Source organism: Prinia subflava, chromosome 1 (assembly GCF_021018805.1).
Source record: "Prinia subflava isolate CZ2003 ecotype Zambia chromosome 1, Cam_Psub_1.2, whole genome shotgun sequence".
In the NCBI taxonomy this organism is placed as follows: Eukaryota; Metazoa; Chordata; class Aves; order Passeriformes; family Cisticolidae; genus Prinia; species Prinia subflava.
Window position 1 is genome coordinate 88,511,903 of NC_086247.1, and position 72,089 is coordinate 88,583,991.

Below are 72,089 nucleotides of genomic sequence, written 5' to 3' on the forward strand. Positions count from 1 at the left end.
CTTCCAGATGTATTCAGGCACAGATCCCAGTTCCCCTGCGGGAGAGATGTTGCTCAAGGTTCAGTTTGTAGCTAAGTCCTGGGAGGACATCAGAAGGAAATTGGAGAAGATTGAGGACTGGCAAGGGAAAGGTTTGCAGGAGTTGTTAAGGGAGGCTCAAAAGGTGTATGTGCGACGGGAAGAGACGTTGCAAAAGACTCAAGCGCGCGTTTTGGTGACGGCTGTGAAAGAATTCCAGGGGAAAAGGCCAACACAAAGGTCCGAATTTGTAGAAAAAAACGGCGTTAAGGAAAAACCGGGAAGGTTTCCCCTGAGTCGACGAGAGGTCCGTAAGGAGGCTCCTCGGTGTTTTTACTGTGGGGAAAAAGGACACCTTAAAAGGGAATGTGTTAAGAGGAAGAAGGATGAAAAAATATTTGAAAGTGAATAGGACACCCTTGGGCTCTTTTTTCTGGGGTCTGGTCCATCTAGTGAGCCTAAGGTAATATTGAAAATAGGCCCCTACGGAGAGGAGGTGTTGTTTTTAGTTGATACGGGAGCTGAACGTTCTACGGTAAGGAAATTACCAAAAGGTTGTTGTAAGAGCGATGGTATGGTATTAGTGATCGGAGCTAAGGGAGAACCCTTCAGGGTTCCCATAATTAATGAGGTAAAGGTGGAATTAGGTGATAAAGCATGTGTGATTGATTTATTGTTGGTGGAGGAGGCAGATTATAACCTGCTCGGAAGAGATTTAATAGTAAGGATGGGAATAAATCTCATGGTAAAAGGTATGGATATTGTGGTAAAATTGTGTCTGCTGACTGAAAGGGACGAGAGACAAATTGATCCTTCAGTATGGTATACTCCAGGCAAAGGTGGAATTATAGACATGGATCCGATTGAAATAGAAATACAAAGATCAGAGGATCCTATCAGGGTGAAGCAATATTATACCTCCCTGGAAGGGAGGAAGGGATTGAAACCTATTATAGAAGATCTACTCAAAAGAGGTGTCCTGGAACCCTGTATTTCTAAACATAACACTCCTATCTTGGCTATAAAGAAGCCTGATGGGAATTATCGATTGGTCCAGGATCTGAGGGCAGTAAACCAGCGGGCAAAAACTAATTTTCCCGTCGTGGCAAACCCCTATACCTTGTTAAATCAGATATCTCCTGAGGATGTTTGGTATAGTGTGATAGATCTGAAGGATGCATTCTGGACATGTCCTCTGGCCGAAAACAGTAGGGATTTCTTTGCTTTTCAGTGGGAAGATCCGGACACAAATAGAAAGAAACAATTTGGCAGATCGTGAAGCCAGGAGGGCAGCTCTCCTTTCAGTAAAGACCCTGGAGATAAAGGAAAGTAACCCTCAGGAATACCCCTGTCGGCTATCTGAGGAGGAGATTAAGGAATATAGCCGACTGGGAGCCAAGCAGGAGGAGGGGAAATGGAAGTTGCCTGACGGGAGGGAATTGATATCTAAGGAATATACTAGGAAAATATTGAATAGATTACATGCCCAAACTCATTGGGGTTCACAGGCACTAGCGGAACACTTCTTAAAATTCTTTGGCTGTAAAGGAATATACGAATTAGCAAAACAGGAGGTGCTGGGCTGCATGGTATGTCAAAGAATAAACAAAACAAGGTCCAAACACCATTCTTGGGGGGGGCGACCTTTAGCTTACCGCCCTTTTGGCAGGGTGCAAATAGATTATACCGAACTTCCAAAGGTGGGAAGGTATAAATATTTATTAGTAATAACGGATCAATTCACTCGCTGGGTAGAGGCTTTCCCGAGTTCAAAGGCCACTGCCCAGGTAGTGGCTAAGGTAATCTTGGAAGAAATTATTCCCCGCTATGGTATTATAGATTATATAGATTCAGACCAAGGCACGCACTTTACTTCAAAGGTTATAAGGCATTTGGCTGACGCTTTGGGAATACGGTGGGATTATCACACCCCTTGGCATCCTCAGAGCTCAGGGAGAGTGGAGCGAATGAATCAGACTATAAAGGCTCAGTTAGCTAAGTTAATGTTTGAAACCAAAATGTCCTGGATTAAATGTTTACCACTAGCTTTACTAAATATAAGGACAATGCCAAATTCCCATGGGGGGCTGTCCCCATTTGAGCTGCTATATGGGATGCCCTATGAACATGGTATGCCAGTGGGACATCCTCAAGTAGAGGACTCACAGCTGCAGCCATATTTGACTGCTGTCAATAAGAAATTACAAGAACTGAGAAAAAAGGGAATAATTCTACAGAGTACTCCTTTGGGATTTGCTATTCACGATATACAACCAGGAGATAAAGTACTGATAAAAGCTTGGAGGACGGTGTCACTAACCCCTCATTGGGAGGGACCCTTTCTTGTCCTTTTAACTACAGATACAGCCATCCGAACAGCTGAAAGAGGCTGGACACACGCCTCCAGGGTTAAGAAACTAACAGCCCCGAGGGAAAACCCCGAATGGAAGGTCATCTCTTCCCCCGGAGATCTGAGGGTCCGGCTGCACCGAGGATGCCAACCCCCTGAAAACATTAAGCTGCAGCCTAGAGGAGCCTCAAAGGAAACTTAATAACCACCCGACAAGGAGGACTGAGAGAGGGAAGGGTAACCAGAAGGAAGGTGTTAGAACATCAGGAAGGGTGAATCCGGAGCTCCAGAAATTTAAAGAGAAAGAACTCCAACCCCAGGATATCAGAAACAAATGGCAGAAGAAATATCCATGCGCTGCTCTGAACCTGGATGCCCCTGCAATCCATATATCCATTTCAAATACAATTATTGTCTTGAAATTTGGGTGGTGCACTGCAAGTGGGGGGGGAGGGGCCGCTGGGGTTATGCCCCAGGTGTTCTGAGGAAAAACAGACTCTGACTATGCGATTCTTAAACTGTGCCACACGTTTGGGATTGATAGAACCAAATTATCCCGGGTGGTATTCAATATATGAAAAGGGGTTAAAGGGAAAATTGGATCTAAAGGCCCAAGTGTTAGCCACGAAGTGCCGTCGAACTAATGTAGTGCCAGAACAAGTAAAGTAATCTCGGTGGGGAATTTTTGAAAAGGAGGTGTGCCGTCCGAACCACCCCGAGGGTCCGAGCAGAGAGCCCCTGCTGTCGCGAAGAAACTTCCCCGTTGTTCGGTTGCAACCCGACAGACGCTGGGCCAGACAGAGGGAAGCCTCTGCGGATCACTCTAGGGAGTGTGAACCAGGCTGTGCGCTCGGTGAAGGGCTAGCCCTGTGACATAAGGCTCCTCCAAAAAAGTCACCCCTGTTAAGACACAAGTAACTAGCTGGCACTCAAAGGCAGTCAGGGACATGGGAATTGGAAAGATAGAAGAAAAGCAGAAAAGGCAAACATGGTTCAGGAATCGCTGGTCAGGTGTTTCTCCAAGGAACGGGAAACTCGAGAGAGGAAAACAATTAAGTTAAATACAAAACATGAATTAAAATTATTGACAAAAGAAAAGAAATGGGGGAGTTGTGGGAAATATGGTTATTTAATTCATGTTTTATAAATAATTATAGATTGGGAACTGTGATATATATTATATAAAGGTATGTGTGTGTATGCTCAACCCGCACGTTTCACGAACTTCTGGAAAGCACCTCCCTGATCTTCCGGGTTCTAAAAATGGAAGGTGAGAACGACTTGCCCCTGCCTACGTGCAGCTCAATTCATCGGGACTCGCAACAGGTCAAACGCTACGTGCCAGCAAAGACGTGCCAGCGAGGACTCACACCGGTCATCACACACCTCTACGACAGTTACTCAAAGCAAGGACTAACTCTGGACATTAGCATTTGAATATGCCTGGGGACCCTTTCGGGATTTAATGTAAATAAAGTTAATGGCCGACGATTAGAGAAACAATGGGAGGAAGATTGCCGAAGGGAAAGTTAAGGGTATTTAAGTTGGGCCTTTAGGTGGGCAAATTTGTGAACCCAGCTAGAGACAAGGCTGCCAGGTCCTGTGTCTCTGGGGTCACCCTTGGCTCTACTTTTCCCGGGAGAACTTCGGTCAAGTAAGTTTGCTGTTCTTGGGGTTCGTATTGTTTTGTTTTTATTGTTTGAAATTGTTATAATTTGATTCTAAATTTTGTGATTTGGATGTTAATAAACCAAACTATTGAATTTGGCAATAAATTTGTCCTGGCGTTTATAACATTTTGTGTTTCACTTGAATGGCTTAATGTATATAAAAGCCTTTTTTTGCCCATTTTTGTCCAAGACTGCTGAGGTCTTCTGTTGAAAGCCAAGTAATGATTGCCTGTAGTGGATAGCTTTTCTATTATGAGATAGTTAAAGCATGTCAGCAGTCTTTGACTTATAACAAACAAACCAAGCTCTACTCATGTTCTCTGACACAGAGCCTTTAAGACTTATTGACATGCCTGGAGCTGAAAAAAGCCGAAAGTGAACCCTGTTAATGGTTTGTAAACACGGAGTGTGGCCACACCTTGTACTGTCTGCAGCCTAAGGGAACAGATCTGCCAAACTAGATCTGCTCTTAAGTCCCAGGAAACAAATCATTGGTACTAAAACACAATGGCTGTTCTCCATCTGCAATCAATTTCTGTTTAACTAATGATGTTAAGTGGAAAATAGCCACAGTCATCTCTTATTAGGTTCTTGAATAAACAATGGCTGTAGCTCAAATGCTTCATTAGCAGGGATGGAAGCAGCCAGCAGCTCCTTTTCCAGGTGTCTGTAGCTGACGGGGTTTGCATAGCTGTGGGCAGGCAGGCAGGCATGGCCTTTGTGTGATGGAGGGAAGTGTCTCTGCTGCTTGGCCTGGGCAAGCGTGATTTTAACAGCAAGGTGAGCTCTGCAATCCAGTGAAATGACTAAATCCTTCTGCTACTTGCAAATGGCTTTGAGCTCAGCTGTGAAAGAAGTCATCCGAGGTCTAGGAGAAGCTTTGTGTCACTGGGAGGAAATTACAGGGCTGTGTCTATCTCTAAGCTCTCATGCACAGAGCCTGAGGCAAGCCACGTTTTTGTTTCCCCTGTCCACTTGAGCGGGCTTGGGGCACCACTGCTGGTGGTATTGCAGTCCCCTAGAGCAGGCCAGCTGCATTGAGTCAAGATGTTTTTTCTGGTTCAATAGCAGAGAAAGGTTTGAAGTGTAATATTGGGTTCAGGGCCAAAAGCAAAAGTTGTCTGAAGCTGATGGTATGGCTTTGATTTTTCTTGCCAAAAGCCATGCACAGATAACACCTCTCAACTTTCACTCCTTAAGTTAGTTTTCTGTGCCATCTATAAATTACAGAATCCAAGTCTCTTAAAGTGGAAATTCTGTGCTATGCATGCACACAAGGCTTGGCTGTTCTCTTATATCAAAATGTCATGCCAAATAAATAACCATGAGCATACAGAAATGTCATGAATGAGAGAAGGGAGAAAAAGACTAAAGTTAAATAAGACTTCTTAAAAATATTCTGGGAAATGAACAGGCATTGTGAGCAAAGGCAGAATAATTTGTAGGCAGATGAGTGAATCTGTTCTTTAATGGCATTATAATGCTGCTAATAAGAAATGTATGTATTCATGGAACTTAGGTTAGATGGTAGATCCTCTCACTTTATATTAAAGTATATTATATTAAGTATAATATTAATATATTATAATTATAATGTTAACTATATATTAATATATAATATTAAGTATAATAAGTCTTTCAAGTGTTTCCAGAGAACCCCTTCCCTTCTACTCTGCTCTTTGTTAGTTTAAAGGGGAAAAAAAAGGGCACACAAAAAACAAAACAGAAGAGAAAAAATATTTATGTTAATTTGGGGGAACCCAAAGCCTTTCATTTGTTGTTGCTGTGAAAGGCAAATGTTTGCCCTGGGTCTGAGCCCAGCCTGCAGGTGTGGTGGCTGGTCCTGTGTCCCTGCCTGTGCCAGCTCCTGTGTGGGCAGCTCTCGGGGTGTCCTGCCTTGCCACACTCCACTGAGCTGTTTGCATTGCTGGGTGTGTTGTAGAGCCATCTTGCTTGTAAAATATGAGTATTTCTGGCTTAGGTGACGTTAGAGAAACTGTGAAAGGTAGGGGCTTTTTTTTTGTTTTCTCTTTATGCTCTTCAGACCTAATGGCTTTGCCAGATCAAAAGGGAGTTCTGTCTCATTTCTCCCTGGTGTCTGACTGCTTCTGACCAACAAAGCATTGGTTCCAAGCGTTTAATGTTTGTGCTGACCTATTCCAGCCCTTTTGTATGTATCTGTATTTACTGGATCCCCCCTCTCCAGTAGAATAGCAGTGGTGACCATGTGATGGGGGTTTATAGAAAACAGCCATTCAAAAATGGCTTTATATTGGTCCAAAGAGTGTTTTCTTTGACTGTGTTTTAGGTGAGTCCTGGTCATCCAGATACATGCTGTGGTAACCTCACACAACAGTGAAACATAACAAATAGAGGCTGTCTTTAACTGGCTGAGGTAATATTAATAGACTGTACACTGGAAGAACCCAACCCTTAAGTACCAGGTTGCTCAACAGCTGATAAACTTTTCATCTAGACCCCTGTGCTCTCCCTTCTGCACTCATCCTTGTTAACTCAGGGATGCTTTCTCCAGTTGGTCCAGGATGCATTAATCCATTATTTAAGTTTCAGCTCAGTCTCTGTATCTCTGCTTCTTGTTACTCCCCAGTTGGCTGCAGCCTGAGGTAAGCCTCGCTTGCACTTTGGCATACTTGGAAAGGAAGAACTAAGCTGGCTTTCAGCTTGTACCTGGCTGCAATCTAGGACTTACTGGGTTGGACACAGGCATAAAACAGAGCAGGCTTAGGGTTTTTCCATACTCTGCTTTGTCTGCCAGCATGTCCCGAGGACTGCTCTGTTTTGTATGAGGATTATCAGGGGCTGGACTTTCTGCTTATGAGTTGTCCCTGGGGCCTTACTGTTGCATTAAAGAACAGTAAATGCAGGAGCTGCTCCCAAGGCCAGGCTTTCTTTAGATAAACTGTGGCCAATGTATGTTGATGAATTAACTACTTGCACAGCAGATGGGAAACAAATGGAAAGCATATAAAACTCTCTATGTTAGATACATATATATGCTTGTATATTTTCTGTCTCCACTGCTAATTTAGTCTGAAGGTCCTTTTTTCCCCCCATATATATAATCAAAGCAATTGATACTTTTCTTCAAAATCCATTCTAAGATAGTCAGTTTTTCTTGCGGCTTCACTTAACACTATGCCCAAATTTCTCCATGGTGATTTTTAATGACCTAAATCTCTACATACAACATCTCTGTAATTGCTTATATTTTTGGTAGTTGCTACTTCAGGCCTTTCTGTATTTTAATGGAGATGAAATGAAACCATCTCTGTCAAGCAGAACTAGAGGTTGTATATGGAGAAAATAAATGAAAGTATTATTCATGGAGTGAAATCCTCAAAATCCAGTCTGGGAGAATTGCTGCTCAGCTGAGGCCAGTTTTAAAACCTTTAAGGCAACCTGCTTTCCTTGTAAACTGAGGAATTGGGAATAAATACATTTTACTGCACCCTAAAGTACAAAACAAAACAGAGGGTTGAAAGGTACTGTGCTCTCTTGTTAACCCTCTCTCTCTTTACATGGAGTTCTTCTATCCCTCCCACTATTTCTCTGTGGGTCTTAGTGCAAGTATTAATCCCATTTTCCCTTCCCTACTGGCAAAGGACCTCTCCCCTTGCTAGCCTCTGGTAAGACAAAACTACTGAAGGCTGATTCAGAACTTGCTGCTGATGCCAAACTTGTGTTTAGCTATTGTTTGGAAACCCCAACAATTAGCCAGGATGTATATGTTGAGCTGGAAGCCAAGGATGAAGTGCAGAAGGTCAAGGGCTGGGGATGAGCTCCTGAACGAGTGTCACAGAGCAGCTCAGTTTACTGGAGAGCAAGGCACCAGAGAATGTGCAGAGAAAATCCACGATGGCATGTTGGGAGAGGACATCCTCAGGAAGGGCCTGTTGTTACTGCCTGAATAGACCAGGTGGATCAGTTTTGTGGTCTGAACTGCAGAAGCAGATAAAGTGCTGAAGATTGAATAAAAAACCACACATTTTTGCTAAAGAAATAATTGAATGTTTGGATTCTTGCAAAATCTGGGAGCTGGTGGGGCACCTAGTTTTGTTCTCTGGAGAATATATCATGAGCTGGCAGTGCTGGACAGTGGAAGGCTCATAAGGATAAAAAAATGAATGCTGTGTGCTTTCAGGTGCTGCAAGTCAAGAGGGAAGTACATGATTCAAATATAACTTTCTTGTGGGTCATTTGAGTCTGTGGACTTGTTTCAGCTTGTAGCTCTCTGCTGTGTCTTGCTTCTGCCATTTGCTTCCAAATAAGCAGCTGAGAGGACAATTTAATTTACTCATGCAGCTACCCTGAATCCAGGTGTGAGCTGGGTTGTGCACAGAGAGGAAAATGCTGCCCTTGCCCCATTGTTGTGCAGGCATTAAGACATGGGGGCATAGCTTAGTTGGCTGATTTTTGGAAAGTGCTGGTGTTAGGTACAAGTTATATTTCTCTAGGCAGGAAGGCTGAAATGTATCCTGCCTAGCTGAGATGCCAAGAGTGAGGTGGCTGCAGGACTTAACACTAGATCCTGTTGACTGTGGAGAGAACAACCAAGGCTAGTTGTGTTAGGTGAGGTGGATGCTAATGCCCAGATCCTTGGGTGCAGGCCTGGCTGGAGAAATGAAACACTGTGGTGCTTCCTTCTATGTGTCCTGAGGCTGGACTTGGGGAATGTGGTGGGAGGGGATGTCTGAATGGGCAAGCACTGAGACAGATGTGGCTGTGCACACCTCATAGCCCAGGTAAGAGAGGAACAGGATCACTCCAGCCTCCATCAGTGGCAATGGGGCAATTGCCTCTGCTGGGCAGCACCGCAAGGCAGAGACTTCCCTTCCATCGTGGAGACTTTGCCTTTTGGCCAAAGTACAGGGAGGTGATTTTGGCCAGTTTCTGAGAGTAAGGAAAAGCTGTATCTGGATCCTGCTGTCTGTTTCCAGGCACGTTCCAAGTGCAAGCAAGCCAAAGTTCTTTATTTGACCTCAATTTACACCTTCCAAGAGGGAAATAGAGAGGCTCTGCAACTAAGACTGTAAGAAAGGAAAATGTGGCACAAGCATTTCTCTTCCAGGAAAGAAGGGAAAGCTTCTGCTTAGTGGAAGAAAGTGAGTGCAGCTAAAGCCTTGTTAAACACAGGGAGACACTTGCTACCTTTCAGCTCCTGCTTTCTGCCTGTGATTTGGCACCAATTCATTCTGCCCACACAATTTCTTCAGTGTGACTTGGCTTTGCAGAAAGCTCCTTAATCCACCGCAGAAAGGTTTTAATGCAGTTGCATCCAGCACAGTCCTGTTTCGCTTGATTTAAATGAGAGAGTTAAATCTCAGTCTACGCAGAATGCTCTCTAGCTCCTGTGGATCTTGTACCCAGCAAGCTGTATCATCTATGAGTATGTTCCTCATTTTCCAGACGAGCCCTGGGGATCTGCACACTCCTCCATAAAATTCCTGTCTGAGCTAAATTGCCTTGTAGTCCTGATTTATACCTCCATAAAACATATCACGAGAAGGAGAAAATGTTTAATTGTATAATTGACATACTTGTGCAGGACACATCTTTGGTGGTTATTTATGCACTTATCTTCTTTAAAAGGGGTATAAAGAACCATGACTTTCGTTTACAGTGGGAACAGCAAAAGCTGAGGAGAATAAATGTAAGGGGTGAGGAGTAAACCCTAAACAAGTATGGCTTCTGGAAAAGGACCTCGGTTAAAAGAGTCACTGAAAACTATGAGGAGATGCATTTGAGATCCTAGGGGATTTCAAGAAAAAATTGGAGGTTCCTTCTGTCCTTTATCAAACCCAGCCATTTGGGCTATTTGATATTGAAAGTTGGAAAGTGTGTAATTTTTTAAAACAGTAACAAGTGGAAAAAAATCTTTTATGTTGCTTATGAAATCATCAATTCCATGTTCTTATTTGATTTTTTTTCACTCAGACCCTTTCAAAGCTGAACTGTGGTTTTCTTTTAAAATAGTTTTCTCAAGAATGAATACAGTGCTAGGGACTAGGACAGGTATGCAAGCCTGGCTTCAGATTTGGGCTGTGAAGTTTCTATTGGCAACCATGTCCTACTGACAAGGCACTCTGGCAGCACCTTAAATGAGTGTGCAAGCAGCACATGCAAGATAAGATGACTCCAGGGTAATTAGAAATGAGTTCATTACTGGGAGACCAGCATGATTTATTTAATTACATCAGAAATGGAAAATCCTTATCTTCCCTATCACCCATGTAAGGATGTAGCTTCTATGACTGTTCTTTGGGTGTGAAAGCTAAGGAGCAAAGTTAAGACTGTACTTCAGCTCCAATTTGGTCTCATTACTGATAAAATGTTTATTATGGCATGGAGTTTGTGCTTGGTTCTGCATGACGTGATTCTTGCCTCAGGGGTCATCTAGACTTCAAATGCTGAAGACTAGGTGAGTGGTAATGCACAGACATGCCTATATGCTTGTGTGTTAGGCTGATAGAAAGAAGAGATACTTCATTAAATGTGTAGGTCAGCAGCATTCTTAATCTCCTTTTCTTTCACTGTTTGTGCCCTGTGGTGTTGCCCTCTGCGGGGAAATTTGGCTGCTGTGGATCAGCAAATGGAGAGCATGAATTTGGGAACTTGTGAAGGTTTTGGAGTGGTGGGGTACAAGGCCTCCTGAAGTGTCTTAGACTGTCTAGAGGAGATACTCAATTTTTCCTGTTGACCTCTAGAACTTTCCCTTAAATATGAGAAATGACAGGTGAGATCTTCAAAAGTTCACCTCTAATGGGAAGATGGACAAAGTTGCTCACGTCTTTGTGCTTAGGTGCTGCACCCCCATAGCCTGTACCAATCCCCTGGGGCATCATTTACTAGACAAGCCATCACCTTCTTTGCCAGAGAAAATCCTCTTGGCAGTATGTTTAGTGAGAATGCATTTACTACCAAGACTTGCAGCATTATCCCTACCCAGGGTACCAGCTCTTGCTTGCTTTGACTCCACAAGGAATTGCAAGTAAGCTTAACAGGGAGCACTCTGCCTGGCTTCTGAACAACGTGGGTGTTCAGTCAGCCTCTGAGAAAATACACTCTTTCTTGCTGAACTGAAAAGAAAGGCTCTTAATCTTCTATTAAAACAGCTTTTGACTTTGTAGAAAGTGAAACTTACCATTATCCACTGTTTTTGGCTTCCACCTACAGTATGTTAATTGAAGGAACACAGGAGCTTTGTGCATTGATGATGGTTATCTCCATAGGAAATCCAGTATTGTGGTTACACTGGCTCATTTTTTGCCTTTCCCAGTTTAGGACTTCTTTTCACTTGCAGGATTTCCTTGTTCCAAACATCTCTTCACAGACGCAAGTGCTTTTTATTCCACCCTCTGAAAGAAAAGGTCAATGAAACAGATGAGCAACGGAGGAAAATGTCTTTCCATTTACTTACCGTCCTGCCAATTCAAACACTTTTGTTCCTCACAGGGTTTCCCTGCACGCCTCTCCTGATGGTGCACAAGGCTTTCCTCAGGAAAAAGCTCTGATTCTCTCCAAAATGTCATTAAGTAACTTTGCCACTGTCAGCAATATATGTTTTTAATCAATGGCATGGCTTTTTTTTATCCTTCTTAAGGTCTAAGGAATTTTGGCAAGTATCATCAACTGATGCATGCTGCATGTCCTTACTTTACTGCTCCCTATACATTTTTGGGAGAGGCTGATACCCAGAGCTGTTCAGTAGCTCTGGAATACTTATTTCAGCAGTTCCTTCATCTGCATATCTGCAGCCTATGTTGCAGCTTTGTGTTGGGGAACCACAAGGACAAACAGACCTCATCCAGGGTATCAGCTATCTTGTGGGCTTCACTAATAAGCTTTGAGAGAAATGCAGCTGGTAAACCAAAGCACAACCGAATCACAATTTTGGTTTGAAATTATAATGCTTTATGAGTTTGAATAACTTAGACTTTTAGAAAATGTTTTTCTTGCTCTTCTTGTTGGGACTGTGTGTGGAGCCAGGCCCACCATATGGATTATGCAAACATAAAATAAAGGGTCAACCTCTCCACTGAAGATCATTAATCTAGCTTTTAAATGACCAGTCGTGCTGTCACAACTCTCAAAGGTCATTTTGGTTTGTTTTTTAAACCTGCTTGTTGTCTTGGGTAACATAAACATAACAGTGCTGAGGCCCCACCCTTATTGTGATAAGGGACACTGAAACTGTCGTCCTGCATGGAATTTGCCTCCTCAGCATTAAGTGGTGACTGTCCACCGATGACAGATTACTCAGTGTGAATTTTCTGAGACACTTCAGGTTTCAAAGATGAACTACATGGAAAAAAACACCAAATAACCCATGGGAGGTGTCAGGAAATAGCTGAACATGCTTGTGAGAAAACTGTGAGTTGAAGGAGTATGCAAATAGTTTGTGCTACCCATGAAGGGTGTGAAGTTTTGGGTGAGCTCTGGGTACGGCTGCAGTAAACCATAACTTAATCCTTTGAGCATGCGATGTGCAGGATGAGGCTGAGTAGAGTTACTTGGCTTGGGGATCTTTTCTGTTTGCCAGGAGAATCAGTCTGGAGGAAACCTTGGAAACAGAGCACACTTGATTTTTTTTTTTAGGAGTTTGGTAACTTGCTATTTGTACTTCCAAATCCAGGAAAGTGGCTGTAACAAATGCCTCTGTTTCTTTTGGCTTGCTGGGGCCAGGGGCTCTCTGAGTTATGACAGCAGTGGCTCCTGCACTTCAGATGCTTTCACTATCCTCTTGGTAGCATGTAGAGAATTCAGAGGCATGACTTCCTTCCTGCCCCAAGGTCTTCTAGACAGCATTAGTGCTTTGTCCAAAGTTACAGAAGACATGACTGCACAAAATGACTGCTGCCCTCAAGTATGCTTCTGTCATGGCACAAACAGCTGCCACCACTCCCAACCAAAATAGATTTATAACAAAGGCCCTGAGGCTGTAGGGTCCTTCAGCTGACAGCAAGACTGCAGGTAAAGTTGCACAGCAGTCTCCTTTCTCTGTTCCCACAAATGAGGAAAACTGATGACCTGGCAAGGGCTTTTCCTGTCTGTCTGGATCTTAAGCACAGAAGCAGAACTTCCCAGGAAAGAAAAAGAAATTACATTTTTGTGTGCAAGAAGCTGCTGGCTTCTGGTTGTATTTTTTTCTTGTTTACTCCCCCTGTCCTCCCAGCTTCTAAAATGTTTTCAACATGTTATACCAAACTGCTTACCCCTCATCCCGCCTGCAGAAGGTTTAAAGAACAGGATCAAAGACTTCCCTGTCAAATACAATAAGTCCAGAGGAATGAGGGGGCCAGGGGTGATTTGTTGCCCCAAAGCCAGTGTATTTAGTTGAATATATGTTTACAATTGTGATCAGACATGGGCCAAAGAGTTTGGCCAGGTCGGAGATGGCTCTGGGGGGGCTCCTCATGAGAGCATCATGTTCTGCCTTGCTGCAGGACTGCTGCTTTTGGCCTTACTTAGTTTATCTCTCTCTGGACTCTGTTTTGAAGAAGCTTTAGTGATCACTTTTGCTCTCCTCTTCCTCCTCTCTAGCCCTTGTGGTATGTGACCATTAGGCTGTTTTTGGTCCCTCCTCTTGAGGTAGAGGGCAGGAGCCTTATTTCCCTCTCTTGTATTCCCTCCAGGCCATCTTTTCTTCTGCAAGGCATGACCTTGAGGAAGGACAGACTGTGCCTGCCTTGTGTCCCTTTTGGGGGAGTGCTGGCCAACCAGCTTGTGCAGGATTTCTTGCTTCTGCTGAATATACATCCTCCTGTGGCCTGCAAAGCATGCTGGCACTACTGGAGTTTGTCTAGGTGATGGGAATCTTGCAGGCATAGCTACAGGGAGAGGTTATGCCCTTGCAGTAATGCCAGTGTCAGGTCCTTTGCTCGTGGATCAAGATCCTAGCTCAGTCTCCTTGAGATATTTATGAAGTGATAAGTCTCAGCTATGGCAGGACAGGCAATCCTAGCAGCCCCCTGCTTTCCTGAGATGTGATACTGACCTGCTGATGCATGCTGAGCCTGGGAAGGAACACGAACCTGGGGGGAACCACTGGCTGTGGGATCCATACAGAGTAAAGCAGAATGGCCTTTTGTTTAGGGCATCAAGTCTGAAGTCTGTTGACATTTTATTTCATCTGCTGGTGTGGGATTTTGCCACTGCCCAAGAGTAAGACATGAAACCAGTTTATGAAGTGCCTTGAGCATTCATTTCTCTTGCCTTCTCCAGAGACTCTTGAAGGGAATTGCAGTACTTGCCACCATGTTAGGCAGCAATGACCTCGTGCTAATGCCATGAACCAAAGACATTGAACCATGTCAAGCCTTGAGCTTGACATTTATAGCTTAGGTGACCAAATAGCACTCCAGAGGTAAAAAGAGGTTTCTCAAATGAGTGCTTTGGGGTGGTTACCCTTACATTTCAATTAATACCTTCAGTTCTGTAGTGCAGTCTGAGGCACACAGAAAACTTTTTCTCTGAATGGTACCAAGAGCAAAATACCCTTCTATGATCCCATTTGGATTATGAAGGTAAATCATAATACTAAAGATGATGCAAAGACAGAGCAATTAAAATAAAATAAAAGCACTAAAGAAATCCTTGCCAAATGCAAACATAAGATCGTAAGCCCCCCTCTTCTAAGGAAGGACAACACTGTGCTGAGATGGTTGATTCCTCCTCTGTGTATTCCATGATTTTATTTTGTACCCTTTCAGAGCAGTGAGAAAAGAAAATAAGGTGCAACCCACCTGCCTTTCAGATCTGCCATAAGGCACTTTGTCCCCTCCTCTTGCCCCAAAATGAACAAATGCTCTGTGCCTTTGCTTCACAAACAGATTATTTATTCCTTGACACTAAATTCACCTCTTATTAGGTATATTATTTTCACCAGTGCATTTCCAATTGTTGCTTTTTCAGGTACAAATGAAGTGCTACAGGAAGTTACTGGGTTCCAATTAGAAGAGTCAGAGGAACAGGCTGCAGAGGCTGAGCTGGTAACAATGAGGCAGTGAGCCCTGAGGACTTGAAGTGACTTGTAATGGTGGTTTGGGCTACAGAGTCCACGTTTAGGCATCATGGGAGGGTCTCATCTTTGACAATTCTCTAAGGAAGGATTCCAGCTGCAGTGACTTGCAGTTGGAAACAGCTATCTAACATACTCTATTTACAGGGGAACCAGTCAGAAGAATTCTGGGTATGGAAATGCTGAGGAAAGTGCTGGTAGGTAGGAGTGGAGAGAACAAGAATGTGGCTAAATAAAGGGATAGATCATACAATCAAAAAATGCTTTGGGCCTGAGGTTACCTTAGAGCTTATCTAGTTCTGACCCAAGGGGGGGGCAAGGGCAGGGACACCTCCCACTAGATGGCTGAGACATAAGCCTTGATTAATTAGTGTTTGGTTTTGCTGTTCAGAATGTGCATGGGAACTGAGAACATATGCTGCATACAGAGAATGTATCCCAGTTCCCAAATAACCTGCAGTGAGAATTGCCAGATGCTTCTGGCTTGGAGGATCCTGCCTGGAGGTGTTAACAGGTCCGCCAGGCTTAGACCAGGTGGACTGATGGCTTTGGGGTCAAAGCACAGGCACAGATCATGAAACCAGTCCCAGTTCCTGAAAGGAGCCCCTTCTGATGTGGCTGCATGGGACAGGTCTGATGGCTGTACAGAAATGCAACTTTAACCTCCACGCTTGGACCATAAATACATCTCAGCCTGTTAAGCAATCTGGAGAGTACCTGGTTGAAGAGCATTACCCCAGAGGTCACTCTCCTTCAGGGCTGCACTTCCTTTCTCAGCAATAGGCTGCAAATCTGCTGGAAGCTGTCTGTCCCACCTCTTGGGAGGAGGACTGTAAAGGAGCTAATAATGGGCTATTGCACTAGCTGTAGCAGAGAGGTGTAAATGTTGCTCAAAGAGCCCTTTTCACAAGTGAAAGTCTACTATGTCAGTGTATTTATTGTAAAACATTAAGAAAGTGATACTAGAAGCATCCCATTAATGTGAGTTAGTGCTTTTAAATAATACTACTGGCACTTTCAAAAGAGGATACATCTTAAGTCAAGGTCATCTGTACAACCTTTAGTTGAAGTTCATAGAATCATAAAATTTTTTCTCCTTGTCACACAGCGTAGTCAGTCTGTTTCCTTTTCACAGTGTTTTCACATGGCTCCATGCATGATCTGGCACAGATTGTAGGTCCCCTTCAGCCCTGAACAAATGTAGTTATTTTTGTGTTTGGCTCTCAGGTAGTGCTGCTGTTGTAGATGTCCATACAGTGTTTCTCTGCCTAGTGATGAGAGGCGATGTTTTGGGAGCAGCAGAGGAGCACAGAAAGTTAATTCATCATCATCCAGGGCAGGATGTGCTGCCCCTGCCATTAGGCATCTCATCTGAGCCCCTTCTCAATGGGGTGAGGAAAGGCATGTCTAAAACCTCTCTTCAGCTTAAGTCTGTGACTTCCAATTTTTTTTTTAGAGGGGGAGTGGTGTAAAAATACCCAATCTAAAATATTTTTTCATTTCCACTTAAAACATGCTTTTAACATCAAAATTTAGATACTTATGTTCTTAAACAGTTTTGTTTTGGGAAAGAGTAAACCCAAATGTTTGACTTTTTTATAGTACTTGCTGACAACTGTTTTCTGATTTTGACCCAAGTTTGCTCATAGGCTGGCTTAAATGAAAAATAGATTTAAGGTTAAAATGAACTGTGAGATTAAGAGGAAAAAGTCCCAAACACTTCTTACTCCCACATAACATTTTTCTTTGGCTTCTTGATTAATTTTAGTCTTTTGCTTTTGGTTGTTGCTGTGTGTACCTACCATCCTAGCACAGCAGGCCAAAAATGTTCCAGTGTAATTAATTGGAAGTAGATGGATATGAATTAACTATTTTTAATGCCTGGGGTTATGTAAGGTAATAAGCATTTTGGAGGAACTGTGCAAATGTCATGCAATCTGAAATTATGGAAACTTTTTTTGGTATGAGAGACCAGGATATTTCTTTCAATACAATGCCCACTACTTCAGCAGCATATTATGAAATTTTATAGAAAATAAAGCAGGGTTCTTCTAGACAGGATACTACAGCACAGGCCCTGATTAGCACTTGAAGTACTGGCACTGAAGGAGGTAGGAGATTTATGGGCAAATGGTACATAATAAAGGGTCTGTGCATGAAGACTAAAGCTAAGAAATGCAGATACAGAGGCTGTTTGACAGTCTGGGTTCAAAGTACTGGACTTTGTAGCTATAGTATTCTTTTAATTTGTAAACAGATTTGATGCTAGTAGTGCTGGACTGAGATTGGCAGGGAGGATCGATGTGTGTGTGCATATATGCATATACATATTCAACGAATATATACTGATGTAAAACGCATGCTTGGTGTTTATTCATCCAACCTTTATTCTGTCTGTGAGAGGACAGTCGAGGGAGTGGGGGCCTAAAGCTTCTCAGCCTTCCTCAGAGGTATAAGCAAGCAGGGTGAGGCAGGATCCTGCAGTAGCAGCTAAATGTGACATGCATGGTGCTTCTTGGGTCAGTAGGGAAGCTTCACTTGGACAAGGGAGAGGAGCAGTTTTTGGTGGCCGCCTCTGTTATTTTGCCATATTAATTAACAAAAAGACTGTGGGCTGCAGAACATATCCTGCTGACGTAAGGTGTTGGTTTTGGCATGACAAGCTGCAGCAGGATGGTAACTGCCTTGCCTGAGGTTAGCAAGAGGAAGAAAACAAAACCAAAGATTAGCTTTTCCAGCCTTTTGCTCCTGGAGGGGGATGAAATTTGTTTGTGTTTCCATGTCAGAGGAGCGTGGATGTTGCAGCTTTTCTCTGTGGGGCACAGCAAACACTGCTGACACTCTGTTGACAGCATGCTCTGTAGCTGCTGGGTTGAGCTCTGTCAGCTCCCTGAGCAAACTGTGCCAGGCCTGTTTTTCAGTGCTAATTCAGTGCTCAGGAGAAAAACAAGCTGGGCTAAGTCTTGGAAGTGTCTGGCAGCTTTTGTCCCATCTGTTGCAGAGTAGTGGGAAAACGTTGGGAAATTCTGTATGGGCAGTTACAACAGATGCATGTGTAATACACTTCTGTACTTTCCAGTTTGGAGAACTTTTAGGTATAAACTGTTGCTTTGAGCCTCTCTCAACATATTTGCAAATAGGGAACAATGATAAAGAGGTTGATAGGTGTCCTGGTTTTCGCTGGAATAAAGTCAATTTTATTCCTTGTAGCTGGTACAGTGCTGTATTTTTGGATTTAGTGTGAGAATGATGTTGACAGCACAGTGATGTTTTAGTTGTCACTCTGTAGTGCTTACCCTAAATCAAGGATTTTCTCATTTCCCATGCTCTGCCAGCAAGGAAGTGCACAAGAAGGCAGGAAGGAGCATGGCCAGAACAGCTGGCCCAAACTGGCCAAAGGGATATTCCATACAACAGAGCATCCTGCTCAATCCATCAGCTGGGGGAGCTGCCCAGGTGGGACTGATGGCTGCTCAGGGACAGGCCGGGTGTCAGTCAGAGGGTAGTGAGCAACTGTGGTGTGTATCACTTGTCTTCGTTGCATTTTGTTTCTTTCTTTCTGATTGTCTTTTTTTTTTCCATTAACATTATTATTTTGTAATTATCATCTTATTTCAATTATTAAACTGTTCTTATCTCCACCCCGTGGGCTTTACCTTTTTTCTAATTCTCCTCCCCATCCCACTGCAGGCGCGGCAGGGTGTGTGAGTGGGTGGCTGCCTGGTGCTTAGCTGCTGGTTGGGATTAAAGCACGGAACAACAGGGATCAAATCCTGCCCCAGTGAGCACTCAGTGTGCACCAGGCCCTGCCGCTTTCCCCTCACACTTTGGGAGGTACAACCTGGCAGTGGAAAAGCCAGAGGCCTGCCTGGCTGCTAGGGTTCCAACCCATAGCCTTGCTGAATGAGTTGCCTGGGGAAGGTGATTACACCTGTACATGGATTTGCTCCTGGGCGAATCTACAGACTCACCTAATCCCATTCACAGTGCTGTGAGCATGGTGGTTGCCACCCACCGAGCCCTGAGGTGTGTGTGGGGTAGAAGGAGGCAAGTCTCATGAAACAGGGGGTGCTAAAGAGCCTGATGAGCAGCATGCAGAGCAGGCATGTGTTAATGTAAAGTACTGTAGCTAAAAGCTAATGAAAAATAAAGCTTGGCTCTCCTGATGGAAGTGCGTGTATCAGCAGGAGTCCTTGTGTTCTAATTTAGGTGAAGAATTAGTCACAGGCAGCAGAGCTTTGGGGGTGCAAAAATCTGCCTGTTGAAGTCCCACTCTTGCCATCAGGGTGTCAGGAGCCCCCCTGGTGCCTGACAGGATGCAGGCAGTCACCATCCACAGCCTTCCACAGTCTCTGGTGCACAAGCTCAGTTTATCAGGGACCAGCACAGTCCCACGCAACAAACAAGCAATTGAGGCTGAGGTGCCAGTGGAGAGGAGCTGCGGGTGCTTTTTGGGTTCTGCCTAGGCAGCTGTCAGGGTGCTCCACCCTGTTCAAGCCCAGCTACTTGCAAGGGGGATGGACCCCTCTGAGTGGCACCCCTGGCATGCAGCCAGCATCCTTGAAGCCATTGTCACAGACTGCTCTTGGCTGTGTGATCACAACCCAAAACAGCAGCTCTGACCATACGTGAGCTTACACTTGCTGTGTGCTGTGCCAGAGGCAGGAGAAAAAAAGTAAATAAATCCCCAAGCATACCTTTTTATTGAAACCAAATGTGTTTGCATTGAAGGCAGGAGTTACCTAAGAAAGATATGTATTTAAATGTGCATATTTAAGTATCAGTTGTCAGCTACTCATTTGAAGCCCTATAAATAGTACCTCATTCATTTTTATGTTATGACATGCAGATGACATTTGGAGGTTAAGTTGGATATGCTTTCCTCTAAGCACACATCCAGTTCTGCATCAGGAATATCGGTTTGTTCTCTTTTATGCTTATTTCCCCCTTACGTGCAAATTCTTTTTTTTTTTTTAATTTCTGTTTATTCTGTCAAATAAACAGAATTTGAAAATTTGACAAAGGATAATTGTTTTCAGCATTGGAATAAATACAAAAACACCACTGGTGACATTTTTGTGATTCATTTTTGCTCTGTGTTTTGTAGGCTTTTTTTTCTTGCCTCAGTCAGGCAACCATCCAAGCCCAAATGTGTATGTTGGTTTTGCTGACAAAAAGAAGGGCATGCTACTTGGCAGCAAATGCTTCTCCAAGTTCAGCAATCCTCTGACATAAATGTATATATATATAAAGGGGTTTTGGTTGGGTTTTTTTGGTGAGGTATTTTTTTTTCCCAAAGTTCTGTAAGCTATTTTCCCCAGACTCCAACAATAATGAAAAACACTTGTTTGTAGCAAGGTCTGAATGGTTGCACTGGATGCTTGCCTGGAACTCACTCTCTTTTTGGGGGTCAGATGAGCTCAGGGCACAGACAGGGAGGTGGGTGCAGGGTGGGCACCCCCTGGGAGATGAACAGGGCTGTAATGAAGTGTGCTGTGTGAGGTGGCTCAGCCACCCATGCAAATAACCCCAGCATTCAGTGTTCTCATGTACAAAAGCAACCCTTGAGACTTTCATGCCCTAGCAGCTCTGCCACAGGGGTTACCACCTCCAGGAGATGGTATGAGGAACTAAAGCCTGGCCTTGACTTGGGTCTGCTCCAGGGGAATTCAGCTCGTGAGAGCCCATGCCATGTGTGGTGTGGGGCTGGGACTGTTTTGCCCACGAGGCTGCAAATCTGTCGTCGTTCAGAGGGTCTGATAATCAAATCAGTGTTTCCCTTGCAAGGGCAGTAAGTGAAGTGTAGAATATACTCTTAATGGCTTAGTCCAGTGATGTGTGGAGTAGTTCTGACCATGATTTGGATGTCCTCTCCTCTTCCTGTGGGAAAGACCATCCCTTTTCCCTGGAGTGTTCAGGACCACACACAACCACATTATTTTCTGTGGCAATATGGGCTATTGTACCTGTTGCCTTTCATCTCTGGTCTGTTTGGATGGCAAGATGCCTGTGGAACAGTTATTCTGTGCTTTGTGATACAGATGCATCTGATAATTGATTCCTTTGGTTCACTGCAGTGTAGTTGTGCAGAACTAACCCGGGCAGAACCTTGAACACGGTGTCATGTCTTCACTGCAAGTAGCTCAGTGGAGGAAAAGTCACCTACTGGAGCATCAGGGAAAGCTGTAGTTTCCTGAGGCACGTCTCTGGAGGGAAACCCCTGAACAATTTGCAGTGAAGACCTGACAATTCACAGTTCTGCCCAGGTTAGTTCTGCACAACAGCAATGAACTAATGTTCAGTTGCAGCTGAGACTGATTTCGAAGGGAAAAATAGCAAACGAAAGTGGGGTCATTCTGTTTGCTTAGCTAAGCAGACCTGGCTGTATCCATAAAAATATGTGGATGCCCTTACATGTAACAAATGAGAAGGAGGTCTAAATCACCACTCCTCCATTTTTCTTATGACTTGATCCCCTGACTCTGTGGGAACCACCTGCCTGGAGAGGAGTGAATCCCACTGCTTGTGCCGACTCTGTCAAATCTGACAACAGATTCAAACGCTGGGGAAGAGCATGTGGGTTTGCCCTTCAACAGGTGACACATTTTGTAAATGTGCTAAGTGATTAACACTGGATAAGACTGGAATTTGTGACTTTCTGGTGGCCCCAGTAGTGCTCAGATGCACACAGGGGCAATCAGAAAGCAGCTTCAATCTGTTCGCTTTGGGCTGCCAGCTGCCATGAACTTAGAGTTGCATATAAATTGTTTTATGTTGTTGTTGAACAAATGACAGAGGAGGTTGTGCATTCAAAGGAGAATTATGATAGGTCAGTTTTTTCTGGTGGCACTGGAACGTGCGTTTCTAAGCATGGAAGCTGTGGAGGTCAGAGGAGTCTCTTCCTGCTTTTGCAATAGTAGTAAGTTTCAGTTTACAAAACAGTTTCCCTGGGACAAGAACACAAGGCATTTGACAGCCTGGTTAGAGATAAGCTGTTTGGGAATGGGTTTTTTCCAGATCATTTTTGTGTCAAAACAAGATTGTACTTTGTCTAAAACTAATCCTTTCTATGAGCATTAATTGTTCTGAGAGACTTAGCTCTAAACATTTCAGACTTTTTAAATTTGAATGGACTGTTTTGATATTTTTGCATAGTCAAAACTAGTTCAAAACTAAAGATCTACCCCAAAATTACCTTAATTTTAACACTTAGTCATAAAGATCTCAAAACAAAAAATCAGTGTATTTTGAAGTACTCAAAGCTGGGGAAAAAACCCAACAAAAACAAGGAGAGAAAGACGGTCTAAGTGTATTTTAGTTTTTTGGGTTTTGTACATTTAGATTTTTCTCTAGAATAATTCTATCAAAGTCTCAAATGTTTTTTCTCACACAGGAGATTTATTTCTAGTCCAGTCTACTATGGATTCAGCAGTAAGGCAGTGTCCTCCACGATGGACAGTTTTGCAAATGCTGTTTGGGAAGGGGAGGAAATCTGGCCCAGTCAGTCTCTTAGTGGAACTACTCAAACCAGAGGCCTTTCCCTTGATGTGAGGGGTATTTCTTTCTCCCTGGTGCTTTCCGGACAGCACTCAGTAAAGTAAAAGGGTTGGTGTCTCTGAAGGGCGGGGTGTGGGGTGGTTTGGGCTGGGCAGTGAGGTGCCATTGAAAGCATCAGCATGTACCCAGAGGCTGGACAGCATGAAAACTGAGTTTTGTTCAGCTCCTTTCTGACCCTTCCTCCACTGCTCTTCTCTAGTGACTCCAGCTTTTTCTGACATCCTCACCCTGCAGGAAGGGAGGAGAGACTGTGGAGGGGATGGGGGGCCATCCATGATAGCTGTGCCCAGACCTTCTTTTGCCACGCTGAGGAGCTGGAAATGTTTCCCCCACAGACCACTAAAGATGTGTATTGGTAAGGTGGAGCATCTTTGACATCTCTTGTGATGAACATAAGGCTTTTCATGAAGGCTGCAGTGCCTACAGGTTTTTCCAGCTACACAGGGTCACCAAGTAGGACTGAATTCATTAATTCTCCTTACCCATGGCTTGTCCCACAGCCACTAGCAATGCTGTGTGGTCTGTAGGGCTGCTGGCACTGCCACTAAAGGGGCTTGTAAATAAGCTGGACAAGATCCTGGGAGCTATGATTTGTTTGCTGATCTGGGCAGGAACTGTTAGAGGTTGACCTACTCTTCTGTTCTCCCACCTCCTACAGGAGTTAATTTGAAGAACTCTCTTCTCTGCCTCTTTGCTTTGGTGTTTTATTCCTCTGGGTTTTCCTTCTTTGGAGTTTTGTTGTTAGCTTTTTTATCTCACCTGCTCTCTGCTGCTTTTGAGAGCCAATGAGGAGGAGAGTCACAGGCTAGGACTTGCCTTGCCCTGGGCAGAGTCTGAGAAAATCCATCCATTACTGCCATCAAGGGCAGCCTTAATACTCATTTGTTCCACAGTGAATTTTTAGAATTTCCATTCTGAAATTGTAGAGAATTATGTCAAAGGCAGAAGCACAGCAGTAGAGCTGCTGGGGAAGTCCTAGAAGATTTGCTCTGAGAAAACAGCATGGGCTGGGTTGAAAGAGGCTTTATGTAATAATTCTTGCTCCACCTTCCACTGACACCTCAGACGAATGGTCCTTGCCCTTTCCTGAATTAAAAAAGGCTGACCAAAAAGGTCTCTTCCAGCGGGTCAGCTGCCTGCTGCTCCTTGATAAACATGCTTTATGTCAAACAACTTTGGTCAGTGCAAGCTTTCTCTGCCCTTGAGCCACTCTGCTGTTGTGATAGCTGCTGCTGCCTTTCCTGCTGGGAGTCAGTGTGCTTGGCAAAGGGAGAACACTGTGGCAGGTTGTGGGAGAGGAAGCACATTGCTGACGAAAAGGGAGAAAAAGGTGGAGTCCAAGAGTTTGTGCAAGGCCCCCTCCCAAAATCCTCTTAATCATCTTGTGTCACACCCCTGTTTAATTCCAGGAAGTCCTTAACTCTTACCTAGTTTTCCAAGTATTGCCATCAGCAAGAAAATGGTGCTTAAATGAAGTGCTGATGAGGGCTCTGGGAACCTCAAATGATCTTTGGTGGCTTGACTCCGGATCCAACCAAGGCACAGTGGATCACCTCTTTAAGGCTGGCCATCCCCAGAGTAGCCCTGTAAGCCAAACCCAATGAGCAAATCGGTGTGGAATGGCTCCATGCTGCAAAGGCTGCTTCATTTTGTTCTGAACTCAAAAGCTGGGAAATTCAGAGCCAGCGCTAAATATTTGTTCCACTTTCAAACCTGAGCATCAGGGAGTCATTCCTTAAATAGTGGATGCCTGTTCTCCGAGCCCAGATGTGCTTATAGCATGGGTCTTGCCAGTGTTTTCCTTTCCTCCTGCTTCCCACATGAATGCCTGTGCAGATTTTGACCATTCATCTTTGCCCTGTAAAGTTGGTGTGAGGGGTAGCAGCTGTTACTTCTTGAACAGAGGTGGCAATAAAATTGGACAAATTATTTCCAACCTTAATCAGTAAAGCTTGTCATGCAGGTGATCCTATTTCTTGCCTGAAGTGATAAATAGGACACAATTTTGGAGCACGTGAAATGTTAGACAGAATACATTAGTCAAAGACACTTCAGAGTATCAGTTACTTTGCTGTGGTAAGTAATAATTCAGTTCTTAAAACCTTCCACCTGGATTTGGAAGGTCACCTGAGCTCCTGTTGCAGGCATTTAGCAGCAAGTTAGAGTGTGAGGTAGCAGTGAATTGATAGATTGCCCTGTGTTTCCATTTATGTAACTAGAAACAGCAGTAGATTCCAGCTTGAAATTTGAGATACTGGTCTTTGCTAATCCATTTTACCAGGTCCAGGCTGGGCTGTTTCTGTTCTGTTTCTCACTATCATTTTACACAGACAGCTAATTTCAAAATGTTACAGCTTTATTCCTTCCTTAAATAGCACAAGGTACGCACACCTATGGTAATGACAATGCACAGAAATGCACCAAGCAGAAATGGTCATCTCCTGGAGGTCAGTCATCCCTTCCTTCCTCCTCTGGCCTCTGCCTTTTCCTTTTGTGTGTGCAATGGAGAGAGTTTTATCCTGAGTGAATCAAGAGCTAATATGCTTAGCGAGGGGAGCTTTTTCTTTCTGTATTGTATCTGCTCTGTTTCCTTGCCCTGAGTTAAACCTGCTGTTCCTTTCAGGGAAAGAAGGTGCTGAAGGAAGGCAGCAGAGTTATCCCCTCATTGCTGGTCCTGTGCACTGCAGTGCTGGTGAAGGGGTCTGTCAGATTTGGCTGTGTTTGACTTAAATGCTGCACAAAGGTGAAGAAGTGGTGTGGCTTGGAGTGATGGAGTTGCATCACTTCTGAAAGAAGTTGGTGTGAGAAGGGATAGATTCCACCTGCAACTTTTCCTACAGGTTTCTTCCTGACCAAAAGAAGAACAAAGGTGAAAGTTTTGAGAGTTTTAACAAGGTTTTCTACTTTTATTTTTTCCCCTAAGCAATCATGTTTGTGCGTATATGCAGAAACTTTCATTCTAATCCAGCAGAGGAGACATGAGGTAGAGGAAGTCAGAATGAGCAAGAGAAATCACAATTTTCTCTGCTGCAGCCTGAGAAAAAATATGTTCTTATTTACTGTGTTCATATGTACCTCCATACATTTCAGCACCATGAACTGGAAAAGAATTAAAGTCAGTTGTCAGGACTTTGAAGCCAAAAATAAGGAAAAAACCAGGAGTTATGACTCATAGTGGAAAAATGGGTAATAATCTGATAAATTCTGGGGCAAATCACAGGAAAGCCAATACAGAACTGAAGTTAGGAATGGATTAGGAAAAGATGATGAAAGTCATGGTAATGAATGTAAAACTGTCTTGTGAACTAATTGCAGTGTAATTTTGATAAGATGGTTTCTGTTTGATTGGTAGAAGTAAAGTTTTTGATACCAAGTTAAACATAAACCTATTGAAATTTCGGTAAGATGTGATTTTGTTCTACATGATGCTCTGAGTAAAAAAGAAAACACCCACACTCTAACAATATAAGACAATAACTATAAATAAAGGCATCAAATTAATTGCAATCTAGCTAATAGTCATACCTGCTAAAGTAATTGTAAATGAGGAGGCATTCTGAATTGATATTTCTGAGGATTATACCAAAGGGCTCATTCTTTGAGGCTCAGAGTCCTCAGTTGCTTGGGTAAAAACCCTGGGAACACATGACTTATTTCATTAGATAAAGGCAGTGATGATGATGCAACCAGTGATAAAGTAATAGATGACACTATCAAGGACAGGCCTATTCTTTAGCATCTTATGTGTTGTCTGGTAAACTGTTCTCATCCAAAAAAAAGTGTATTTGAATCTTCAGCCAAATTCAAGGTGCTAACAGACCAAAGATGTGCTTTTATAGCTGTGCTGTTTGTCTGGGAGACTGTGTTTTGGAAAGCAGTGACTCATGCGTGTTCATGATGGATCGTCAGCTAAACAGGCACTCCCTGTGTGATACAGTGTACCCCAAAGCAAATGTTACTGTCTCCGAACAGAGCAGATTGCCGAGTAAAGGTCAAGGAGGTGATATTTCCATGTGTACAGCGTTAATGAGACCATTTCTGAAATGTTTACAGTTTAAAAGGATTTTGACAGATGGGCAGAGAACAGAGACTGTCTGAGCTGCATGAGCATAGGCTGAACTGTGCTGTCTAAAGAGAGGCAGGAGAATTTAAATCAATTTGTTTTGTCAGATATGATATTTTATATTTATCTGCTAACAACTAAAAGCAGGGAGAGAATTAATAATGGCAGACCATCTCTGGACATAGCAAGGTGGTTAGGTGCTGGAGGTGGACAAATACAAGTTAAAAAATGGGCAACTAAAAATGCCTTTAGCTTCCAGTGTCAGCAAGTGACCATTTAACTGAGGATGCAGAGTTTTCCTGTTACATAAAATAAGCACTGAATCCTTTCAAAAAAAATACAATTCTGGTAAACAGGAGCTTGTGCTAAAGGCACAGATAAAAATGCAGTGGGCATTATAGTTCAAGCAGGCCAGGCTAAGTGAATTTGTGAGTTTCAGAGGCTCTAGACAGGACTGATTTCTCCCATACCCAGTACTTTGTGTTCAGATCAGTTTGCCATTCCTGGTGTGTGTTAAAGCAGGCAGGATATCCCCCTGTCTCCATAGCTTAGGGCTTTCCTTTGGTCCCTCAGGGAGGGGTGTCTTGTGCTCGGGAGCTGTAACGTGTGAGAAGACCCAGCAAAGGGTCACTGGGGTGGTTCTGTGGTACCACTGTGGGCACCTTAATGGAGGAAAGTCTGGCCCTCTAAATGCTTTAAGCTGTTCTAATGATTAAATTCCTTGGAGAGGAAAGGCAGACTTTGGCTCAGTATCACAAGCCTGTTCAAAACAAAAGCAAGGATGAAATATGGATCCAATAATCATTTTCACTTTACAGCTACCAATTATTTGGTTCTGCAGCCAGGATGCTACTATTGGGGTTTTTTTCACTTCTGAACACAGCAAGTACTGATCAAAGGTAAAGGTTTTCTCAGTAGTTTTTGAGCTGTGGGCAGCTTTTCAAGAAGAATGTGAAAGGACAAAGTTCTTAATAAAAAGGATGGCTTTTTGTGGGCCCAGGAGGCACTGAATTTTTGTGTCACAACTGTTTTTCAATTTTTTATATCATCAATATATAAATAATGTATATCAGAGTGCTAGGCAAGCTGTAAATAAACACATTAAAGGCTGAGCAGTAACACATGTGCTGCACATTTATACATAGGAAAGTCTATATCAGGATGAGTTTCTCAGTCAACTGCAGGATCTGAATCTTAGTTTTGGGACAGCAGGAACCTGTCAGGGACTGAAAGTCCTGGCGTGTACACATGTGACTCAAGTTTGACCATCGCCAGCTTTCCTCCACAGGTGCAACAGGGATGGAAGTGTTAGACATTTGGCTGCACTCAGATGTAAGAGGAGGCATTTTATGTCAGGTAGCAGGCACACTGCAAAGCCACCCCTCGCTGACCTAGGAGACTGAAAGGAGTGGGGCAGCAGGCACACCTATGGTTTACATGAAGTGACTGCACTCTGGAGAGTGTGAGGTGAGGGGGGAGTTAAGTGGGAGTGAGAGGCAGGGGTTCACTAACATCTCTGAGAGGCAGACAGGAGTTGAAAGAGAGACACAAGGAGTCATTACTCAGTGAACAGATTGGTCTCACTCTTGAATGATCTGCCTCCACCACCTCAGAAGTCAGCACCAGCAATCTATGGAGCTTGTCTGGCATGTGTGAGCTGCAATGATGTGGTAAAATGTATGAGTATTCATCCTCTGTGTGAGTGCTTGATACCTGAACAATCCTGCTGAACGTGCCATGGGCCAGGGATAAGTGCCTGCAGAAAAAACACACTGAAAAAGCCTCTTGATTCTGTCTGTAAGGCCTTCCTCTTCCTTCCAGTACAAACACTGCAGAGCAAGGCTTTTTGCACAGGCAGTGAGTAACACATCTCACGTTTTTTGATGTACTTTGACTTCTTGGAAGGCTGAACAAGCCTTGACTTTACACCCATTTGTAGCCCACATTAATTTCCCAACTGGAGCAAATGTTACCATCAGAAGAAGGACTTGTGACATTAATATGTTGGTGTCTATACTGGGGCCTTCCCTTTGACCAGGTTTTAGATGGGGTGATTTTTAACATGTATTTATTTTTACTAGTTAAGCTAGAGCCAAAGTATAGGGTATGTTTAAGGACTGGGGTCCAGCTTTTCAGAGAGATGGTGTTGCCCCTGTGCTTGTTCAGGTTTATGGGACAGATTTAGAAAAGCTTGTTTTGATAAACTGTTTGCTTGCTTGGCTTGGCATTCCCAAGCACTGTGTCAACTTTCCACAAAATTGTCTTGGTTAGGTTGTTTGGGGAATTCAGCTCGCAGCACTAAGCCTGCAAGTGGCATGACTCAAGGACAAGAATTTTTTTTTTTTTTTTTCTCCCTGAGTAATTACACAAGAATTGCAAAGCTACTTTCCAAAAGTGGGAGGAGAGGGTCTGAAATGGATATGAATTTTCTGTTAGGTGTTTGGGAGTTGAGATGTTGCTTGTGATAATTGTGATAGTGATGGTAACTGTAGCACTTTCCTTTGGGTGGGAGCTGTTTGGAGAGGTTCAGCTCATTCAGCGTGGGTTTTTCTGTGGCAGCTCATGCAGCAAAAGCTACAGTTTCTTGTGTGTCTGCTGCCACCTACTTAGAGAGCAAGTGTCAGGGGGTCTGCAGGAGGAGAGGGTTAAAACATCCAGGGAGAAAAGCTAGAGATGAGACCTGAATACTCAGGGGCTGATCTGTGTCAAAGGGTTTCCAAAGTGCATAGACAAGTGCGTTGGCTGCCTGGAAGACCTTCGGGGCTCAGTGCTGTCCCTTATGATTACCTCTGTCCTGGTGTAACACTTTGTGTTCTGAGTTCCTGAGTAGATACACAGGTAGTGAGTACCTGGGGGTGGCTTAGTAAACATAGGAAGAATGCAAAATGAAATGGAATATAATGGAAACATGGACAGTGTGAGCTGAAAACTAAACAACACAAAAAGTGTGGGGAAGGCTGATGGGGGAAGTGCACTTTGTTGCAGGCTGGCATATTTGCTAAGAGGAAACAAATAAAGTTGGGGCACGTGGAATTTCTTCAGAACTCTGTGCTTGGAAGCTTTTCTGTTGTTTTCTGAATTTCATTTTGCCTAATGCAAGGTATTGCTTCTCTGAGACCGGATTGTCATTTATGTCCTTGTAGCACTGTAGCTCTGCCCATCATCAGGGTGCAGACAGAGAAGTCATTTTGCAGGCATTTATTAATGGAGGGTGGATGCCAGAGGGATTCTGGTTTGGACATTGTTTTATTTGTGGAGGCAAAAATGCTGAAGACTGAAGAAAATAAGTGAAATGAAGAGGAAATGAAACCTTAGTCTAATTTCCAACCTAAACATATTACTGACCAGGATAAACATATTTCATTGTGTGGGAATGACACTGTCTTTCAGCTGTCGTCACTCACTCTTTTCTGCTCTATTTCCCCACTGGGGGTACTTTGGGGCAGCAGTCAGACCCTCCTTCACCTTCCCTCACCCAGGCTCAGCCCCTCAGCTGGCTGGGTTTCCACCAGAGAAGGTCCTAGCCAGCATGAGCTGGTGGTTGCCACGAGCAGTAGTCCCACCCTTCATCCTGTGCCACCTCCCATGCCCTTGCCTGTCTGCAAGCAGGGCTGGCCACTGCCCTTCTCTCCTCAGCCTGCAGCAGCTCTCTCCTCCCACGCTGCTATTTTTAACCCCACCGGAGTCTTGATTCACTTCACCCCGTGGCCTCCTGCTTCTGCCAACAGAAACAGACTCTGAAACTACACAGTTAACCCCAGCTTTTTCAGGCTTCCCAAAGCCCTCCTCAGCCTGGGCAGCTCAACTCCATCTGCTGGAAACATTCCCCCTGAGAACATGGAAGGTGGCACCAGCCTTTTCCTCTGCTAGGGCCATGAGAACAGGCTCATCTTGCCTTTGTCATGGACTTGGAAGGAAGCTTGGCACAGTGTATCTAGGCTTCAGGGAAAAGCTATCAGATCCCACAGCACATTCATAACTTGTAAGATATGCTAGTGGTCAGGTATTTTTCGCCTCAGCTTTCCCCATGTTTTCTGCTGTAAAATTTCAGCCAGTCTCAGCCAGCTTCCAGACTGTACCACCCATGACAGTGAAGAAGGAAAATACATTCTCAATAAATAACTGTTACAGATGTCAAGCTGTGGGACTGGAACTCTAAACTGGAAGATGCATCAGAAATACATTTCTGCATGGATTTTCTACAATTTATTTCAGAGTCTGACTGTGCTGACCTCAATAGACTTGAAGCATAATCCTTCACCTTACCCCCTACTGAAGTCAAAAGGGGCAGGAACCACCTGGTCTAACTGCACAGGTGTGCACTGAACATAGCTATAGCTGGAGCAGTCAGATTCCCTTTGTAGTCAGGGGAGAGTCAATGTGTTTTGGCATTAATCACTCTGACCTATTTTAGCTTTCTGCCTAAGTATGTCTTTTCACGGAGCGTAATTGAGTTGCCAATTATGAGTTCAAATTTGGAGATCTCCATCAGCTGATCTGTACCCTCAAACTTTCCAGTTACTTCACCTGGCTCCAGACCAGGTCTTGGCAGATCAGCATTTAGTCATGACCGCTCACATAGTTATAATGAAAATAATTTTGGAGTTCTTGCCTGAGAAGGTCCTTAACTAAGTAGATAGAGTGTTCTTGGAGAGAAGGCCCACAGGTCACTGCAACTTAGCTTACCTTTTTGTCAAGAGATATTCAGTGATGATTGATGCTGTTTCTTTCATGACAAATAACAGTTTACAGTACAAGAATGTCAGAATATTTCAGGTAGGAAAAAGATCTTTTGAGCTCATCTAGCCCAACCTCCTGCTCAAAGTGGACCCCAGATCACACAGGGCTTTGTCCAGCTGATCTTGAAAACCTCCACAGATGAAGATGTTGTGGTGTCTCTGGGCAACCTGCTGGCACTTTGGCTGTCCTTGGGGAAAATTACATTTCTCACACCAAGTCAGAAATACCCCTGTTTTGATGTTTAGCTTTTGTCTCTCGTTCACCCACCATGCACTTCTGAAGAGCCCGTCTTGGTCTTTCTGGTGACCTTCTCATAGGTACTGTAGGGCCACTGATAAATCACCCCCAAAGCCCTTGCTTCTCCAGGCAGAATGATTCCTGGTCCCTCAGCCTCTGTTCAAAGGCTGGGTGTTCCAGCCACAGCTATTGTGGTGGGCCTGCACTGAATTCACCCAAGGCTGTCGGAGCCGCTCCTGTGTTCCACAGGGGGATGGGACTGGTGAAACTGGACACTGTGTCTAGATATGCTCCAGTGAGCACAGGGCAAAGGGGAACAGCCACTTCACCACATCTGCTGGCCCTGCTCCTGCCAGTGCAGCCCAGGGCTCTGCCAGCTGTCCCTGCTGTCGGCGTGTGCTGCTAGCACACGTGTAACTTATTCCCTGCCAGCACTCCCACATCCCTTCCAGCAGCCAGTTGCTCCCCAATCTGTACTATTCAATTAGTAGGGTTTTGGCAAAGGTTTTCTGTGACTGAGAGCTGCGATAAGAAGCAGCAGTCACTAATTCATTCTCATTAAGCTATGCATTCAGTATAGCTTCAAAAAAGGGAGAAGCCATGCTGCAGAAACCCAGACACCTCTGACCTAGTTTTAATTACCAGAAGGTTAGACATGCAGTCCCAGGGTAGGAATCCACAGTCCTTCTCAAGGGGAGAAATGGGTCCCTCTAGGGTTCCTGGATTTCAACTCTTTCCTACTTGTTTTCAGGGTGAGAAATAGTCTCTCTCTTTTCACTGGCACTGGCACAACTTGAACAGCCCATCTAAATTATTAATCTTTAAGTAAAGCTTGGGGCTGAAATTCTAGTTAAAGCTAAGCCTTGGCATTACAATTTAAATGGTTCTTCCCCAGACAAGTCACAGAGAACTGCGATTACTTCTAGGTTTTCCTCCAAATTAAACAAAGCCTCCAGACCAATCCTTGTGTTGCCTGAGGGGTGCCATGGAGATTGGCGGGGGGTGGAGGGTGGGAGGGAAACTTGGGGACATGGCAAACACGCTATTCTCTTCCTCCTCTCTCACTCCCACCTTCAGCAGGATTTTTTTCTCTGCATTGGTGTTGGTGTAGATTTGTTGCTGCTGGGGAGGTGAGCAGAGCGGGGTACTTGGTGTTTCTATCTCCTTTCATCTGTGGATGATCCTGGCAAAGGGGACAGAAACTTGCCTCTGCTCCTGATGAAAAGAGACCTAACTTACTCTGTGGAAAAAACGTTGCCTTCTGGCTGCCAGAGTGCTTGGAGATATTCCAAGTTATTGCAGTGGAAATGGCACTGAAATAGCTGTAATTTTCCCCTCTGTGTGAGGATCTTGTCTACTGATTTCGGTGTCACAGCTGAACCACTTGTTTTCTTCAACACCTCTGAAGAGGCCTAGATAGACTCCTAAAGCCAGTGACTTTTGTTGGGGGATGGAAGGTGTTAGCTTTGTACAGTTTGAGAGGTGAGCTGAACTCTCATGCTGGAGGAAAAAAAAATCTCTTATGCATGCAGCATGAAGCAAAATGTCATTCCCCTGGGACACAAAGCACCAGCTTTTTTTCCAGTCTGCTGGAATTCTGGCTAGCTTGCACTGCTCACAGGTTTGAGGAGAACACTTCAAATGAAGGAACTTCATTACTGACAAGAAAGTTTGGTTGTTTATTTCCTATGTATTAGCGAGGTCTCTTGCACAACCAGCTCACACCAATGAGAAGTGCTGAGGGTCCCCATCCCAGGGACTCTCCCAGTGTTTATTCATATGTACCCTGATGCTTTTGTTATAAGAGCCATGCACTTACCTAAATGACAGCTAGTCTCAATTAAGATTTAGTTTGGAGGCTGAAAACTATTCAATGATTTAGTCTCAGGGATTAAGGAAAACAAAACCTTAGCGACGGCTGGATAGAATTCACATTCCTCTCAATTGTGATCATCCTACATCAAGGAAATGTTTGAAATTTTGGCAGTCTCCTGTGATATGCCTGTGAAAGTTATTATATTGCTTTAAGTAATTTAAGAAAAAAGAACCAAGAGCTATAGCACAAATGTGTTATATAAATCTTCATTTCTACAAAAATAGTTTGATTGATGTCAGGTCCCAGGGGGTGACCTTTAAAAGAGACCACATCAAACAGAGGGGCAGAGCTGCAGCTCTCCACCCCCACACTGGCTATTCTCCTCCTCACCGCTGTGCCTCTAGACAGCTATGTCATCTGTAGCCATAAAATAAATTGAAGAATATCTGCCTCACGAAAGCAAAGTAGGAGCTCTTTTCTCATCTCTATTGAAGTGGGCCATGTCCCTGTCTGGGCTGAAAAGTGAGCTGTGTACCTGCTTAAATGATTGTAAAAACCTTCTCCTCTTCCCTCACCTCAGATCAAGACATTCTGTGTTAAGAGGGATGTTTTCTGTAGGACCTGGGCAGGGCATGACAGGAGTTCTAGCTCTGTACCACTTTTAATTCGCTGTTTAATTAATGCAGAAACAGCAGAATTTGCTATTCTTGTCTGTCAGTGTTCAACTGGTAATTCTAGAGGAAGGAGAAAGCGCACCTGAAAATCAAAATTTCTGAAGCTCTTTGGTTACATCTTAGGAAAAGAACATTTTCTGTACCACTTTGAATCAGGAAACAAAGTAGAAACAATCAGTGCTATTGTCACACAAGAGTCTTATTTTTAGAAAGCCCCACAAGATTAATGTAGAGCAAAATAAAGTCCTGCTGAGGTGTCCTGCCTGAGATAGAGATCTCAAGAGTCCTGCCTTAGAGATGCTGTATTGGCAGACAGGAGTTCATCCATTCAGAGAGAAATAAGCTATTATTTGGAGGGAGGTGAGGTTTAGTAAAAGCAGATTTGTTTCCTTGTGGCCTGGGGAAAGAGGGGGGATAGGGTTGTGGGGGATTCAGAGCTATCTACCCCCTCTAACCAGTCCCTGCAGCAGGCCATCACATGCTTGCCTGCCTGCCTCAGCAGTTGTGTGAATCTTGTGAAGAGAGGACAAGCTGCTGCCCAAGGAGCCAGGCAGCATCCCTCAGCCCTTGAACCTGGGTGACAAGAGGTCATTTCTTGCACTTCAGATGATGTGTAAATAAGATTTATTTTCCCTTTGTTAATTCTTTCCATGAACACACAAACAAATAACTTCTTCTCAGGTGTTTCAGGCCCTGATATTCCTCTGGCAGAACCTTTTGGGCCCTCTCTAGGATCAGGGAGGGAGCGAAGCCAACAGATTGACAAGCTACCTTAGAGAAAAAATGTTACAGAACTTAGACCAGCTTGGGCCTAAGCATCCCTAAAGGCCACAGAATGCTTTAGAGCTTTTCCTATTCATGCTGAATGTGTGGGTCATTTCCACAACAACAAGTAAGGTCCAGAAACAAAGATTACACTTTCTCTGAAAGATAAGTAGAAGACCACAGAATCGTAGAATGGTTTGGGTTGGAAGGAACCTTAAACACCACCTAGTTCCAGCTCCTTCATCTGGGAGGGGAACCCACGATACAGCAACAGGCACATGGGTTCCCTGCCCAGGCGAAGGAGCTGGAACTGTGTGGTGTTTAAGGCTCACAACAGTTTAAATACCCTTTTTGGGCAGGGAGCCAAGTGCTGTTCAGGCACAGGACAGAAGGACCTTGATCAGTAATTAGGCAGAGGGAAGAGCACAAGTATATATGTATATGGTTTTGATTCCTGTTTGCTCCTTACCTGAGGGAAGATGTCTAGGCAATGTATTGAGAGTCTCTCCAAAAAGAACACAGGCTGCATCAACCATGGGGCACGTTGCCCTTCCAGCTTTTTTGCTATGCCATGTAAACACAACCACTGAGTTTCAACTCAGAGATTGTGAAGATCGACTGAGGACCATTTGCTGTTGTTCTGAAGTGTGCTGATCTGTCTAAAACGTCTGTGAATCTGTTTAGATCTCTTTTTTACTGCTGCCTGAGAAGAACTGGTGATGTGATCTTGGACAGAATGTCTGAGGGCCTGAGCACAGCCCACCACATGCTCCAAACCAAGTAATGGCATGTATTTCACTATTTGTTGTATCATTCACAGGCAGAAAAGAGTCTCTGGTTTTCAGGCTGTTTCCCAGACAGTGTTAGAATGTTTTAAGCACTTGATATTCATGTCGCAATCTTCAGTTAGTATGTGATTAATTCAAAATGTTTTCCCACTGAGTGGCAAGAAAAATAGCTTCCAGTTTTGATTCTTAAAAGCACAACTTCTTCAACATGCCAATATTTCCTCAAAATATTCTACTTCTAATAAAATGCCTGCCACCAAGCTTGCATGCTCAGGCACTTAGAGAATGCTTTGTCTTGACAGAGCAAATTTAAGTGAGACTAAGCTAATGAAAGTTATTTTGTTTGCAAAAAACTGAGCCATAGCCTACAACTGAAGTTATTCAGATTAACTATAAAATCCATCTTAACTATCATTATCAATTAGCCCACTTTGATTATTGAGAGCAAACTCCAGGAGCAGAAAACAGTTCTAAGTTTGGATGCAGGAGGACAGGCTAGATACATAGATTGCTAACAGGAATTTAATTTTTGGGTAACAGCTCCATCAAGTTTGTGCTCTCTGTGCAAACCATGCAGATTAAAAAGCATGGTGTAGTGGTAAGGAGAAAAATTCACTTTTGGGAAAAGGATAGGTGGAATGACTGGCAAAAGGAATTCATGTGGACTGTTCAGAGGATGACGGAGAATGCCGTACCTTCCCCAAACTGCTTCTCCCTTCCTCATCCCCCTTCCCACTTGAAAAACCAGATTCCTCCTTCCCTGCTTCCACTTCTTTCACATCCTCTGTCGCAGACCTGAATTATGAATGCTCCTGCTCTGAGGTGTTTTGACTCACCCATCTTCAAAGCTTGGTCCACACAGGTTCATTTATTTTTTTCTATCCAGTTGCAGGCTATATCTCTCAGCCACAGTGGGTCCCCTGACTCGTCCAGTGGGAGAGTCACAGCTCATCCCAAGAGGCAGTGTGGCTTTTCTGATGAAACACAAGTTGCTATTATCAACCCTCTCCTATTTTCCTGAGAAGCAGGGAAAAAAATTTCATGCTCCATGTGCTTAACCTCAGCACGACACTCCAATGCCCATCCTTGGTTAAGTTTTGCCTACTGTTTATACCATGCTTTTACCAGCAAAGATTCCCTTTTTTGCTGGCCCTGTGATGCAGCATTGCTTCAGAGGAAGGCTCAGCACCGAGATGGATATTTTCTGTTATTTCCTGGCTTAGGGAGGTTCATGTTGGACGTGCAGCTGGTGGATACCAACTTCAGCAACTCACAAGGACATTTGTGAGGGTTGCTTTTAGTGAGGTCAGGCTGCTACACAGGTGTTTCCAGCCTTGCCTTGTCTTTTTGGCAGAACTGTTCAGTTCAGTACATTATTCCCTGCTGTTGCAAATTACTTAGCAAAATTTACTCTACAAGCATTTTTCCCAAGTTTTTTTTTAGCCCAGGAAATGATTCCCTCAAGTAATCTGAAAGAGGGCAAAGCAATGCATTTGCTGCTTTCAATGCAAAATGTGGCTCAAGTCATATCCTCATTAACCTTTTGTCATATCCTGTCACACCCTGAATGGTGTTATGGAAAGAGGCAGGGCTGCCTGTGGCAGGTCACCACATAGTATTTCCTGAGTACTCATGCTTGTTCTCTGTACAGTCACAGATCAGTTGTGAACAGCTGCAGAAAGTAAAAGAGGGGCAGGTACTGCCGACACAGCTTTGTAGTCATTATTCAAATAACGTTCACAGATGTTTTCTTATCAAAACATTCAGAAATCAAATGCCACTAGCATTAGAAAACAGCTCACCCACCACAACAGACTAGAAAAGAACAGCAATTACGTTATGTTCCTCCATCACTATGAATTGCCTAAATAAATTTAAAAAAGGTGACATAAATTCAGTTACATGAAAATCTCTAGAAAGCCTTGGAATGAACAGGATAGACTGAAGCAAACCTATGGTGAAATCTGCACTTGCAAAGAGTGATATCTGCTGTCTTTAAAACTCTATTTTAATTATACTTTAACTTTGTCGCATATTAAAATTCTGTTTGGAGAACTATCACTATATCCTGATGCTTGCAGGACTGACTGAAGAGTACTTTACTGTAATCAGTGCTGAAAAGAAAATCGAAAGTTTCCTATCTGATAAATATAATCAGTTATACAATTAAGAGATAATCTGTTTGGTAATGCATAGCTTGGAATAAGGATGATCTTTGTCCAGAAGAGTTAACAATGTATTTCCTCTTGACAAAGACCTGGTATGTGGGTTTTGACCCCTTTTCAAACAGGAGTGGCAAATAAATTCACTGCTACCAGCCAGCTTCCTGATTTGCCTTTGGAAATGAGGCAGGACTTCCCTGATTACTCACAAAACACATCGTCATTAAACAGCTTACCAGGATCTAAATAGTCAGAGGAGTTAAACTGCGATGGTCAGTTGTCACACAGAAAAAATGATTTCAACAAAAAAAGCCCATGAAGGTGAAACAGCAAATAATACGGCCTTCAACAAGCATGGACTTCATATCTATGTGGTTAAAAAATCAAGAAGGTCTCTGCACATCTAAATGGAGAAGGCACCAGGTTGTTTATAGGCTTGCAGACTCTGCTACTGGACAGCAGCCCCTCTCCAGAACACCAGCAGGTTTTGCTGGGCAGCACTTACCTTGCAAGGGACGCTGTTCCTGATTCCCTCCTCTGACCCTTCCCAGCAGGTTCCTCGTGTCCTCCGTAGGTCAGTGTAGTCCAAGAAAACCACATCTATCCATGGGCTTGATACGGAAGGCTTGGTTGTAGGAGTACATTTTTACTCTGTCTCTCCTCTTTTTTTATTTTAAGAGAGAAACCACAAATGTTTTTCTTCCGTTTTTTTTCTTATTTCCTCTTTTCTTGGCAAGCCTTGTTTTTGTCAGGGTCTGTCAGATATTCGGACTGAGTGCTCCTCAAATCAGAGAGTCCACAGGGAAAGTCCAGTGGTCATCTGTGACTGTCTCGTAGTGACCAAACTTGGAGGAGCTATGATGGGTAATAATTTCATTTTATCATCATGATTTACTTGGCAGTCCCAATTCCTGAGGATTTTTTCTAACCTTGCTACAGTCCTAAAAAAGAGCCTTGCAGCTCTAACAAGTCAGATTGAGGCAAGGGAAAATCTAATTAACTCAGGAGAAAGGCACTAATGTCCAGCAGATGGTCATGCTGGTCTCCTTCCTAAGTCTGTATTTCCCTTCTGCTTCATGATCCAAGCTGGCTGCAGTTGCTAACTCTATGGCTGATAATTTTTGAGGTGGTAATATTGGGACTTCAGATTCAGGTCCACAAAAACACGTTGTCTGCCTTTCCCTGGCCCAGAGGTTGTCACCTCTGCAGGGGCAGAGGCCTGGCTAAGGTGCCAGCTCCTGCTTTCCTAAGTATGACCATGTGTCCCAAAATGACTGGTATCAGCTTCAACCTGGCCACAGAGGCTGTTGGCTGAGCTCTCTGGCTGAGCTCTCTCCAATCTGCGCTGGACTGCTGCAGCTGAAGCAGGGGCCAACACCAAGCTTTAGCAACAAGGACTCCTCTCCCTTTGGCACATTTTCCTTTTTATACAGTGGCCCAAAGCCTGCAGACACCTCACTGCCACTGTGGGCCATGTTTGGAAAGTCTGCTTCCCACAGAAATGGACCTTCCTTACCAAAGGTAGGAGTTGCAACCATGTATTTGGGCTGCGAGTGTGCGTTACCTCCAAAATAACAGGGCAGGCAGAAGGCAGAAAAGGTCCTCAGGCATTTGAAAACCTTAGAAAATCCAACTAGTTAGAGTACATCAGGCCTGAACAGGCTGGATTTGTAATTCTGATGAGGTAAAAGTATTATTTTCTTAACTTGGACAGTCCTCAGGGCAAACTGCGACATATTGACAAAAGATGCCTCTTACTAGTGAAAATAATTTATATTTTTGTAGTTGTTTATAACCCTTTTCATATTAAATTCTGCTGCACTGGGCAGATTGCTGTTTTCTGTGTTAGTGGAGAGGTAAAGTATTTGCCTGATCCTCAGAAGTCTCATCATATGTTTGTAAACTCTGAGCTGTAATTTCAAATAGGAAAGTCCAGGTGGGGTGTGGATAGATGCTCCTGAAAAAGTCAAATAATAGAAATCTTACATTAAATGTAAGGAAACATGTCTGAGGACCTTCCTTCCTTCAGAAATGAAAGGTTAACTTTAGACGAAGAGGAATAACCAGATGCTTTTGCTGCAATTTGTTGAGCACAAAAATACAATGACTCAGATTTCCCCATCTCTTTCAAGACAAAGCCTTCACTCCCAGCTTCTCATTTTCCAAAACTGGACAAACTCATGCTGTGTGTCCAGATTGGTGCCAGCTGTGTGCCTTGTTATTTTAAATGGACATGGAAGTCAGTTTTTTCTTCCATGTATGAAACCCATTATGCTCTAAAATTTTTGGTTGCATAATAAATTCCGAGCTCACTTGACCTAAGAAAGAAATTTAGCAATCCTTCCTGATGGCCACAGAGCTGGTGAAAAACACCAGCAAGGTGTTGCTCAAACACCAAACGAAAGCAGGCTCCTCCTTTCAGGCAGCTCCAGCCTGCTTCAAAGTGCATCCACATGACAAACATCAGCTACTGCCATGTTTTTGGCTCACAGAACCTCTTCCCCACAGAGGACTCCTGGTATAAACACCAGTGGCTTTACTATTGAATGATTTGCTGTCTGTTAATTCTTTTATTCTCTTACTGTCTAGTGCTGCTTGGCCAAAATCTCCAGAGGTATTCCTCATTTAACAGAAATCCTTTTTCTATTCAACACTGATCCAACAGACCCAGTTATTTTCCCAAACAGTATCTGTAATAATTTTCCCCAAAGTCCAGTAGCCAATTTTTTTCTTTTTTTCTAGATAAATCTGTGGCCAAATTGTCTTTCCACAGCCCCATGAATCTGTATGTTTATAGCCCCCTTTGAGGTAATCAGTGCCTTGTCATGTTTAGACTCATCAGGTTCTGTCTGAGCTTCAGCCCCCAGAGCTGTCTCTGTCTCTGCACCCCAGTTCCTCAGGAAAAGGTAGTTTTTCACAAATTGCTTTTACGTGGCACAGTGGTTGCATGAAACATGACATGAAACAGACATTGCACGAAAGGACACAGCAGGCTCGGGGGCTTCTGTAATTGCTCCCTTCCCATTTTCACTGCCTCTGGAACGTGGCTGTCATGGCAGGCAGTCCTGTCTACCCCTCTGAGACAGGGTCTGCAGTCCCTCAGCTGCTCCTGAAGCACTGTTTAGCTAATTAAGCTTAATAGAGGAAACCTCTGGTTGTGGCTCATTAGCATTTTTTTTTCCAATTTTCCTATGCCTTGATGTAAATTGACCTGTGCTGAAGCTTGCAAGCAGAAGAAGTACTCAGGAAGAGGTGGATGTGCCACCCCAGTGTAAGAGAAGTGTTCACACAGCTGGCAGAGAAGGTGAACTGAAAGCTTTGAGCTTTTTCAGTGGACTGGAAGCTAAAAGGCTTGAGGCTCTTTTGCCAGCTCCGCTATGGAGCATGGTCTCTGATAAGAAATTCTGGCATGTTTTTAATACCCTCTTTCTCTTCTTCTCCTTGGCAGTATTAACTGCAGAGTCTCTTTGTGTCAGGATTGACTTTTGGCTAGTATTTTTTTCAACATTGTTACAAACTGCTCCTCGACCCCTGGCCACTACATTAGATGGGTACATTTGAAGTGATCCTCAGTACAAACCTTTAAAAATGACAGCAATAAAGAACAAAGATCTAGTGAGACTTGGTCCTAAAAAATAGGAATTATACTTTGTGGGTGTCTGCATCAGTGTGTATCAGTGAGGTGCTGGGAGCAGCTTCTTTTGGTTTTCCTGGAAAACTTGTATTTCAGATAGATCTGTGTTTGAAGATTTGGTTCTGACTCCACTAAATACTCAAAAAAACCTTTTCTTATTTCATTGTAACTACAATCTATGTTAACATATCCCAAATATAGAGATATTGAAACCGGGTACAAACTGTCTCCATCTCATTTTGCCACACTGGGTTAATGCCTTTGCTGAGGGAATGAAGCTGTCTTGAAGCATTGGCAGGTACCAAAAAGTAAAACTGAGTTTCAACTGGGCTTGAGTCAAAATTATGTGAAATGATAAATCTCATTGGGTCTGCAAGTGAGGCTATAATTGCTCCAAATTGTGCTCAGGGCATCAGAGATTTTCTGGACGAGTCATGGGCCAGAAGAAGCCTTTTACAGCACACCTGGTCCGACATCACAGTCTGAAAATGGGTGTGACTTAGAGAATTTTGCGTCTTGACAGGAAGGCTGTAGCACAAAGCCCTTGATATGTTTTTCACCCAGTGGGAAGAGAATATTCCTGACTTCTGTTGGTTTGGATGCTGACTAAAGGGGTGGCTCTGAGGGGAAAAGACAACTGTGGCTTCTGGGTGTATTTTACAAAACTGAAAGTTCATATCCAAGCAGTGGATTCTGAGCATGGTCCAAGCAACAGTGTTGCATGCCACAGAGCTGGGTTATAGATGGGTAAGCCGAACCCTTTCTGGTGCACTTCAGTGCCAGGGTGCAGGAGAAGTTTGCAGGAAGCAGTGCCAGCAGTGCTCAGCAATCCTCACCAGAGAGGGTGGTCCCTGTGTCTCTCGAACGGGACAGGTCTGGGATCACTGGGAAGGGAAGGTGTAGCACAAACAGAGCCACTGCAAGGGACCTGATAGATCCAATTCAGCTGTCCTCGGGGTCCTGATGCACCTCCCACCTTTGGAATGCTTGCAGTCAAAAGAAAGAATAGAAATAAGTACTGTGAACTCATCAGCTTAATAATGTATAGTTACCTGCACTTCAAATTCCCTTTTTTACTGTTTTCTAACTGAAAGCTTCTGAGGCATGACTCTGTCTCAGGACACGTAGATTATTGTGCTAAAATTTGTCTGGGATAATTTGTTTATCTGTGCTAAGGTTAGACTGCTCAACACACACTTAAGTAAATAACATAAAACCCAAGGACTATCATTAGCTACTGCAAAATGTTCTCCCTAAAATAATGAAGTACGTAACTGGCATTGCTTGAGCAAAAGATTGTTGCATTGTTTCTGCAGTTTTTAGTGTAGTAGGAAGAGGACAGAGCAATAGAGACTATCAGGGAGTAAAGCACTTGTCCTTTTTCTGGGTGCTAGGAGGACCAGCCAAGGGTGGCCCTGAGGCAGTACACAACCTGGCTCCATGGGTGACAGCAGTGCAGAGGCTGACGTGGGTACAGTGTTTTGACAAGGCAGGGGTGAGCAGGGTGGCTGGGAGGCCTTTTTGGGGAGAAGTGTCAGACAGTAGTGTACAGGGAGGGCACAATGAGAAAGGTGTAGATGTGGCACCCATTTAAGGTCTGTGGGTTGTTCACAAGTGGGAGGTGTTTCAAGGCCAAGTTTGTTTTGGATGAAATACTTTTCATCCATTCAAAGCTGCATTTCTGAGCCAAGGCTGGTGTAGGGGGCAAGAGGAGCTTTAGAGGAAGGAATTGCTGGGTCAGCCTGAGTGTTTCTTGTGCAGTCACTGCACTTGGTTTGTGTACAGAGGGGAAGAAACGATGCCAGGGCGCCAGTTGTGTACTGATTGATCATGAGACCACCCGGGGTCATTAACATGACCTGCTCTTAAGGAAAGGGAATTAAATTGCCAGGCAGGGCATAGAAATATCAGTGCTATTTTGTAAAGCACCAACAAGACGTTATCTAGAAATTTAGTCACCTACTTCCAAGCAAAATCAATTCATACTGGAACAGATGCTGAGAGAGGTCATTAGGTTCATTAAGCAAATGATTAGGGGTTGTTTTTTGTTAGGAAAAAGTATTAAAATGCCTATTGGTTTGTTTAGCTTTGCAAAACAAAAGCTTTGAGGGAATAAAATTGCTGTTTATAGAAACTTCAGCAAATACATCCCGGAGAAAAAAGAAAGCTGTTTTGGCTGAAGAAGAACTCTGACATGAGAATAAATGAACCTCAAATGCTTATGTCAACCCTGAAAGGAGACCTAAACCCATGAGAGCAGGGAACGTTGGTGGGATAAAAAAAACAAACCTCCTTTGAAGGTGCAGATGGAAAGGAATTGTATGACGTGGGGTTGAAAAATCCTTTCCAATCTTCTGTCCTCATTTGTAGCAAAGTTTACCATATCTGGTGGTGAGAGCCAAAGCTTTTTAGTTGGTGGGCAGTTTTACACAGGAAGTATTTAAGATCTTCCCTCGTGTTTCTAGTGCCTTGTTCTTGCACAGGTCTGTGCTTCTGTGCAAAGAGCTGTGGTGCCATTGCTCTGACTTACCTTTGCTTTGGGTTTATTTGGACAAGGGTAAAAGCCTTCATTGGGACTGAGCTGTAGGTTCATATGGAGACCAGCTGTGAAGAAATGGAGAACTTCTGTTAAGAGCTCAACTATGAGCAGGGCACTTGCAGCAGTTTGTGGGTTGCGTGTCTTGTTAGCCTTTGCTGTTTATTGCCCCATTGTTTAAAATTAATGGGAATGGTATGTATCTTGTAAATGGACACACAGGATCATTTCCAGAGTCTCTGTCCATTTATTTCTCTCCTAAGTAGAAACTAATGAGATCTGCAGAAACTTTTCATTGTAAATAAGCTCCTTGTCAAATATTTGAATGTTTTTATTTTATAAGTTAGTTGTAAATATTTTTGTCATAGTTCAATTGTTACCAGAAATAACTCAGTCCTGGAATTCACTCCTTGATAATATGTTACATCTTCCTGGAATAACTACATTCCAGAGGTCACATTCTGCAAATAGCTTTCCTAACTTAAATTACTAGCCAAATAGTCTGAAGGATCCTATATGATTGCTCTTGCGAAACCCAGCTTTCCTGGTAGCCATCTGCATTTAATCACTCTCAGGGATAAAAGTTATGTGCAGTGCTTTTGGACCCATGTTTTTCTTCTTAGAGCACATACCTGCAAGTATCTTCATTATTCACATATTATGTTCGTGTGAGGGATGTTCATACCTCCCATTCCCAAAAAACACAGCGGGGTACTGCACATAATGGCTGTTCATTGTAAAGTTATACTCTGGCAATAGCTTCAGTGTTATCACTGTGCTGTCGTAAAGAAATGAGGAAAATGCACTTGGGCTTTGTTTAGAACTGAGCACTGCAGTTTTTATACATGTTTTTTTCTGTAATTTAGGAACTTCCAGGCTTGGTAAAAGTTAGAAATCAACTGAGAGTCTGGAAATGGCACAGATAATAAAAGGAATTCCTTAACTCATAGTAAAGTTATTACTATCCTTAGGACAGGACTCAGTTGGCAGGGAGAAGGATAAGGGCTAAAAAGAGATGGATGGGGAGCACTGAGGGAGTGATATTCTTCAGGGGACATCCTCTGAATTTAAGAGGACCATTTCACATTATCTCTTTAGCATGAAGGATATTCAACTTGCTGACAGAAAACTTTACAGGACTAAGGCCTATTACCTTCCTTCTCAATTGTGACACCTAATTCCTACAGCTCTGTGAAGTTAGTGAGGAAACTGGAAGGTAGAAGGGCAGGGCCTTGGCATGTGGGCAAATGTGGCCCCTGAGAATGGAGAGCCACAGAAGGGCATCAAGCAGAGCAGGGCATCGCTAATGGGAGAATACAGGAAATTCTTCCTGCGGTCTCCAGGGAGAAAGAATTCTGTCAAGATCAGAAGAAAGCAATTATGTCTATTTTCTTTCAGTTAAAAACAAAAATTCCACAATCATATATCTTCCCATTTCTTCAAAGTGTAATTTATCATGAATGTACAAGCAGGGAGAAAGTTGTTTAGGAACTGCCTATATAATTTGTTTATTCTATTGTTAACAGCAAAACAGTGGCATGATCCTGACTATTTAATAAGAAAATAGGAAGATGGAGGGTCCCTCTAAAATAGACACTGGTTTTTTTAAACATTTGGTGTGGAGAACACCAAGCTGGGCTGCGTATTGAAATCACCAGTGTTTTGATTGAATTTTTTTTGAGTTTGGGAGCATATACAGTATTTTTTTACCAAGTGTTTACTCTGTATTAGATGTACATGACAGATCATTTCATTTAACTAGCACCCTGATTTTTCCATAGGAAAGCATTTGCAGTGGAAAAAGGTTTTGTTTCAGCTCAAAGAGCAGGTGATGGGCTGCCCAGCAGGACCAGGTACCTCATACAGCCTCAGCCCTAGCAACAGGGCTTATGGGGGAACACGCATTCCCTGGAAGCTTTTATAACCTAGGGTGTGTTTCTAACAGCAAGCAGCTAACTACCAGGACTCAACAGCTCTCTCCTGAGACTCTACTTGACTGCAGAATGACTTTATGTAGCAATTTATTCCTTAACAGCTACAGGGATCGGCCACATTGAACAGCATCCTCAGAGCCAGCAAGGCCCCTGAATTTCTCCTGTTACAGCCTAAGGTGGCTCTTTTTGGAAAGCCCAGGGCTGTTCCACCAAGCTTGGTGGGATCAGTAACAGGGCAGGTGCTGCCAAACCCCTTAGTGGGGCTGCTCAGAAAACCGTCCTTGAACCAGCTGGCTTGGCTTGCCTTTTCCAGAGGAGAGTGGGGGACCAGTGCTGGGCTGTGCTTTTTTTTTTAGGGAAAGCAAGATGGACCAAGACATAAGGAGAGGTTTCTTAGTTGTGAATTGATGTTTCTGTTGAAGACTGGTATTGCAGGGACACACCAGACTTGCAGTACACCCTTGGGGACAGCCAGGAATTGATGTGGGCTGGTGTCCTCAGGACCCCATGTCAAGGGATCTTGGCCATCTCTCCCTGCCTGATGGGACACAGCTGGCTGAAACACCACACTACAGCCTGGTGTGCCTGGCAGGCCAGAAAACATCTGACAAGCTGGAATCATGCCTTCCCCTCCTGTAGTCCCTGTGCAGAGGTGCAATGGTAGATGGCACTGCCAAACCTGCTGGAACCCTGGAGCACCCAGTATCGTGTTTGTTGTTGCAAGACTCTGTAGAGCAGCCACTCATCAGTTCGTACTTGATCATCACCAGGGAGTGACATTTAGATATGATGAGTGGGCCAGTCAGCCAAAACCTGCAGCACAGGGTTTATGCTGGTTCCATGCTCTTACAGGAGCTTTGTGCTGCTGGCAAGGTCTGCTCTGGTATTATTTCTGACAATTCAAGGATAACCATCACTTTTCTTACCAGCTTGAGCCAGCAGAACTAATTTTTATCAGATTAACTTTTGCACCACATGGCTAGGCAGATTCCCTTATGGAACTAGCAGTATCTAGAGAATATACTGTTTCTCTTAAATGATGTCCTGCCTGAGAAAAAGAAGTAGTTATATGGGTTGTCTGCCCTTGTGGGAAGGATGAGGAGGAGTAGAAAGAAAGAGAAGAAAGTTTGACTGCTGTGAAGTGAGGACAAAGTGTGACACACACAGAGCAGTCCTAGGACAGAGCTAATCCTGGAACTCAGCCCTGGCTGTGCTTTGCTTGCAGAGGAGCTGGTAAACCCTGGATGGATCTGTATCTACAAAGGATGAGAGAGGACAGAAGGTGCTTTTATTTAAGAAAGCTTTCCAGAAAAAGCTGCCCATGAGGTTATTCTGTCACTGTTCAACAGCATGCATTGCAAGAGAAAGAGTACAATGTTCTCCAGATTAGGGAGGAGGATTTTGTGTTTTGGACTGATTCAGAGAGGCCCCTCACAAAGACTTCGGAACAGAACTAAAAATAGCTTACTCCGCTAATACCAAGGAAACACTTTTGGTTTTTGGCCAAGAAATTGCAATCCTATTTTCTATGCCCATGGTTTTAGGGGGCAGAGTTATATGTCCCTTTGCCTCTCCCTTTGAGTCTCTTTCTGAGTAAAACCCATTAGGAAGGTCAGAGTTGCTTTGTATTTTGTTTGAAGAGCTATCAAATAGCAGCAGTATCAGATAATGTGGATTATCATCTTATAGCTCTGTACAATTTTATGTGTTTTAATTACTGGTACGGAAAGAATTCTGTGAGACAGCTGAGGCTTAGAAACAGACACTAATTAAATAAGCAAAGTGTGCTGAGATCTGTTTTCCTCAACTGTATCAATAACAAGATTCTCTTACAGGTCAGCACAAACTTCCTCCTCCCCCTCTCATCTGAGCTGTGGGTGTTACACAGTGTAGTGTTTTCATAATCATCAGATTTATGTAACGGCAGATATATGCAAAACACAGAAAGAAATTGGGCCAGGAAACCCACAGTGGCTGTTCCAGTAGCTTTCCAGAATCCCTGACAAACCTTACATCAAATCCCCAGCTGCAGTTTGACACAAAGAAAGCCTCTTTTTTCCTGTGAATCAGTGCCATTACAAAAAAAAAAAAAAAAAAAAAAAAAAAAAAAAAAAAAAAAAAAAAAAAAAAAAAAAGCAAAATCCAATATTATTAAATCATAGGTAGAAAGGGTCATCTTTTCAGGGCAGTGTAGAAACATATCCAAGCTCAGCCTGGTCCCACTTCATCTCCCTTCCAGTAGGTAGGGACTAGAAGGAGCATTACTGCAAGCTGAACATACCTTAGAGACTTGAAGACCATTGACTACTTGCTTAAAATAATCTGGAAGCCTGACAGTTGACCCTAGCAGCATGGAAAAAGTGCCCTAAACCATGACCAAGAATATACTCGGGTTATAAAATATGCCCACATGTAGAATATGGGTGAAGGGTCTGCAATTTCTTTCAATAACATGGTTATTTTGCAAAATGGTGGCGTTTTAGCTCCTGGGCATGTGAACAGGGTTGTTTTTAGTGGCCATTTAAAGTTGACTTATTAGCTGCACACTGATTATGGAAACCCAAGAGCTAAATACAGTTCCTGAACCTTTGTCATGCCTTGCCTTATTCACTCCCTTCCTTAACAGAGCTAGGTCCCTGTGGTAATGGGTATTAAAAATACTTGACACAGAATACTGCAATATTCTCAGGAAAAGAGCTAAGGCATGTGGTTTGCAGTGTGCATGTATGTGTCCGTGTTTGTGTCCATGGCTTCTATACTGTTCCCCAAAGCAGGGAGCTAAGAATGGAATTATCCTGTATCTGCCCAGCTGCACCCTTCTCAGACCTTTCTCTCAAGCATCTGGTGCTGGCTAGCATCAGGGACAGGATATTGACCCTTGCTTCTAAGCAGGTCTGGCAATCCCCATATTTCCAGGCGTTGGACACAAACAGACTGTTTCCTAGTAGAGGATGGCTCATGTTTCTTGCCAATGTTGACAGTCAAATGCCACTTTTGCATTCCCTCTTAATCCTAATACACAACCTCAGGCTGAAGGTCAAAGGGTAGATCCTGGTTATTCCCATGCAAGGAAAATCAATTTAGATTCACAAAAGACAGAACAGTCAGTGCAGGAGGTCACCGGATGGTCTCAGTTGCTCTTCAGGTTTAGAAATTTGAACAGGGAGGAAGGAGGGGGATGAATAAGGACAAATTGATGGAGCAGGATTGCTTGAGGGCTGGCAGAACCACAGCTTGAGAAAAGACATGAGCAGAAGGGCCATCTTCAATAGAGACTGACTCATCCTACTGTGCCAGGACCTGATCTGCCCCAAAATTACAGAAATATTTATAATTTTACCTCAGTTTATCCCACTGCAAAGCAAGATGTCCACCAAGTTTTGTGAACATTTCAGATCAAATCTGAGATCTTGAACTTTAAAGGAGAAATTTGATACCAGATGAGTTGCCTTGACCGAAGCAAGGGATTTGGACAAACCAATTCATTGCACAAGGCTGAGTGAAGATGATTTTGACCTTAAAGCACTGGGGCAAAACTGTAATTATGCTCTCCTGTTGTAGAAGGAAAATCTGCTTGGCATGTAACAGACAATTTCACTGAAATTAGAGGTGAGAAATTCTCTCTGAGGGTTTCTGGGGCATTTTTTTTGCCTATAAAGATGCTCAAAGCAAGAGTCAAATAGTTTTTGGAGGCGTGAGGGCAAAAGACTTTGAATGAGAAGCAGTGGGAAAGGCAACTCCGAGGGCAGTGCATTTCTGCCCTATCACACAGTTTGTGGTGGAAGTTTTGGTCCTCTCCACCTCTGCTCTCCTCTTGCCTCTGCTTTCAGGCTGCTGAGTGCACTGGACAGAGCCTCACCAGGACGAGCTTATAACTTGCTTTAGGGGTATTGGCAGCTCGTTGTTGCACTGTTCCAGCTGAGTGCCACAAGGGCAGACAGTCTGTTGCTCCTCTGATGTCGTCACTTGGTAAAAAGCACCAAAAGAGTAAATTCCCCTTCCCCCCATTACATTTTTGAGGCCTGCTCAGTAATAACACAGCTTCAAATTTAAGCAGCAAGTTCCCTATAGGCATAGACCATTCTGCAGTTTTAGTGTGCACAGCAGAGCGTGACAGCGCCCCAAGGGCCAGATTCTTCCTGCAGAGTCTGGTGGCCCATCAAATCGAGCAGGGTTACATCAGAAGTAGAATATGAATCAGAATCTTTATTTGTCATTTAGCTAGTATTTGGTGTGGCTATAAATAGGTCATTTGTCTGCAATTCTTATTTCCAGAATTTATTTTTATTTTTTTAACCTCAGCTTTGCTTTTTTTGACCACAAGCATGTTATGAGTCTAAAAATGTCAGACTTGGAACTGGAAAGAGCAGATAACTGAGGCATGGCTCACTCCTGTCCCAGGCTGCTCACTGCCTGCCCATTGTGGGCAGAAAAGGGCCAAATGATCAGTCTTGGCACAGTCACCAAGGGTTGTTTTGAGTTCCTAGGAATTTAACCCTATGACTTTGACCTTTGACAAGAACACTTAATTATTTCCAGCTCTCTAACCAAGTCATAAACTGGCCTTTCAAAAATGTTTCCTGCTCTCCATAAAAGAGAGCTCTCAGCTCCTGTCATAGCAGAGTTTACATTCTTTGAATGGAGGAGCTTCTTGAATCAGCAGGATGCTGTGGCTGGGTTAAAGAGTTCAACATTTGGTTTTGCTTTTAACAGGAGATGAATCCGTGCTCCAAAATGCCATCCTGTGTCCAGACTTTGTATCTCCCAAACTTTTCCTTTTGCTTATTGTTTCCCCAGGTATTGGAATTTGAGATTGTTCCATTATAAAACCAGAATTTCTGTACAAAATCAGAATGAAAACTATTCCACTCTTTTCTTATTTTCAGGACAGATATATATATGTATATGGATAATAATATTTTTTTCATACAAATACCCAGCAGTGACTGCCTTGTGGTCCTGTGAGCCTTCAAGTTTTGGTTACAGCTTATGAGTTCCCTCAGCTGACAGATCAAGCTGCATATGGCACGCTTTCTGTGCAAGGTAAGAGAATCTTCCTTTTTCCACACAACACTCCCCATCCATTCATTTTGTCAGGGGGACATTCCTCCTTCAGTCCAAAAACAATAAGTACAAAATGTTAGCTTCTCTGGGCTCTTCAATAAATCGGAAGGCACGACCCCTGCTGCAGCCTTAATGAAGAAGCATTCCACCCCACGCTTTCTGTGATTTATGCAAACACACAGACCCCAGCAGCCTGGATGCAGAGGGAGCAGGGGCTGTGCCTGGCAGCCTGGGGAGGCTCCTGCTCTCAGCAGCCCTCAGCTGAGTGCGTGGGTTTCGTGCTGACCTCCGTGCGTGCATCGCTCCCAGTGAGGGGCGCCGAAACCACCAAAGCCTTGCTGAAATGGCAGCACGCTCTAGCAGAGAGTGTAATTCTGCCTTCCCACTCAACAGCTCTACCAGTAAGTTGCTGCTTTTTCCTTACATGGGGATGTGGTTGGTGGGGACATTCTTTTCTAATGAAAAGGCAGCTCTTGGTATCAAAAACCACTTGCCCAACATTTCTAGCGTGTAAGGCAGAAAAACAGAGCTGAAAAACAAACTTTTACTGAAATACATATTTTTAGACTGGTTTCCCAGCTTTTGCAGCCCAAGCTTCTGCCTGCCAGATCTGAGGCAGAGCCCAGTGCACTGGGGCTGTCCCCAGACATGCAGCTCTGCTGCAAATCTATGTCTGTATCAGCCCAGGTGTGGAGCCTGGGGTCAGACCAGAGTAAGGGATCACTTGGAATGCCTGCACCCCAGGAAGAGCTGGCCAAGCCTGAACTGCAGCCAGAAAACCCTGATGCTGCCATGCCTTCACCTCTGGATTTGGGATCACTGAGGTGCCACAATCAGCTGCAGGACCATCATGCTGGCAAAGCCTGTGGGATGTTAGTGAGGAGAGAAATTAACAACACCCTTTCCTTGACTCACTGCAAGGAGGGGGAAATGGAAATGCATGCATTGAGATTGCCTGTGGTAGCAGCAATTGTATTTCTCGCTCTCCAGAGAATGAATTAATTTAGACAGTGATGTTATCAAACTTGTCTTGGAGAACAGAAAGCAGCTGTAAGCACCTTCCCTGCTCAGAGGTTGTGCCCCATGCCTGGGAGAAGGCTGGAGTCCCACATGTGACTTGGGAAATTCCAGCCCTCCCCCTGCCCCTTAGGGACTGCCAGCGTCCACCTTAGTCAACTGTGGGAATGAAGCCATAGCTGGGCAAAGGGGAAAAAAAAACCTCAGAAAGAAAGCTGTACAGGCCACAAGCCCTCAGGAAAAGGGCTGCATTACAAGATAAATCCATTTAGCTCTAAACACACATGGTGTGTTTGTGAAACAGCACAGAATCTCAGCTGCTGGAAATGAAATGGCAATAAGTGGCAATGCTGAATTCTGTCTTGAAGGGTTTGTCTTTTTTTTTCTTTTTTAATATACTTTTGTCCCTTCAGAGTCTCCTGCCTGTTCACAATGTCCTGAAAATATCTTCTGCTGCCTTACCCTCGCCAACATCATTTTGCCACAGATGAATTGCATATTCTTTCCTGTAAGTATTTTCTTCAATTCCAGCCTGCAAATGACTGACTTGTTAAACTGCAATTCCCACTGCCCAAACCCGACTCTCACCAGAGGCTGCTTTATACTGCTCCAGCAATGTCAAACTGCTGAACTGTCAGTGTGGTATAAAAGAGACCTGGACATTGAAAGGAACATTCCTCCATGTCTCTAAAATATTTTCTATAGTCTATAGAAGTACCAAGTGTTTTTGTAAAATAATAATAGTTTAAAAAGCAAATTCGCCCATTTAATGTTCCTACTCACCAAATATACCATATGGTATTTTAAATGTCATCTTTCAGGGCTCTTCTCTTTGAAAAGCTGAGATGTTTTATGGCATAAATATTTTCCCTGTGAGGTTTGGAAACCAATGTGTTGGACACTATATTTTTTTAACAGTTATGGTATATTAGATCATGGTGTTTTGTGGTTAGGTATGACATCAGGCCACCACAAAGCCTTACCAGGGGAATCACATGGAGAAAAACATGTCAATAGCTTTCAACCTTCAAGGGAATTCAGAAAAGCCAGACCTGTGTACGTGGAATGATTGGTTGTTATTCTGACAAAGCTAACCTGGGGTGACTTGCAAGCATGCATACTTACAAAAGTCCTGAGGACTAGATAAAGAGAAAAGGATTGCTGTGTGCATATTCCAATTTCAGAAAAATGTCAGCAAGGGCACAAGGACAGACTCTGCTCCTCCCTTACTCTCCAGAAAACACCTGATGATTCACCTACAATCTGCAGCTCTAGGCTTTCCTAAATTGCATTCCAATTTAAAATGCAATCCAATTTACTACACATTCCCAAGTACTAACAGACTCACCTTGGAATCTTGGTGTATCTGTCCTGCCACTTTCATAATGTTCCCATTTATCCCTTCCATTTATATGTTGGGGTTTTCTTCCATAATGCAGCTCCTGCAATCCTTACACCTTTCAGCCAACACCTGAGGAAAGCATACAAGAAAAAGAACTTTCCTTGGAAGTCAGATCTGCGAGGGCAAGAGCCAAAATGCTGATGGGCAGCTGGAGCACAGTGATGCCTCAGGCTGGTTGCAGGGGATTTAGGTGGGGAGACCTGGGTGAATATAATCTACCTTGTGTGTTTTCCTGTTTTGGGGCTGGGTGGTGGAGCTGCCCTGACTTGTCATGGGTGCAGAGGGATTAGCTCCTGCCCTGTGCTGCCCTCATCCTCCTGTGGCTTGTGCCATAGCTCTTCTCCCACCCAGAGCAGCTGGGAAGCCTGGTTTTGCCTGCCTCTGCAGCCACAGTCAGTGATTGCCAGGGAGGAAGGGCCCTTCCAGAGTATGAAACATAGCTTGGGGAAAAGCAGGTCTCAATCCTTGTGACAGACCAGCACCCAATACAGGGCTTTGTATTATCTGCTGAGGAAGGCATTGCCTCCATGGAGCCCAGATCTTGGGGTTGGAGAGGGGGATTTCTGGTTGTTGTTTGTTTGTTTGTTTGTGGGGTTTTGTTGTTGTTGTTGTTGTTGTTTTTAATCCCCAGAGCAAACGCCTGCAGGTTTATTGGGAATTTGCTGATTCTGTTTCTAACCTGTAAAAGCACTTGTCTGCCTAGAAGGTTTCCTCCTTTTCCTAACTATCCTAATTGGGCTAATGAAAAATATTGCTTCTATCCCTTAAGCTTTTTTCTTGGTTAGGATGTATTCTATCCCATCCCCAGCAGACAGCCAAGTGTGGTTCCCAACTGCTGGCCTTGTGCTTTGAAGGACAGAGACAACATTTGAGAGATTCTGTATCCCTGCCAGGCCTTGGAGAGCTATAGCTACAAGTAGTCTCATACTGAGGTGTGTGCATGCCTGCATATGTGAGAGGAGATATCTCAGATTGCAAAGGCAATCCTCCTATTGCCATTTCTTAACTTTTAAGTCCTCAGTTTGTAAGCCAAATGATGTCCTATTAAGCACAGTCTTGCATTTAGGCATGCACTAAAATGCCTCCAAATGTGCAGATTGACTGACACAATGAATGCATTTTTTCCTCCCTGAAGTGGAAAGGGTAAGAGGAACTGCAGATTCAAATGTATTTCATGGACCTGTGTTATTGTGGTCTCTGACTATTTTATTCTTTTTTCATCCTTGTAATTTTATATTGCTGTTGTGACCTTCTATTCTTAATGGGGCTTTCCTTTGCAATGTGCAGCTGAGGTATAAATGATATAAATGAGGTATAAATGATTTTTTTCAGAATGATTCCATGTGATCCATCAGGCCATTCAGGCTTAGCCGGTCTGCCTTGTACTTTGAATACCAGCTATTCACGTCAGTATGATTATAAACTATGTACAGCTTGAGGACTCCTGTTAGAAATTTTTAGGAAAATCATTCTGAATAAGGAACACTCTCACATTTATTGTTCTTTTCAGCCTCTTACAGACTACAAATTCAGTGAGAGAATGTGTTTGTGGACTTCATCACATGAAACTGTAGCAACTATTATGTTGAATCTAAACAAAATAGGAGCAGGAAGTCAAAATCCAATTTGTCATTGTCCTTGCTAAAAGATATGTACCAAAGCTGTGATAGCAAATGTCATCACAGTGTTTCTTATCAGCCCTTGCACAGGGAGATGAAGAACAGATATTTCCGATGATATTTAGAGTTATTCCTTTTTTAGATCCAACATATTCATAACATAATGGAATAGGATATCAGTTCTGACTGCACATGGGACAAACCCCTAAGAGCTAATCCACTGCTTTGCTCACAGGGAAATGCTGATCCCCACTTGGGATTTTCTAGCAGCTTGACACTAACTTAGATATATTATCCTCTTCAATTTGCATTAATGTGCTCAGGGATGATTTTGTTGTTGTTACTGCTAGACATTTATGCTTTGGTCAGGGATTTGGAGGACTTCTGTGATCAAAAGCTCTGACATAGGTCTAAGTACCTGCATTGCTCCCCATCCCCACAGCCTAGGGGAGAGCAGCTGAACCTGCCCTGCCCTGCTGCTCTCCCAAGTGAATAGTCATGGAGGGCAACTGTAGGAGGTGTGAGGTTTGGAAAAACAGAGGGATCCCATTTTTTTTGCAGTAGGACAGAGAAATACAGCAGGCCAAGTCCTAGGTATGTCCTGTGTGCTGCACCAAACACCAACCTCCTGTAGCTTGAATTGAGGTTTTCAGAGCACTTTTCTGAGTGACTCAGGGGCGGGGGTTTGGATTTCAGGAACACCTCAAAACTATGTCGTGTGTTCATCTCCCCAGCTTGTGCAGAGGAGAGGGGAGCCCCGTGAGAAACACGTGTCTCTTTAAACCCTGAGACAAGGGCCAGATATTCCATGTTTGCCTTGTGTGTCACTGGGCTGGGCATGCCTGTACTTCTAAGCCCTGGAGGACAGGGAAATGCTACTTCCCTGCCTGGGGTTGTTGCAGAACACAGTTCTCAGTGGTTGTCAGATATTTATCAGAGAGTAATAAGGAACTTTCTAATTTTCCAGGGAAACATTTAGTGCACCTTTTCTTAAACTGCCAGATAAATGGTGCTGACCATGATTTTTAAGGAAAACCCTTTGCTAGGCACTGAAAAAGAGGGTGTTTTCCAGAGGCTGGCAGCACTGCACAGATGCCCACAAAGTTGCAGGGAACTAGTGCAGGGGGCAGGAATGCCAAGCAGCCCAGCAGGGAGGCAGCTTTGTGTCCTGTCTGCAGGAGCTTTTGAGAACCCCATTGCCCTGGAATGGCCTAAAGGAAGAATCACAAGAGAACCTTTGGAAATTAGTGGAGTGGTAAGCTTCCTTGTCAGTCTAGCAGCAAGATCCTCTTCTTCCTGTGTTCTTTGACAAAGACAGAGAATAAATACTCTGGGCTGAGAATGATCCAAAAGAAGCCCTTAAAAGTTCTGCAGTTCCTGGTTTCAGGCCTTAGCAAAGGCTTGCTTCAAGCTGTAAAAAAGGAGTTTAAACATTCCCTAGTTAACCTCTTCTCTTTGAGCCTTCTCATGTCTCCAGCTGCTGTATTCATGTGCTTCCCCAGCTGGAAGGGAGCCAGGCACAGGGCAAGGGAGTCTCTAAGCTTAGAGATTCTTTCTTACAACATTTGGAGTGCAGAGTGAAAGCATTAGAGAAAAGCAGCAGTGGCCCTTCCCTGGACTGTTTTGCCCCCTTTTTGTATGGTCCTACCCCAGGAGATGGTGATTAGTGGCATATGGGTTGCCATGCTGGTGCTTTTCCATTCCTGGTGAAGGGTTGAAGTTCTGACTGGCCTAGTTCATCACAACTATCAATAAAAGCAACGGATGAACGGGAAGTCCTTGAACTCTGCATTGTCTAAGGTGTGACTCTTATAAACTAGTTTTATTGGTGTGCTACAATACATGTTATAGATCTCTGATCATAAATGGGGTTTAGATAAATACAGCTGAGACAACCGATAATGGCCAGGTGTATAAAACCCCACAGTTGTTCATTGTAATTTAAAGGAGGAAGTGTTGTATTTTTTCTAATGTTAACAACTTTCTCTGGAAGAACAGCCAGCTTTAGTAAGAGCATAAATGTGATTTTCACTGTACAAAACTCGTGTCTCTCCTACTTTGGGTATTAAACTCTGTGTAAAGGACCTCTCATTTCTATACTGCAGAAATATTCTTAACCTTATTGAAGCTGATTGAAAGAAGGACTTCACTAGTTATTTTTCAGGCAGTTCCTGGCTACCGAGTGTACAAAACATATGGAGTTTGTACACGCAAGACCCTTCCTCCTCTCCCTTGCTTGTGAGCAAGATGGGCTTGATGCTGCAGAAAAATGTGCATTCACCCTGTAAGCAAGCTGTGGTGCTGTTCACACAAGCATGGTTTAGAGAAGCAAATATCTTTCAGATGGCTTTTTTTCAGAGACTCCCTCTAAATAGACTTCAGTTTTCAATTAAAAAGAAATAGTCCTCTTAATCTTTGTCACGAAAGGAATCACGTAATGTGGCTAATGCTGGACTAGATGTAGTTGATGCTGCCTCCCAGGAAACTCAGAGCAAAGCTATTCATGTGGCTGGTGACAAGTCAAAAGCTCTCCTGGAGGCAGCACAGTGAGGTTTTTCCATTGCATTATCAGTGCTTGGTGAGAAATTTGTCTAATGTAAGAATCTGGACTGGAAGAGATGGAAACAGTAAACTAAATTAGAAAACTTCAGGCATCACATGAGGTAACACCTGTTGAAACAGCAGTGAAGCTCCTGAGAAAGTTATTTCCCAGGAACTTGTATAAAATGGAGCACCTTGCTTGTGCATGGCAATCTCCCACCATCACCACCAATGGATTCTGTAGTAATGAGTCAGAGAAACAAATGCAGTCACATTAAACATTTTGCTGGCAGATCACGCGGAGTTTAATTATCCTGTGTTCCTGCTTTCAGCAGCTGAGGAGGACAAATACAGTAGACCCATCCTCCACCTTTCAAGCATCTTGCTCAATAGCATTTTTCTGTGTTTTCCTCAGTGACAGTGGTCTTGGAGGAGTCTGCCCCGGAGAAGAGGTCGGGATGGGACAAGAGGAGTTAACTGTGGGGCAGGGCATAGGATACTCTCTGAAGCCAAGGTTTTGATCATTTGCCCCATCACAGCTCCTGTCTCTCCCCTGATGGCTCTGCTGTATATTGTTATGTTTCCATTTACCTGTAAGCTCACAAACCAGCCTTTCACCGGGAAATGTGAAGAGATGGATTCTTCTGGTGTCTCCTCTGGCTTCTGCAAAGCCCCTGTGTCTAATGCTGTTGTGAGAGCAGTGGGATCATATGAATTTTATTCAGAATTTTGGTAACAGGGAGGATGGGGCCATTTAAATTTTAAGTGTTGGCTCCCTGCCTCATGGGCCTAAGAACTAATTACAGTGGGACTAATTTTGGTTTAAACAGATGCTCTTACAAAGTTGAGGGGTTTTGCTATATATTTGATAAGGGGAAAAAATTCAAATTTGAGTAATTAGATTAAATAAACTCAAAGCATAATTAATTCAAAGCACAAATCTGAAGTTGAAACAAGTTCCTTTCCTCCCCATCCCAACAAAGGAGAATATCTCGATTTTTAGACTGGAAGGTCACTGGTGAGTGACAAAGGAGACTTTTGTTCTGCCCTTGGCCACACTTCTTGCTTGCAGGCTGCCCCTCCTCTGTCACCCTGCTTAAAAAGGGAGTGCAATGATACCGACCTACTTGGCAACGTGATCTATCTGTGAAAGAGCCAGGGCTGAGCTGGCTTTGCAAACTTCGAGCCTTTCACGTTGGTACCCTCCCTCGGCTCGGAAAACGCTACGTGCTAAATTTGGGCAGCTTTTCGAGTTTGTGATTCATTCCCAGGGAATTCCAGACTTCTTCAAGCTCTTCCCTTATTTGTCGGTGTTTGCCGGCCGGTTTACTAAACAGGCTGCTCTGGGGCTGTTTGCCGCCCTTGACCCCACTTATCTCTGAGTGGGGCTGAGTCACACCACGGAACCCGGCACGGCGAGGAGATGGCGAGAGCCAGCGCGGCCCTGAGCGCGGCCCTGAGCGCGGCCCTGAGCGCGGCCCTGAGCGCGGCCCTGAGCGCGGCCCTGAGCGCGGCCCTGAGCGCGGCCCTGAGCGCGGCCCTGAGCGCGGCCCTGAGCGCGGCCCTGAGCGCGGCCCTGAGCGCGGCCCTGAGCGCGGCCCGCAGCTCGCCGTGCCCTCCCTGGGCTCTGCCGCCGTGGGACTCAGGCTGGCCGGGCAGACTCCAAACACTGCCCAGCCGTGGGACCTGTGGCTCGATAAGAGCGGGACAAGGAGGAGCTGCTATCTGCTGTGCACGCACGGCGCTCCCAGCGCAGACAGGGTACCCGGCACGTAAACCCGTGAGCTGAGCACCACACGCAGAAGGCAACCGTGATAAAAATACACTGAGAGCGTTCTGTTTATGGTTCCTTCCATGATAAAATCTGTGAACTTGTGGCAGCTCTTTCCTTAGTAATTTGCCTTTCTCCTATAGCTCCTATTTTAATAATATTTCTAATCTACAATCTGAAAAAAACCCACAGAATTTTCAGAATTTGCCTCGTTATTTTAAAGCCTCCTGCAGGGAACAGAAGTGCAGTTGTAACCTGCTCATGCTTTCTCATAAACTGATTTCAAACCTTGCACGTGAACACACTGTGATTTCTACTGGTACCCAGAGTGACATCTTCCATGAAACTCCACAGCTGTCCCTTAATGGGAGATTAGTGCTTTAACAAGATGTCTTTTTATTATTGTTGTTTGCTCACTAATGAAACAGGCTTGTGCTGTGTGCTATCAATTACATTGCAAATCATGTAACTTAATGACTCAGTACTTTTTTTTTTTAAGAAAACATAGCTGCGAGTTTTATTCAGTCCGGTTATTTCATGGCTTCAGATTTTGTTGCCCGAGTTCCTCATTACTGCAGCTGTAGATAAAAACTTAAAAATCTGAATCTCTTAAGGCTCAGGAACGTGACAGAAAATAGCCCCCAAAGGGTCACACACGGTTTGGTTCTGTGGGAGGGGAGAAGGTGAGGAGGGGGAGGAGATACAAACGCTGGCACAGGATATTTGCAGCTGACACTGCTGTCTCGGTGGGGATGCTGGCAACATGGGGCTCTTGGGGCTCCTTGGAAACTTTTTGCTGTTTAGCCTCAGAATGTGGATTCTTCCAGCCTTGTTTAGTCTTTCTGGATTCTTTTAAAGGTCAGCTGAGGGAAAACATGAATTAGGTCTTCCAGAGGGAGCTGCTACTCCTCTCTCCCTGTTAGGTGATGCAGGGGAAGTATCTAAACCATGGTGTTGTGAGAGAAATTAGCTGCTTCTGCTTTCTCCCCTTCCTCTGTAGTGAGTTCTGTTCCCTCAATGAATGAGACTGATTTAGTACCAATTTTATTCCCAACAGTCCCCAATAGGCAACCTAAAAATACCTCCAATCCCACACACATCTCTTGCAGTCCACAGCTTTTTCTGGAGCTGAGGCAAAATAGAACTGATATCATAGGCTGTTTTTACACAGTGACATCTAAAATATTTAATTTTTGTAATAGTGAAAGAGCACACTATACATTTTGGTAAATAATTTCAATGTTATTGTTTCCATTTATGTAAATTGACAAATAGGTGAACTTAGGTGGAGCAAGAAGGTTTGGTTTTTGTTTGTTTTGGGGAGGGGGTAGGTGTTTGGGTTTTTTTTTAAATTATTTTCAACTTCTTAAGCACCGGTTCTACCTGTCTTCTTCCCCTGAGTCTCCTCCAACAGCAAACACCAAGGTAATCCTGCCAGGGGTGGGCCAAGACAGTGGCCTTTGGTCCCCAAATAAGAGCAGGTGAGTGAGTGCACGCTCACTGCCCCAGGCATGAGCAGGGAGTGCTGCAGCAGAGCTGGCACCTTCATTCGCTGTTCCTGTAGAAAGGTCCTGGCAGCCTCACATCCTCATGCTGTCCTGGCAGCTGTGATAAGCCACCTAAGCTTCACAGAGGGAGTTCCCGAGGTGGTGGGAAAGAGCAAGAGCCCAGATGTCCAACTTTGAAACACGATGAATAGCTGTCATTAGCCATGTCAGATACAGGCTGGGTGCTTTTCCAGCTCCTGGTTTCCTTCTCCTTCAATGCTGCTGAAGTGTTTGGGCAGACAGTCTGTTCCCTGTCAACTCCCACTGTCACTTTTTTCCTTAAGCGTAATATCAAGTGCTTGTACTTTTTTATTTTTTTTAATATCAAGGGTATCCCAGTCTCTCCTGCTGTGTTTACATTTCTGCCAGCAAATCACTGCATCTGTCATGTACTTGGCACCCACTTGCTGCTCACCAGCAACCCAGGTGGGCACAGCACAGCCTTTGTCTCAGAGTCATCCACTGGAGTAAAAAGCTTTTTTTGGCAGTTCAAGCAATTGCTAGTCTGCAAAACTGGAAAATAGAATTTTGCTAAATAGAGCACAGAATGCTGCTGAATGCAGAGCTTTTTCAAAAAATAAATGAAAGCAGTGCAGGTTCTCTCCATTTTTGTTTTCTAAAAGTCAAATCAAGGAAATGAACATGTTTGGGGTTTTATTCAGGTCCTGCTTTAGCAGCATTTGTCTTATCTGTGGGAAACAAGTGTGACTGAAGTGCTAGGCAAGGGCTTTTCTCCAAAAGGATTCAGGTGCCTAATGTCACTTTGAGATGCTTCTGTCTAAAAACATCCCCAAAACCTCCATGCTGCCCTAGGGGACCTGAAAACCTAACTCCAAGCCTCTAGCAATTATTGAAGAGCTCTGCACGGGCACTGGAATGGTGGTGGCAGCTTTTTAGCCACCCATTTCCGAAAGGGGAGGCAAAAACATTTGTATTTCTTTACTATTCAAGGGCATTTGAATTCACGGCTTTTGCTTCCCCAGAGAACATCCTCAGCAGCTAACTAGAGCGTATCCTGAAGTGGTGCTCTCTTTGTTACAGCTCTTCCTGGTTCAGAGTAATTACATGTGTAATTATGAGGGTAGAGACAACCATGGAAGACTGACTCTGCCTGGGTGGTGGCTAAGCACTCACTGCAGGCCACAGGCCTTACCCCCAGGATTGTGAGGTTTAGTTATCTAACTCTAGTATTCAGTGAATTTTTCACTTTAGAAAGGAACAAAGCTTACTGGATCTTCATAAAAGCTTGTATTAATTCAGATCCAATGTTTGAGTCCTTTCTACACAGACTCTGAAGGCCAAGGTCCTTGAGATTTAGCTGAGCAATGCATTTTGCACCGCCGTGTTGTGCTGCAGACCAGCACTGGCAGGAAGCACCAGCCTCACAATAGAAAGGAAATACCCTTGTTGCCTGCCCATACTCAGGTGTGGGGTCAGACTGGGGTGTTTTCATAAACAGTGTCATACTTTGGTACATCTGCATCATTAAGGGAAAATGAAAGGCTAATCTTCTCGTTGCCATCTTCTCTGCTTCCAGCTTTCTGAATTACTTTCACTGATTTCATGGCAGGAAATGCTGAGCCTTGTGTTGCAAGATGTAGCCTAGCCTGGAATAGTAGTTTAATTTTTAATCCTCAAAGTAGAAAACATTCCATTAATGTCTTGCCACCTAAAAGATCATGCTAATCAACTTCTAGCAGTTTCTTCTTCAAGTTGTACTGAAGTAGCTCTTAAATAATATATGCTTTTCCACAATTTTTTATTATAATTTTTTTCTGACCATTATTATTAAACCATCTGCCTCTGGAGTAGAAATAATTTCTCCAAACCTGCACCATTCTTGCATGTCTGTGGAAAAGCAGGCACTGACAATAGATGCTGAAACCCTTGGTTGTCACCAAGACGAGCGTGCTGTACTTGCTTCAGACATCACAGGTAGTCTGCTTACATTCCCCAGCTGCTGTGAGCCAGGGAAGGGGAATCTGGTCTGGGATAAGTGGAAACAACCTGAAAGGGTTTAAACAGTTCTGTCCAGTGAGGCTGAAGGAAGAGATGAACCAGTGACTGGCAAAGAGCAGACCCACCTGCATCAAGAGGGACCAAGAGGGGTCTGCAGACCCAAGGTCCATGTGATTTACACAATCTGTCACGTGTTTTTGGCAAAACACTGTTTAGAAGATCTTGACCACATCTTGGCCCCTAGATAGGTGGCTTTAGTATTTTTAGTTCGACCTAAAGAAAATAGAATCCCTCAAGCAGGGTACTGTAACTAACCTGCAGAGTCAGGGCAAGCAGAGGGCAAAACTGTCCAATTTCACTCTGGATTTACTAAGACAGTTAGTTCCCTCTCAGGAGTTTGTCCTTTCGAATGCCCAGGTGTGGCCTCAAAATCTCCATCCTTCCTGGGCACTTACAACTGTGAGCTGCCTCTGTATCTGCTAGTTTGACGGAAATGAGCATAAACCTGCATGGTGTGGCTGCCCTTATTTCTCTCTCCCTCTGAGATTCAGCAGCAGTTTTCGTAAAGAACCAACCTTTCCTTTTTCCAAGCCTAGCCCTTCTACACAGGAGAAATGCCCTCCCCTCAGAGCCATGCCATCTTCTTTAGAGTGTTTATGTCCTCTCCCAGGAAAGGATTACAAATCTGGTCTGGAATGCATTTTTAAAAACACACAATCTCTTACTATGCAGTGGTTTTAAGTAAAATAGCGCATGAGCTTGTTAACTCCATCTGCCACTCTTCTCATGGAGAACATGTTTTTTAAGCAAGCTTTAATGTCCTCTACTAAATAAAAGTTGTTTTCAACAAGAATACACTGAGCATAATCGTGGTATACATACATGTTCTTTTTCAAAATAAAAAATAAAAAGAAAGAAAAACCCCAAGAACTGCCATCTGCCACTTCCTTAGTAAACATTGCGATATGTCATGAACTCAATTACACAGATCACTGGGGTGTGGACAACTGGTTGCTGCTTTTTAAAAACAAGTGTTGAAATAAAACTTTGCTTTAGGTGCAGCAAATCCATTACTGAATGTCCATCAAAGAGAACAGGCTCCCTTCAGCCAGCTGTGTGTGTTCCCTTACGTCAGTGGAAAACTGCCTGGGTACAACCTACTCATTTCTTATTGACTCGTGTAGTTACAGGCAGGGCTAATAAATGGCACCAGATACTGCAAAGGCTGCCCCAAATTCTGCATTCTGTCTTTGGCTGAGTTGAGAAACAATGGTAGATTTCACCAGGTCTGCTCTTTGGCCAAATGTTCTCTGTAGCAAGGGAGGCCATGTTCCCTGCTGAGGAGATGCCTTGGGCTTGGTTTTAGAAATAGGTTCATTTATTTAGAAAAAGTCCAGATTGAAGGGCTGAGACACTGCCAGTACAGAGAAGAAAGAGGAGTCAAAAGAGAATATGAGGAGACAATTCTGTGATCCACTTGAAATTTGAATTTGGAAGCTGCTAGGAGAGACAAGAAATAGGACTCAGGATTGGTGGAAAGGTGTTTAAATTAAGTGACCAAAAGCACTGGACAGAGGTAGAGTGATGAAAAACAAAGGCAGAAAAGTGGTAAAAATATTCAACAATCCTTAAATGAATGGGGTAGTGGGGTGCCTCATCCCTTTTCCCCAGCTTCTAAGAAACCCTAGTTAATTTTTTAAAGGAGCAGTGGAAGCTTGAAAGCTAAGAACTCCAAGGTTAATATTTGCTTTTTAAATTTGAGTCTTTTTAGACATAAACAGTTAGAAATAATCCTTAATTGCATAATAGATGAGACCATGCAGTGACCAACATCATCTAATTGAACAAGGAGAACATCTTTTAGGAATGGAAACAAGTTACAAGTCCAGAGGCAACCTATATTGCAAATCTAAGAGGTCAGTTGTGGTTATGATTCCTAATTTATTGTTCACAGGGCATTGTATCATCTCTGGAAAACCTACAGAAATCTATCTTATACCACATTCTGAAAAAATTGTATCCTTTTTCAAATTTCTACTGGTATCAGTTTTAGCTGACACTTCAGGGTTCTTTAAATATCTGTGTAATTTGCTTATTTTCTGTTCATGGAACATATGGGCCAGATTCCTGTCTTCCTGCTTCAGTATTCATTGTAAATTGATATTAGGTTGGTGAAGCAACTTCTGGGACAATTTGGAACGTTCTTTTTCTCTTTCATTTTACCATGCTTTCTTTCACCTTCCTACACAAAGCAACCTGTTGTCTCTTCATGATATTTTGATCAGCTGACACGGGGGGAAGGAAGCCTGTCTGTGAGAGCTTTGATACACAAAACAAAACTCGTACTGACTTTATTGGAAGAAGGATCAGTCCAGAACCTGTCCCTTTTTTTTTTTTTTTTTTTTTTTTGTGTGTGTGTGTGTGTTTTGGTTTTGTTTTGTATTTTTTTTTAATATTTTATTTCAATTTGTGTTTTTTATGGGCCAAAATGCACCAACATGCTCTTAATATGCCTCTTGCACTCAGTAAGACACAAAAAGAGAGATTTATAAGGTTCCCATGACCTGTTTATCTTTCAGGAGCTGTCTGTGTTTGATGTGGTGGGCACATTGTGCCCGGTTTGTTACACCTGTTTGCTTCTCAGCTGAAACCTGCTGGTGCAAAGCTGCAGCCCATTGTGCTAAGCACACTGGCCTCTTGTGAGTAAATTACATGTGTTCCCCTGGCTGAGACCTTGATGAACTTGTATCAAAGGGTTTTCTGAACTCATTTTTAGGAGCATGATGTGAATTATATGGAGCAGGTGTGAGTGCCAGGGGAGGGTGGAGGTCGATGTCACACTTCACAGCAGAAGGCCACCCACCATCAAGGCTGCTTTTCATGTGCTCAGCCAGTGTGAACCCTACTGCAAACAGAAGACCCTCTGAGGCTGTGTGCAAGCCTGAAGGAACAGAGCAGGCTTTTAAGGGAGGAAATCAAAGACATTGGAAAAGTTTCTGCTTCAAATCAAGGTAATTTTTAATGACTCATAAGCCAAGCCTGACTGAAGAAAGAAAAACTACATGATTTAGAAAAATCCTCTCCCTTGACTTCAAAGTAAGTAGGATGGTTTCCAGATCAAACCACTGGCCCCAGTCACCTCGGCAGGACAGAAGAGGGCTCTGCAAAGGGGGCTGGTCACAATTCCTGCACTGTGCTGCTGCCCTCTGTGAGGAGGGGTGTGTTGTCCTGTCTGTCTCAGTGCCTGTAGTCCTGTCGTGCTACAGGCACTGAGAGAGTGTCCTTGAGGGTAGGAAACAATTGGCCTGACTGACAGGGCCATGCTGGGTGCTTTTGACCCAAAGGGAAGAGTGACGCTTGGATTTGGCCCTTTTTGTGCTGTTGGTGTTGGGTTAGAGCCACCCAACCCCTAGAGTCTTTCCTCCTGGAGATATAATGTCTGGTGATGCCTTAAGTCTACCGTGCCTTAGGAAAAGTGTCTTACAAGAGAAAGCCTCTGGCTTTATTTCCAACAAAATTCATAAGCTACTACAACTAATAGAAGTTTTTATAGTATGGGGGGAAAGTCTGTAATAGTTGATGAATCTTTGTTTTAGCAAAGCAATTCTGGAAGGCTCCCAGCGGCTTGAGAATGCTTACAATGTACACATTCAAAAATGTCAGCTGGGAAGTCATTCTTGTTGATGTGTTTCCCAAGACACTTACTGCTTAATTGTTGTCCTTCTGATAATGCTCCTGTGTATTCTGCATTTGATGCTGCAGAAGACACCTCAGCTTACAGAGAAATTCCTGTGCACCTCATGGAGACTTCATCTCAGGTCCAGTGTGGGATAAACCAGAATCATGAGGTAACAGAGCTTTGGGTATCCATGCTCTGTGAGCTGCTCTGGGAAAGTATTTGGATTCTGTAAATATATATATATAATTTTAAAAAATTTATTATTTTTATTGAATTAGCTCTTTCCTCCCTTGAGGAAAGGAAAATCCTGCCATAAAAGCTTTCTTTGCAGCAGTCCCACTAGGTTAGAATGGAGACCTTTCACCATGAAAATGTTGTGCCTCTAGGAGAAGTTTCACCTGTTAAATCTGTGTGTTTTCAACATGTTTTGGTGTGCAAGGTCTTTACATTCTACCTTGAAGGGAGTTAGGAAAGGAGGACACCTACAATGGTTATGACATAATTTTTTGATTTCAGCAACTGCATTTGGAGGTGGAGGAAACAAACAGAGAAGTAGAAGTGTTAGGAAAGGAGTATGTTACTAAGAATGGTGACATCAGGGGGCCCACCACCACAGAGTGGCAAAAGGAGTATGAAAGACTACCGTGCAAAGCAGACCTCCTAAAAAGCTAGCTAATTTCTTAGCTATGTTGGTCTATATCTGAAAAGTTTTATAAGCTTTCTTATATACTTCTGATTACCTAAAAAATTGGGAGAGCTGGATTACAGTGTTACCCAGTATCAACATGCATTATGTAATTCTAAGTGGAATTACAAAATTCCAAGACAGTTTGACTAAGGGTTTTTTAGATGTTTTTAGTGGTACAATGTCTAATAGCTAGTTGCCTCCTACGAAGGGGGAAGAATATTTTCTGCCAGTTCTGAAATCAAGGGTTACAGAATTTGCAGAAGTGGCCTTGGCTGAGGCTTTGCACTTCAAAGCTGCAATCTTCTGAAGTCACTCCTAGTAGAGCTGGGTTCTGTTGGTGCTTACATACACAGCCTCACATGCAAGAGGTAATGTTTGAACAAAGCCTTCTGGCTGGGTTGAAACCTCTCATGATTAGCAGGTAATTTTAAAAAAAATCCAGTTTCTCAAAGCCAGCATAAACCCCCACCAACCTTTTTGCTTAAATAATAAGGAGGGGAAGATCTCAGGTAACACAGTGACATCTGCAAATCAGAATTAAGTGATCTTTGTGATATTCTTTCCAGAAATAAATTCCTTTATCACTTCTTGGTGAGATGCATCAGATGCCCATAGAAAGAGCAGGGATAGACCACAATCAAGTATGACACACACTGCAGCAGAATGGGGCAAGAAGTAGAGTTGGATTAGCCAAACTAAGTCTTTGACTTCTCTGTAGCCTTCATTTGACACCTTGCTTTAACCTTTGACAGCAGTCAGTGGTGCCATGCAACATCCTCTTCCTTGCTCTTGGCAGTCTGGAAATGCAGTGAAGAATATGATTACTTCTCTGATTAAAATCCTTCTAGCAGGGCTCTTCTGCAAGAACACAATGTCATAATGGAGTCAACGAACTAGCAAAAAAAATAAAAAGGTGATAGAATAGCAAATGTATAACCATGAAGTAGGGGTACTTTGACATCTGTAACAGTCTCAGGATGCTAAGAATGATGACTCTAATTCTCCTGGTGTTTTATTAAGGATGGGGAAGCAGAAAGGACTTTAGGCTGCCATAAGAAAGGTGAGAGTTAATGCTTTTCCAAGCTAGCATTTGCCAAACAGCCTGCACAGGGTTTTAAAGAACATAGGTGAGTTCAAAGGACACTGAAAGTAACTGCCTGGGGGAGGGTTGGGCTCTTCATTTTTCCCTCTCCTGGGAAGATGTGCCACCTTCACCACCACATGTGCTTTGTATTTATTTGCATTGTTTTCTATTAGTCCCATCTCTTTCACTAATCTCTTCTGTTTGGATGCACATTTAGACTTTGATAGCAAGAGTCAGAACAGGGTGTAAGGACAGAAAAGACTTTCCCTGGCCAGCCTGCTGCATTCTGGAGTTCTTCAGACTTCATGGTGGCCTGTTTTCCATCCCTGGTTTCTTTTCCATGTAAGTGTTGAGTGACAGTGTCCATGATGAAAATCACAGATGTAGGTGGGCTCCCACCTCCATATAACAGTCCCTATCTCTCACCTCCATCTGTAGTTTATGGCCAACTTGGTTAGGTTCTTTTGCCTCTGTTAATATAAAAAGTGGCAGGCATTGGTGGCCTGGACTAAGGGAGTGTGATGTAGCTTTAAATATGATTTATGTCTTCTAGCTATTCTTTAGGCTAGCTAAGGGAATTCCTTTTTGCATCAACTTAAAACAGAGTTGAAAACTACAGTTATCCATCAGAAGCAAAGACTAGGAAAACTAAAAACAGTCATTTCATGTTCTTTTGTTTTATCCTCCAATACAGCTTATTTTTGAGTGGATATTTTAGAGGTACTTCCTTAGATTCCTCTTCTGGACTGGACACCATGAGCTGGTCTCAGGTTAAATCCAGTTTCCAAAGTAGCTCCAGTCACACAGGCACACACATGGCAGTGCTTGGAACAAACATAAATGTGGTGACAGAAGCAAGGCTGTCTGTATCTGGTGTAAATGTGTCAACATGCACCTTGTTCCTATTTTAACAGTGACTTAGTCAAAAGGGGGGAGTGGTGGTGAATGCAAGCCAGTAACCTTAAGAGCCTTCTTCTCATGAACATGTGGTGTCTTTTTCACTCTTTCAACCTTCTTTGAATTCAGCTGGATTAAAGCAATGAACAATTCGTAATTGTTTCCCAGGAGTATGATGATCCACAACAACAACAACAGTGTAAAAGGAAAAAGCTGAAATGCCCAATAACCTCCTCAACACCCAACAATTGTGCTGGTACACCACAGAGCATAACTGAAGTGCTGGTTAATAAAACAGTTAATGAAGTAACTCTAAAATATTTTTTTATACTTTTCTGCTGAGCAGCATATAAGAAGTTGCTAACTATCAGTGGCATAGAGGGGCTTTTACAGGAGCAGGGAAGAAGGAAGGGAAAATCTAGAGAAAAAAGTCCAGATATCTGAGCATAGAGTTTCCCCTTGAACCTAAACAAAGACTTTATTTTTTAATTTTCTTTCCTAGAAATGTGGGAGGTTTAGGATGCGGTTACCTGAAGCATTTTGTGTGGCAGCCAGTCTCATTTAAGGAGACTACAGATCTCTTGCTCGTGTGTCTGTGCTGGCACGCGCCAGCCTCTCGCTCCGTCAGTGCCACCATCCATGGTGCTGCGTGCTGGACAGCTTCCCCTGCCAGAGCACAAGGAAGGCCCCGACCACCTCCAGTGCAGCAGCAGATGCTGCATTGAAGATCCTGACTGTTTTTTCTGGATACAGACACACATGACCACAAGCTGACAGTACAGTAATGGGCCATTCAAAGAAACACAAAGCAGCTCTAGGAACTTGGAGTAGAAGCCCTTAGGAGAGCATGGACCTTTGATTTCTGCTTATGGATGCGTTACTAATTTTTGAAAGGTCACCTTACTTTCCAGAACACTATTCTGATCCTTTTTGCCAAGTTTTCAGAATTGAAAAACATCATATCTAAAACCTCTGCTTCCTGCCTTCCCGATAAGATCTCGTTGAACCAGGTTTGTCCCTTCTCTTTCCCTTTTTTCAGGAGGCTGAAGCTGCAGATGTGAATGAAAGCTTAGACATGTAAATGTTCAGCAAAATTTCATTGCCCTGCAGGAAGAAAACCTGCCTGACTGTCCTCAGTTCCTAGTTTCTGTGCACAGACTAGTCTTTTACAGCTTCAATGCTTTGTCACAGATACTGCATTGATTAACCAACACCTGTTTGCTAATAAATATTCTAATTGTTCTCAGGTATAAATTGGGTGCGGAGAAGGATTGCAGATAATATCTTACATGACTGCCAAAGGATATGCAAAGCCTTTGATGGCCTCCTGAATAATGTAAGGTATATCTGCATTTTCATTAGGGTAACCTCCTCCTCCTGAGCGAGGCTGAAAGCAATTTGTGCCCTCAGGAAAGGTACGTGATGGGTCTGTGTTCTTGGAAGGCAGCAGAAAGCAGTGCCAGCAATATCCGGTAGATCAAATGTTTCTAGGCTCTCGTGTTTCTTGTCTGTGAAATCAGATTCAACTGCTGGCTCCTAGGGAACTTACAGCATAGCATACCCAGCTAAAATACTGCTTTGAAAACCAAACAGCACTAAATGCACATTACATCTCCTTCATTGCTACTGCTGGACATCACAGCAGGCAGTTGTTAATTCCAGCTGCATTTGTAAGTGGACTCTTGGGCAATGAAACATTAATTCTTCAGTGTCATTTGCTATGCTGGCCACAAAGTCAAGGCTGAATTACTCGTATGTCTGTCAATGTTTGGTTACTGTACCCAAAGAGAGTCTCATAAGCTCAATCCCCTTGCTGTCTTCACTAACTAAATCAAAAAGTAAAATAAAATTGTCTTTCAGCCAAAGCCTACAGTGCCATATGGAGGATCTCTTCCTTATGACTAGTAATAAAGGATGCACAAGGACAAGTATGTGATATATATACATATGTATATTATGCCTTGAAATTTGAACTTTGCTTCCAGTTCAGTCTACAGCTGAGTCAGCAGAGGAGTCAAAATGAGTTGCAGATAAATACTACAGAGGTTAGATGTAAAGGGAGCAAAAGGCTATGCCCAGAGATACAGCATAAGAACCAGAAAGGAAATCAGAGTAAATTCAGAGGATTGGCATTAAAACACTGAAAGCAGCAGGTTATAGTCACTAGCAGGCTTTTGCTAGGCTTGGTATTATGTGAGTCACACAAAGACATGTTTTGGACTACAGCCAATGTATTGGTGATAATAATTGTGGTGTTAGTTACTCAAAGAGCTCACCATTCACATTTCATACACATCTGGTGTTATCTCAAAGGCAACTTTTTAATTTGCCACTGAGACCTCCATGATCCTGAGCACACTGAAAAAAGCCTGATTGATTGTGAAACCCAATAAGCACTGCAACAGAAAACCATTTGATAAATTGAGTGATTTGAGAAATGTGCTTTTTTGGTTGTTGTTTCTGTTTTCATTAAGGGTGACAGTTCAGTCTTGAGTGGATAGCCTGACTAAAGCCCAGGCAATACTTATGGACCATCTAAACTTTGACTTGTTTGCAACACTGTCAGAGCAGTGAATTTTTGGACTACTCACTCTGGTGTGGAATTTCAATCTTTAGGTTTATATTATCATGCCTCATTGCAAAAACCTGGTAAAAACTGAGCCTGAATATGACTACACTCTCCAAATATGCCTCCCTGAAGCTGACCTCTTTGCATTCCTTACCTGGCTACATTTAAAGCAGCTGACACTTTTATGTAAAATTTAGTATCATCTACCTGAAATAGAAGACCAAATCCAGCCATGTTCTGCAGTAAATAAGAAAAGCTACTGTAACTTAT

At 43.5% G+C, this 72,089-nt stretch overlaps 1 long non-coding RNA gene across 1 annotated transcript; it reads left to right on the top strand.

Moving 5' to 3' along the window:
* Positions 1-5,884: 5,884 nt before the first annotated feature.
* LOC134553166 (uncharacterized) lies at positions 5,885-59,820 on the top strand. Its single transcript, XR_010081054.1, has 4 exons — positions 5,885-6,043; positions 50,923-51,025; positions 52,477-52,571; positions 58,041-59,820. It is a non-coding gene; the product is annotated as an uncharacterized LOC134553166 (long non-coding RNA).
* Positions 59,821-72,089: the final 12,269 nt, after the last annotated feature.